Source organism: Sinohyriopsis cumingii, chromosome 1 (genome assembly GCF_028554795.1).
Source record: "Sinohyriopsis cumingii isolate HCF-2022 chromosome 1, ASM2855479v2, whole genome shotgun sequence".
Lineage (NCBI taxonomy): Eukaryota > Metazoa > Mollusca > Bivalvia > Unionida > Unionidae > Sinohyriopsis > Sinohyriopsis cumingii.
The window spans coordinates 174,317,441-174,389,529 of NC_142961.1; the positions used below are offsets into that span (position 1 = coordinate 174,317,441).

Consider the following 72,089-nt stretch of genomic DNA (forward strand, 5'->3'; position numbering starts at 1 on the left):
TTTGGACAATATTATTATTCTGGAACTGTTATGAATTATTCAAAAGAATTCTGGACAACACCATCTTGACAACATCATGGTTCTTGGAGAACCAGTACATTTCCAGTATCGAAATTATATGGGACTCTTCATTTGTTTAGGACTTTCAAAGACTTTTGAAAGAACAAATTTTGGATTCACTTCATTATACTAAGTTCCTCTCACATTTTTCATTTATCACTTTAATAGTTAAATTGTTGAGTTTTACAAAACTTGTTGGTTTTGCTTCTTTTTGTTACTAAGGTTTGTGATTTTGAAATAACTGGTTAGCATGAGTTTTCTAATCATTCAAATGTTATAAGAGTCAAAAATGTAATGAACTCCCATGAATGTAATAAATTCCCACAATGTAATAAACTCCCATAAATGTAATAACTAGAAATGTAATCCAATTTCCACCTGTAGATTTAGTAAATTACTGTAAAGTAAATAACTTCAGTTAGTTATTAAATTTAAATGTTCAGAAACAGTGTATTCCTATTATATGATTCAGTAGGCTCACACAAATGTTCGCAAATCAGAAAATGAAGTTAAGTATGTCTGCATAATTTTATTTATTTAAAAATCCTTGGTTATGAGGCTTGAGAAATAACAGAAATATATTCAGAAATGTAATAAAACTTCAATACTGACACAATTCATAACTGATAACTGTACATACAGTGAATACATTTCAAATTTAAGATTACAGCATTCCTTTTGAGCTCATATTTGAGGAAAGGCATGACACAGTAGACAAAATGGTAAATATAATTAAAAAATTAGGTATGTAGTAATGCAGGTTTACATTTGCCTATCTCAGCTGGTGTCACTGGACATGTTCATGCCTCTAAAGTGTTGATTTTGGACTGAATCTCGTTGTCATCTTTTGCTGAAGACAATTTTGAAAGTCACCATGCATTTTGAAGCACAGCTTTCCAATGCATGAAAAACATAAAAAAAACTTAAACATGAATGTATTGTAAACATTTAATATGCTTTTGATACTGTATGCCATCATTGGTCTGACTGGTTTCTTTCTCTGCCAAAGATGGGTCATCGCTGAAGTTTTGTAAATGCAATTATGACAACTTTTAATGTTGTTATATGGAAAATGACCTTGAACTTTGAACTTCAGACCCTTTAATTCTCAAGTGTGCTAATATTGTATCATGGAGACCATCGAGTTGTAAAAGAGACATTTTCATTCTATGTACCATGAACCTATATTTCTGGATAATAACCATCAACAGGTAAATTCCTGACACCATGGAAAGTCCACACAAATATCTGATTAACATATAAAATGGAAAACCAAGTTGTGCAGAATGAATTAACCCCAAAGAGGGACACATCTGGTGACTTTTAATCCTGCAATCCATCAGTTTCTAATAGCTTAACTGTAAATCACATGGACAGTTAGCTTTATATATGCAGTATAGACTGGCTTAGAATGCCAAATACTACACCTCTTGATGTTCTGGAGTTTTTTTTACCTCTGAACTTTTTAGTCTGGTTACAGAACTACTATTATCAAATAGTTACAAGAAAAGTGTTATCCTAAGTTTTAACTTGAGTCAAGATAGTCACGGACCATAGAGAAGATTAATGGTGACTTTCAAACTACATATAAAATGATATATATGATAAACAAATCATTAAACATAATAAAATATACATGTAATTAGATATGTTGCTTCTTAATAGTATCATATACATGATTAGTAGTTTCCTCCCAAAATGCTGTGTTGTGACAAAAGCAGTCCTGTTCTCTATCTATATCTCCCCAAGAACAACACAAGCAAAGAGATAACTTTATGTACAGTCTACTATCTATTGCAATGAGGGACTATAGCCAGTTATCTTTCCAACAGCTGGAGCCACAGAAAAACCTGGTCCCAATATTTGGTTATCCTCAGAGTTTATCATTAGCCAGAACAATCTATTGTTGATCAAGCAAGTGGTAAATAATTGTCAAAACTATAATACTATAGTGAAAACTAATATTGTCTTATTTCATTTTTCGGTGTATCAAAATATATACTATATTAGTTTTGGACTCTTTATGTTCAGACTTTTAGAGCCAACCCATTACATATAAAATCTTAACTGTTAACTTTATTTTCTTACCCTTTAATTAGTGTGGCTTTAATCAAACTGCCTGACTAGTGTGACTAAATGAAAAACTCATAAACAATAGTGACAAATGGCATGATGCAGTTTGTAGCTAAGTACATGGAAGTAAATAAATGCAAAATGTACAACTTAGTGTTTTATTATTTGTATTCACTCATTATAAGATAATTAGTTTATCCAAAACAATTTACTGTGAGAACAGTTTTGTATTTAAACTTTAAAAGAAAAGAAAATAACTGCCTTTATTTTGGTCTAGAAAAGTGAAATATATGGTCACAAAGAGGTAGACCTGTTATGAATTTATAATAATTACCTATATGAAAAAGGTTAGGACTCTTATAACAAATTATTAAAAATGAACAAATTGTGTGTGTGTGTGTGTGTGTGCATATGCATGTGTGGATGTGTGTGTGGTAATCAGAAACAATTCCCTTTTAAAATATTACACCTTATGTTCGATTGCAACAAAATCTAATGTAATGTTCTAAATCTTATTGCAAACTGTCATTGCAAAACTGAATTTAACACACTTGATTTAGACCATGATAATTTCTTTCCTTTTGTCCCTTCCAAGTAATATTTTATGTATAGGTTGTCAGAACAAAATAAAAATTGATCATTTCACTTCATGCAAATCTAACATATATCACTGCACACACAAAACACCCCACCCCCCATACATATCCCCCTTCTCTCTCTCTCTCTCTCTCTCTCTCACCAATCTATAGACTTAATATCAAATTTAAAAAATACTTGTCTAGGATGATATCTTTAAAAAACTTACTGTCAAGTCCTCAAACCTGAGAATAATAAGAACATTTACAGTTGCATATAATGCAGATTACCTTAATAATATATCAAATATATTTTTAACATAATAAATATTCAAAGAGAATCTTGTATCTTTCCAAACTAAACAGCTAAAATCATTTCTAAGGAAGTTCAGAATTTTTACTAAATCATCCCACCAAATAACTATCGAAAGAAGTATTCAAAACAAATTGCTAAATTATCCATGAATTATGTGATTTTAGGGATATGAATGCTTTGAAAAATAATTTCAGAAAAGAATAACAGAGTTAATTGTTTGAAAATGAGTATTTTGTTTATGCAGATATGATAAAATGTGATTTTCGATTTACAATATCACCAATTATGCCTAATATTTACCTGCCTATAAATAAACTCCTTTTTCTGCCTGGATAACTTAGCTCCTCATCTTTTTAAAATCCTCTCTCACTGACGATAACGCCCATAATCTATACGACTGAGAGATTTTGTAAAGTAAGATGAAGATGTTATCATTATATTGTTTGTTTGTTAAGCAGGCTGTATGCCAGAAATAATCTTGGACTGCTTTATTCTATGCTGCCACCTATCGGTTTAAAGAGAAGATAACTGGCTATGATCCCTCATTAGGATAGATTCTCCACAGAAAGTGACTAAACCTGTGGTAACAAAATGGCCCAGAAACATAAATTATAATTTTCAGGTTCTTCAAATTCAAAAGGCTCTGAGTAAAAAATTGTCTACTCTTTGATATTCAACTTTGCAATATTTTCCAATTCCATTCTGTCCACGTAATTTTCCAGGTAATCATCAGCAAATCTAAGCACCTGTCTCAGCGCCTGTAGCACAAGAATGTTGATATTCATGTCGAGCTCTGTCTCCTGTTCGTAGTTCTTGACAGGGAAAATGTTATTGCGTGGTACACCCATGGTCTGGGACACCTTGTCCACTACATCTTTTACTTCCTCACAGTGGAAAACCTTTGAGATATCAACCGCTGCTGTCTCAGAGACTTTATCCACTTTGGTCAAAATCACTGTCTGAGGAACTCCTATAAAATACAGACATCTTGGGAAAATTATATTCATACAATAATCAAGAAAAACATTTTGTATTCTATTGTTCACCAGTCATACCTGTGATATCTTGCAACTTGAGTGGGGAAAAATCACATAAATTTGGTCCCCTCTTGGTCTCACTCATTGAGATCACGCAGTTTCACTCAGAATAATATATCTGCTTTGGTACGATGTTTTTCTTTCATACTTTTACCTAAAGGACAATATCTTTCAAGTGTTTTGATACTTAGAAGAATGTAAGAGTGAATCTGAAGATGGAATATATTAGGTATCAATTTATTCTTTATTGTCGAGTGTATATTACAAATAACCTGCAATTTACTACACCTCTAACTTGTTAACATGACACTGGATAACTCTCAAACCCATGCAACATATAATCAATGGCTCCCATTGTGTTCTCTAAGTCTGATGGCTAAAATATGACAAAATGGGTGATGAATACTCTCTGCAAAATTCCTGTCACAAACAACATAATTAAACTTAACCTAAAGAAATAGAAAAAAGTGAAATACAAAGTCAATATAATGGCAAAACAGTGCTTAGTCTCGTGTAAAATTAGTATGGCACCGTGACTGCAAAATGATAACATATGGTGGTATGACTAACTCATTTTACTTTGTAGACCAGTCTGTCATGATTTTCACAACTATTCAGAATTTAATGATCCTTTGATACAATGACCTAGGTGTCAGTAAAAACAATAACTAATTCCAGCTGTTTTTCAACGTTTTTAACATGTTGCCATTTTGTTGCAATGTGGCAAATGGTTCAGTGTAATTGTTCATCAAAATCACACTGTAGAAAATGTGCACAATTTTTATCATAGGCAAATCCGGTGAAACGCCCTTTAAAAAATTGTAAAGATACATATGAGAATGTGTTGTAATTTCTAAAAAAGTGTATCATATGCTTTCTCATCTGTTTTCTTTCTAAATCTTTATAATACAGGTGTAATGTCACATTAATTATGGCACGATTACTGTGTGCCGACTATCATGGAGAACATACAGAATTCAGTCACCTCTCAACAATTGTGGCATTTTGTTGATGTGTTTTTTATACCCATATATCAAATCACTAACATAAGGAATAATTAAGTACAAACCTAAGTCTTGTATCAATCCAAATCATGTTCTGAAATGTTAATTCAGTATGATGGATACATACATATGATAAGTTATACGAGGGAATCAACTGCAACTTCACTGTTTTATCCAAGTGTAAATCATGCAAATTTATGTTAACTCATAAACTTTTAAACAACTTTAATCAACTCAATCTCAATATTTTGTGTTCCTATCACAGTTTGTTGTGATAATTACAATAATATCAAAAATAATAACAGTTAAAGCTCATACTCCCACTCCCACCATTAAACACAATTTTGAGTACTATATATTGTTATGACTCTGTGGTCTTAAACCATGCAACACAAAGAAGCAAAACCAACAAGCTTTGTACAATTAACATAATAATAATATAAATTATAAATAATAATAATAATAATAATAATAATAATAATAATAAAGACTTTATTTAGAGAAGGTAACTCAATTAGTTACAGAACTAATCTACCTTGAGGCCTTCTGTCTGTTATGTACAATATATACTTTATATACAACATGATGTGAAGAATCTGGCTTGACACTAAATAATTAAACGATTTTAAAAATCAAAGTATCAAGCCTGGAATATATACACAGGCATCTGTGAACACATACACACATATAAAATATCATCTTGCATTGAAAAATAACAATTAATTATTTCCCTTGAACACAAAGTGAAAATTCAAAATACACTTGTAATATTGTGAATTAAGTCCAAAATAATCCCTAATGTCCTATCATAAGTCAAATTGTATAGAATGCTCTGAATGAACTCTATTAGTCTTGAATGTCTTGACGAACCACAGTGATATAATTAAGAATGTCTTTGAACAAGTGCTCAATAATCCCAAAGTAGTGTTTCAGTCCAAAAAATATATAAGCACTTTGTAATTCCAATGAATAATTTAAATAATTCCTCTCAAATTATATCTGAAACACAACAGGAAATTATTCCAAAGACAGAACTTAAAACTGGAATGAAATATTGTTTGCCTAGTCTCCTTTATAAATAGACTGTCACTTTACCTATGATACAATAGTATTTTATGGAAAACTAATGATTTCTAATGGAAAACTTCACTAATTTGTACACAAGGTAAAGTAGGCACAAATTTCAGCCATGACAATAGTCAGGTAGGCCAAGCATCTGCCTCGATCATGGATATAGGTCAAGCACACAATATAAATTAAATATACATAAAAAATATTGCTTATTCATGCCCTTGCTTACACTTAGGTCAACATTTGTTTGGGCCACATCATCGCAAGTTTACAAGGGAGTACTGTTATAGTTTAAGTGAACCGCGAGAAAAATGTTGTTTATTGCATTTTAATCAAAGTACATGACCTGGTAAACAATCATTAGAGCTAATATAATTTACTCACATCTCAAAGGCTATTTTATAAAATCTTAAAACCTGATACTTTGAAAATGGAACTATTTGACCACTTGTCTTATTTGGGTCAGCATTTTTAAACTTTCAACTTTCATTCCTGAAACAGACAAAGCTACTTTCTATATTAAAGAACTTCTGTCTGAAGTTTGTTGAAGGTATGTATGCAAAATCTGTTTCCACTTCTCTTGTAATACTGTCCTTGACATCTGACTTAAGACCTTGAAATGTTTCAGCATCTTTGTACCCTTCAAAAGCAAAATAACTGTTTGGTTTGATGAAGATATTCAGCAGAAATCATGCTAATAACATAGAACTCATTTTTAAGTGTAATTACTTTGAGTTGGAAACTTTACACCTGTAATAAAATATAATATTTGTACAGTAAATCTGGGGACCTGTCCCAATAGAAAAAGTTGTTTGATGAGAATTTTGTGTCCCAAATAGGTATCCCCTACCCACCACCTTCTCCCCTCTGTGCTGTTGCAGAGGTTGCATGGGCAGCTGCTAGGCCACTGTATTTCTCCTTTCAAGGGTTAACATAACCGTGAGGTTGTTGAAGGTATGTTTTGTCTCAGTGACCTTGATTTTTCACTCTCTGGCCCCAAATTTACAAGGATTTGATTTATTTTTAAAGGTGACTGTAATATCCCGAGCACAAGGTCAGTTTTGACTAGGGATTTTATTCACAAGACAGGAAAGCTATTTAAGTTTCAACAATTTAATAAACGCTTGTAATGGTAAATATTAACTGTGCAATGTGCATGAACAAATCAAGAATGAAATTGTAATGTTTCAGTCAAAACTCTGAAATAGATCCAAATGAATCGATCACACCTAAATTTCTTTCTTTACATAAATGTAGATGACGTGTGTGGCTCAGTGTAAAGTTAAGAAAGTACATAATAAAATAATCGCTGAAAATGATTAATGTATTTTCTGGGGATGAGTGCATCCAGAAACAAACTGAATTATAAAACGCATGAAAAATGATACCAGTCGAATGAGTTTAGTACTGATATGGTCCAGAATGCACTAATACTATGAAATATAAAATAATTTAGAATTGTTTTTCTTCTTTATAGCTGTGACGAAGTGTATGGTTGGGGTGGGGTGCTCCCAATATTTCATTTAAACTATTATAGAAGTCCCACCCAAGCTTTGTTTTGTTGGAAGTTAAATTTAGTGAAAGGTAGATGTAAAACTCTGAGCCCTCAGTCAGCAATGCTGATAATTAGATGGTTAAATATACAAAAAATGGTTGAAATTCAATGAATAACAATTTTATAACAATTCAATAATCAAATTATTAAAATTTCCAAGTATACTCCTTCCGCTTAACCCTTTAATAAGCCTATTGCATCACTTGATTAGCAGTGTGAGATTGATTTCCACCTGTCCTTGTATTTCTGCTCAATCTGTTGTATTCTTTCTCCCTCTTACTTCTCCCAATTCCCCTCTTCCTCCCTGACTTTTCTCCAAATTCCTTTTCCTCCTCCTCCACTTTTGCTAGACTCCTTCTCCTCCTCCTCCACAAATGCACTTCTATCAACTTTGACTGTTTCGGCTAGTCTCAATTCTGTCTCCAACTCTTGAAGACTTGGGACTCAATGGAACTGGAAGTTCTCTGTCCCCTAAAAAGCTTCCTGTGAAAACACAAGGATGGTACAATCTTTTCCCTTAGCCCTCTCATCTCACACTACACACAGCATGTCATCAGATAATGGCTAGTAAATTTCTTTGGTGATGCATTCGTTCACATCAAGATACCCATACGTTCTTGTATGGTATAACAAATGTCATAATACAGAAAGTATCAATTATTTCTTAAACATACATCAATAAATTCCGTCACATTAGTACATATTCCTAATCCCATCATACTAAACAATATCACAATAATCAGATGCATTTCTTTACCTTACAACTCGTACAAAGTACGCAAATATTCAAATATCCATGCTCTGATATATGCATATGTCCATAGTAACTAATCTTACATACTGCAACCATTTTCCAAATTCACAATTCAAGCATGTGTAAATTCTAACATAATGCATTAATAAATGCACTGGTATACTACAAAGTAACCTAATCATGAATTACAAAATTAATTCTGATCACAAGCTAACAATCTACATAATTATGCCTCGCATCTAATAATTGTCTATGTAAGGCTTAAGACCATTTCTCAAATATGCATGTAAATGAAACACTACAAAGGTAATTCTTCATACTACATGACCCTAGTAATTAAGTGTACATACTACAGATAATTAATATTATGATGCCGTAATATTCTGCAAAATCAAGCAAATAACTCACTGACCTTTTCGAAGCTTTGTCTCTCCTTAGAATCTACCTCTAAGTTCTGCTGCCAAATTACGAGTGGCTTCATTCTCGGAGTAAACACTATTCATCTGCAATCCTGAATTAATCTTATGAGTCTGGAAGGTATCATTCATGTCTAAATTGCAATCATGCCCTCTATCTCAATTTGTGATTGGATAAAGCTGTGGAATGATCCAATCAAACTTAGCGGACAATGTCCCTCTCGCTGTCTGTCATTGTGGGGATGAATAAGAACATGCCTCATTCACCCTGTGGACTTCCTTTTGATCCTTGAACAAACTTTTAACATATAGATGTGATAACGGCAAGCCTTTGTTATGTGATGTGACTGGTCACCTTTGCCAACTCAAGTTTCTGATCTCTGGCTGGTCATGGTAACCCTGCAAAAGAGCTCAACACTAACCCCGCGGCAATGTTTAGAGATGAAACACAAGGCCGCTTAATATTCCCAAGTCAGGCAGATTATAATTTATACATGACTTTATATCTGGGACTTAGCAAACGTGACAATAGCTAACTGTCATATTAATGTAATATGCAGATAATAAATACTCCCTGTAGAAATATTACAATGAATGATCCCTTCTATGCATGTTTAGTTATTTACCGTAGCAACAGTACTGATATTTTAATATATTTATCTAACTGAACTTCCCTATGCAGCAATATATAACATCAGAATCAATTTTTGTTTTGTCAATATAGATGTATGCAATCAGTTAAATAACACTACTGTAGCAATGTTATTCTACAGAAGCATCAATCTTCAACACTGAAGAATATATTTTAGGTTTATTTCATATCATTTGGAATATTATATCGTCTGTAATGCTATATTTTGTTCTACTATAATGTGGTCTCTATTGTAAGCATACTGCGGTCATATTAGGTCTCTTATTTAATGTATACACTACTCTACTAGTTCTCCTATTTCACATATATAGTCTCTGCCAGTCAAAATGCATCTGCCAGAATATTGCACATGACTGGCATTTATACCCATGAGACTGATGGGAAAAATCTTGGTCATAAGTGCATGAGGGAAAGACACGAGTAGTTCAAATGATACTTAACAACACCTTAGAAACACTCAAAAGTATGATGGCATGTGAATTGCGATTTGCATTTACACAAGTAATTTTGCAATGGAGTTACTCTATCTTTGGAGCCTTGATTTGAATATATTTGCATTAGAACTTAACTCTTTATCTCAAAAAATGAACTTACTAAATAGTGTAAAACGACTTAAAAGAGACCAAAACACAACGACCAAAAAGACCAATTTGGACCAACACTGACAAAGGGAGACAAACCTGTGTGCCAATCACAATCACCCAAATTAACAATATATTAATAGTCTAAAGTCACTAAATGTGATATTTAAATATCTGTACAGTTGTTTATTGTGCCTAGCAACCCTACAAGTCCTTTATATCTTCATGTAGATATTATAATATATCCCATATTGTTGACCATTCATAATTAGGCATGAAATGCTGAAAGTTAATATTTAATACTGAGACTTGTGAAAATTATTTTTAAATGAGCCACATACTACTTATATTTTATAACACCAGAATTTATCAAAGTGACCTACCTGTGTTTGATCAAGCTATCTTAAGTGGAACTTAAGTCAGTCAGACAGACAGATGGAAAATGACAAAGCCCATAGCATAACACAGGCATTCAAAAGATGAGAAAAACTTAACTACTACTAGTATTAGTAACAAGGTGGAATTTAATGTGGCATCTTACCTCTTTGCATCAATCTCTTCTGCATGTCCTTTATTTTATCCATGATGCTCTTTGGGATTACATCTACAGTGCTGCAGTCAAAGATGAACATCACACAGTGTACTTTGTCCTTGATTGTGGGAATTGGAATGAAGCCAGGAGTCTCTGGGGAAATTGGAGATTCTGGGTCAAACTGAAATACAAGAGTTTACATGTGTCAAACAAATCCCTGCAAGTGCTATTACTGGTAATTACATTAAATATTAAATCATTATTTCATCCAATGGTATATCTCATCATAAACCCAAGTTTACTGTTCATAAGTGTTATGTAATATGCCACCTAAAAGAGGCCCATGTGGACTTAAGATCACTCACCTGACACATCTGCATAACAGCCAAGAAATCATGGTCAGTAGGATGTTTTCTATAATGAAATCTTCCAATTCTTTGATTGCATATGTGATGAAAACAACTGTTTCAAAGTAGCTCTATTTATGCTATCTTCTGCCATATTTAATGGCACATAGGCATCATTTGCTAAATATTGAAATGCCTAATGCCAGGATGCTCTCTGTTAACATTAGCAAATTTTGTTCAGTGGTTTTCTGAGATATAGTTGCTTATATATTTCTCTAGTTCTAGTTTGATGAGCCATATTTGATCAGAATATTCGTAAAATATTTTTTGAAAGACTTTTATGCAAGGATTCTTTGTATCAAATTTGGTAAAATTCTATGGAGTAGAGTTTTGAGAAGACATTTATGGTTTTCCTAATTTTAGTAACAGTGGCCATATTTAATAATTTGGTCAGATTTATTTCTGGAAATTGTCAGTATACATGCACCATTACAATGTGCAAGTCATTGTCAAACTTTGATGAAGTGTAGAACTTAAATTTTCTGAAAGGTACAAACAAAGAATTAAGAAAAAATTCTTAATTATAAACAAAAAGCATTGCAATTTCCAGAAAACACTCCATAATTTATTTTACCTTATTTTTAGCTCTGTTTTGATGTTATGTTGTCATATTTCGGGGCAAGCACAAATCTTTCAAGTGGAAGTTCAACTCTCCAGACAGCTTACCCAAATTGACTGCTATAAAATTTATAAACCGGGTTCCTAGTGCTAGCCATCCACAAAGTTTGACCCATGTCCATGAAATGATGTTATTATGTGGAACCATTTTTCTTCTTTCAGTCAGTGGCTGTGACCTTTGAGGCACTTTCCCCAAATTCAATAGAATATTTTCTCTTTCAATGTGCAAGCCATCCTCAATATTTGATCCAGGTCTATCATGTAAAACTGATCCTATTACACAGAAACCATTTTTCTTTATCAGTCATGGTGACCTAAAACATTAACTTTTCGACCCCAAAGTCAGTCAGCTATTTTCTTTATCTGTAAAGTTTGGTGAAAATAGGTGCTGCAGAACTGAAGTTATCATACAGGAAAGTAAAGTTAATAGAAAGACTGGCAGGATCAAAGCATAATATGGTATACCAAAAGGTGGGCACATAATACAGTATACCAAAAGGTGGGCATGTACAAATGTGTAAAAAGACATAAAATCTGCTGCAGTGACCCAAAACTCTAATCAGGTCAAGTACATACTTAACATATGCCAGAAACATTTAATTTGTGCAGCTTTTGTACAATCACACTAGCAATATTCTCATGACGGTTGCATGGGCACACAGATGGGCATACTGACACTGATGGGCATACTGATGGGTACACTGATGGGCATACTGATACTGATGGGCATACTGATGGGCACGCTGATGGGCATACTGATGGGCACACTGATGGACATACTGATGGGCATACTGATGGGCACACTGATGGGCATACTGATGGGTATACTGATACTGATGGGCATACTGATGGGCACACTGATGGACATACTGATGGGCACACTGATGGGCATACTGATACTGATGGGCATATACTGATGGGCACACTGATGGGTATACTGATACTGATGGGCACACTGATGGAATACTGATGGGCATACTGATGGGCATACTGATGTACAGATGTATTAACATGACAAAAGCATGCCCCTTCTGCAGGCAGTGGAGTACTGCAAAGTTCATGACAAGTGGTGGAAGACTGAAACTCACATTCAGAATTATAATTCAATCCCTATGAAAATATCAAGTCTGTTTCCTTCCACATCAAAACTGCCTACCCTTCTGCACATGAGATTCTCACGTGAGATCTAACTCAGGTTAGTCTCATGTGCAATTTAACATGCAAATTAGGTAGAACTCACGTGAGCAAATAGATTCTAATAAGAAAATCATCATGTGCAGGAGCTGTTAACAAGAGCAACATCTTGCTCACGTGAGCAAGATCTGCTCACATGAGCCACACCTTGCTCATGTAAGCCACACCTTGCTCACGTGAGCAAGATCTGCTCACGTGAGCCACATCTTGCTCACATGAGGAAGATTTTGCTCACGTGAGCGGAATCTTGCTCACATGAGCAAAATCAACAAAAAACAACCATAGTATTTAGTTTTTATTCAATACATACATCTTTTACAAGAATTAAATAGTAAGATCAATATTCAAATCTAGTAATCATAAGCATATTATTTGAGTTCAATTAGTGATCTTTTAATAAGGTAAGACAACTAGTGTATGTATGTATGTACCTGTTATATTACATCACATTTATTCTACAAACTTTAAGGTCATAATGAAAGATACTGCTGAAAATTTGCTTCACATGAAGACCATTCTTCACTGTTCCAGAAAATTCAAAGCAAACAAAATGTGTAATTGACATTCCTGCTTCTGAATTTCATCATTTGCCAGTCTGCAACAATATTTTCACTTGGAGATTGTTCTCTTTGAATCAATACACTTCCTGTTGACCACTGAATTTAAGTTAGCAGGCTCAGTTTTTAACTGTTGAAAAATGAAACCTGAAATGGAAATGAAAAAGTTGGTATAAGTTTTTATCTGATCACAGCATTTGAGACATTCTGTACGGTGGATTTTTGAAGATTCGTTTTACAAGGTAAAGGCAAAATACATAATTGTAGTTTGGATTAGATGCCACTTTATCTCATTGTGAAAATAGGAGCCAACTGTTTTCCCAAGGACACACTTACGCAGCCAACCCAGTCTGAAAATTCATCCTTTGGACTATGAGTCAAATAGCTCTACCAATAGAATTACCATAGTTCAGTAGCAAACATATAAACTGCACTGTTGATGAGATATCTGCAAGTCACACTGCATATTCCAAATCTGACTACTTCTAGATAAAGATGCCAATGTGTGCCCGGGTATTCTCCCATTTATAATAACCTGGGTAATAAAACGAACAATTAGGTACCCGTTAAAAAAAGTGTTCCAAGCTCAGATCAAGACAGACTAATGATTACAATTTGAGGCTTGTGTCGTGTATGCATTTATTCATCACAGGGGCTCATATGGTTTCTTACAATTTACTTGTCATACGTGTTCTGTATAATAATACAATCCTTTCTCAAGTGACCTATTCAAGAATCGAAACGCTGATATTTCAAGCTTGACCGTCCTAACTTCATGCCTGTCCATGGTTCATGTGCCAATTTTCTCATGACTAATTTAAAACACTCGTTTTCAGATCCTGGTGACATTATCTGGGTCAAATAAAATTAAGCACAATTTGAATGTCTGGTTTAACTTGGCTACTGTAACATGCACTTCTTATACCACCATGTTAGGACAACAAATGAATGAATTGGACATCTATACAGACTGAAATATTTAAATATAAAGATCAAAAAAAGTTTGCTACTTAAAAACAGTTTTGAAAAAATCAAATAAAAATTGACGTATTGGTAACTTCTGCATGAATTTTACATCAAACAGTTCCAAGAAAACAGACAGGTTCTTGAATGTGAAACCATTTGCCCTAGATTCATTCTATTATGATACTACACACATAGCAGTCCAGCTTAAATAGAAAATAAATGGCACCAGATATCATTTTAAAAAAAAGAAGAAAAAACAACAACAAAAATAACCTGGCATGTATCAATGCGACTGATGGATGTTATGTGACTGAAAAATGTTAGAGAAAAGAGATTTTGTTAAACTTAAAATCATGTTGCACTGCACTGTCGTAATGGGATGAACCATGGCAGGTTGAGGATAATGCAACAATCAACATTTATGGACTTTATGACGATTCGTGAAAGTTACTGTAGACATGTACACTAGTCAAAATATAGGACCAGTATTTCACCACCATTTGCTTTGGTGGATGAATTGAGACACATTCCTGATGTGGGTTCCCATGCATGCACCTGATCCCCATTCCTATCTGTTTGCTTATCAAAACCTACATGTAGTGGTGATTTTCACTCTTTTCTTGATAATAAATGCTTAACAGCAACAACATGTGTTTAGTAATTTAAGGAGAGTTTCTTTCAAAGAGTGCATTTCAACAAATATAAAAAAAAGTGATGTGTATGTGATTTAAATTTTTTAAATAGCTTTAAAAACAATTCAGTCATATTGCTACAATGCCTGCAGTGTGGCAGTTTATTGTGATTCTAGCACTGGGGAATCATACTGCAGACATATATCATGATGTCCCACCCAGTCACATTATCCCGACACCAGTTCGACCAGTCCTAACACTAACCTCTTAATGCTGAGCGCCAAGTGAGGCAGTTGTTAGTACCATTTTTATATGTCTTTGTTATGACCCAGCTATGCACAAATAATTTATCAATTTCTTTTGTGTCTATTCTCATCCATACTACTAATCCACACGAGTTCAGCTGATTTGTGACAAAAATTATAACTGCATATACATTTTTCATACAGTTTTCTGTAATAATGGCATGTAATTTATACTCTTGTTGTGCTCAGATTATGATTTTTGCCACTTATATTAGTAATAATTATGCTTACAGCTCTTTTGGGGTTGGAACATGTGAACCTACAACAAAGCAGTTCAGCTTCACATTTAATATAATTTCCTTTTGATTGTATACTCTAGTAACCAATCATTAGGAATGATGGGTACACATTAGAAATTTCCAAAAAATTGACATCTCTACTTCTGGAACAGTCCTCAGGGAGATTTCTCCAAAACTTTTAGGATACATTTTTCCAAAATATGTACATTTGCAATATATAAAGAAATTCAAAATCTGGTTTCCAATTTTTATATTTAAAAAAAAATGTATTGGGGGTCAAATTTTAGAGTCTGAAATGCATATGTATCATGTGTATTACATCAAAAAAATTTGAAGTGTCTTATACATACTCTTTACTGGAATCGGAATTTCCTCTAGCATGGCAATGGGGTTTTGTCTGACTTCTTCCTGTTGCTGTCAATGTTTTGCACTTCTTTCAGATGATTGCTAACTTTGTTGTGTTCATTAAATTTTATGACCTTCATGAAGTTTAATCTGTAAAAAGATCAAAATTAGCATAATTGATCATTTTTTTTTATCTATGCAGAACAGAAAGAATGCACTGAAATGAGAAAAAGATTTGGTTGGCAAAAGAGTCCTTGTGTATATAAGCATTAAGAAAAGCTGTAATCCTTATCCAATTAAATCTCTATTTTAAATTTACAAATCAAAAGATTTGACAGACAGGGCAAATGTCTTTTAGGAATAAAATCATGAATTAAGCTACTGTATTTGGTTCTCAATCGTGTATGCTTATCTTGATCCACCCTATCAGCAATAAAATAATACGAAGAACATTTATGTTTGTCCAAATTGTTTCAATCGGTAATGCAAGTGCTCCTCACTGAGGCGCCCGCATTATTATTGGGGGTGGGGGTAAGAGCCAGACTTGGTTGCACAGTTGAATTGTGGAAGGCTTAAATAGTGTGGTGTAGATATCATTTTTAGAAACAGGAGGTTGAATTATTATCTTTAAGTAAAATCTGAAACAAACCCTTGGCTCAATTTTAAACGACCGAATTTATGCTTATACTTATAATGTCGATGATTCAGGCTATCCACTTTGATCATTCCATATGCGAAAATTGCAAAAAGAAATGAGTAAAAGTAACTTACCTCTTTCTCGGCAAAGAACCATTCTTTCATAATCCTTGAATCTTCCCTAACAGCACATTGATGTCTTTTGTTTCGTACTGGACATTAACATCAGTACCAACATGGACATCACTAGATGTTGGTATTGGTTTCTATTTGTTAATAATGTCCACACTCTTGCTGTCAGAAATTTTTAAGAGCAAACATGCTGCATGAGAATATTAAATAACTTTCTTCCTAAACAGCGTGGTCCTTGCTAAGAGAACATGGCCCGCGTGCAAATTTCTGTCTGTTCGGTTTAAAAGTGTTCTTCTACATGTACACTGTAGGTCAGCAGGCAGCATCTGTTGAGTTCATTTGAGGCGCCATAAAGGGTAAATTATTAGTAAACATTTTGTTGTATGCATAGGAGCTTGTATCATTGATTACAATATAAATGTCAGTCATACATGTAGTATAAAAATAATACTTTCATTATTTTATACTACTGTATGACTGACATTTAAATTGTAAGCAACGATACGAGCCCTTGTGGTTTTACACTCCTTTATACATATGTACTTGGGTATTTCGTAATGTTATATTTTATATATCAAATAAATATTTTATTATCTGATGTTTCATAAAAACTAAGTTTTAAGTGAATTCATATCATTAATAAGTTAATTAATATAGACCTAGTTAATTTTGATGTTTTTACATTAGCTTGTGCCGAGCCATGCCCCATAGGACACTCTAATGCTTCTAACAAGGCGATTCTTCCACCGTGTACTCTGATAACCTGGGTCACAGAAAAGTTAACGGAAACGTCAGTGATTTGTTTTGTGATTATTTCAGTAGGAAACTTCTTTTTATAAACTTTGAAATGACACGATCAGAACATTTAAAAGGCTGCAAATAAGCAAGATTTTCCATTGCCGAGAATATACACGTGTAAAACAAAACGAAACAGCTACACAACCAAACATGACCGGATTAGGCAGTTTCTTACAGATTTATTAAATTTATGTACAGTACATATCGTTTAATGGCAGTGATAATTTAGTATTAGCATTAGTGAATCCACTGACAGCTAATAGGGAAGCTGGATGCGCATTTCCATACAATAATGTCACTGAAAAAAAGACTAACCGAGCACACCATTGCCACTAATAAGGGGCCGTCCATTTAGCACGTACGCATGGAGGGGGAGGGGGCGGGGTAACCAAATGCATACCCTTGCGTATGTTTTTTTTTTTAAACTGATAATGTACATATGCATAGGAAACAGGGTTGGGGTGGAACCTCGATAATAATTTGTCTAATACGTAACCTGTTCAACTGTTCAGTTGGCGTTTGAATTTTAGCGGACACTAGACAAAATGTTTAATGTTACCCCGCGTATTTCTTTGATGCCAGACATTCAACGTCAGTGGACAATGTTTTATTAAACACGTTAATATTATTAATCCTTTATGGTTTCTGCGTGGATAAAATATAGGCCGTTCTATAGAATATGGGGGTGGCGTCAAGCGTATGTACGGGGGGGGGGGGGGGTGCGTAAAAAGTACGCATTTGTAACGGGGGGGGGGGGGGGGCAAGCTTTGCCAGATTTTTGCGTACGTAATAAATGGATGACCCCTAAGCCAAATTACACAATTCAGTAAGTGTAAGATTGTATTGACTTTTGTGCGAACATTAGGCATGGAAGAAAATGACGTAGCTTATGTAATTCTCCAAATTTTCTGGAAAATGACTTGAGAGTTTATTAGGCCAAAAGGACTGTGCATCAGCGTTAATTTTTTTCCAGATCTGTGGCAATATATTTGTTTTTCAATTTTGTGAGGTTTTAGAAGTTTGTGAATAAAGGAGTTGCATCATATGTTTATGGTACATAGGATTCATTTCAGGGCAAAAGTTTTATTTCCTTTTTATATTTGTAAACTGCGTATTTTAATGGGGAGAGAAACATGTCACCTTTTTACTGATTACTTTATTAAACATCAACCATGATCAGAATGCAATTATTAACTCTATTCTTTGACAGCTGTTAAAGTTTACTGGGTAGTCTGGTTATACGAGACCTTAATTCTGAATTGTTTCGTTTTATGAACAGTGAAATGAACCTTAATATGTTCAAATACAAGGAGCCTGTTGGGTCAAAATAAGATTAAAACTCACTGTGAGAAAATAAGTTGAAGATGTTTTAAAATTTAAAAAATTCAACAAAGCAACAGCAAGTGCAAAATAGAAATAATGTCTATTTGACAATAATGGGGATGCTTGACATTCAACATTTACACAAAATATTTAAGTCCAAATTGCTCATGTGATAACTTATATGAGAAAATCCAACTTTGAATAAATTTGAAATAAGTGTTTAACCAGAATCAAAGTCCAAGTTTCTCACGTGAGAAATTAGAACTCTGCCTTATTTTCAAACATGGTTGTATGTAATGGAAAAGAATGTTTTCTAAGTTCTACTTTCTCATGTGGAAATTTAGATTCTCACGTAAGCAAAATCTGCACACGTGAGAATCAGGTTAGTTTTTCCTTGGCTCACAATATCTAACAAACTGCACACATGAGCCTGCAAAATCTACCCAGTTTGCATACATTTCTAATAAGGTTCTCATGTGCAGCGTATGAGCAGCTCATGTGAACTGGTGAGATTTTTCTGTACGGGCTCCTAATCTACCTAAATTTTGTATTCAAAACAACATGTCTCCGGCAAATAGTTTAAAGATTCCTCCTAATCTACCTAAATTTTGTATTCAAAACAACATGTCTCTGGCAAATAGTTTAAAGATTCCTCCTAATCTACCTAAATTTTGTATTCAAAACAACATGTCTCTGGCAAATAGTTTAAAGGTTCCTCCTAATCTACCTAAATTTTGTATTCAAAACAACATGTCTCTGGCAAATAGTTTAAAGATTCCTCCTAATCTACCTAAATTTTGTATTCAAAACATCATGTCTGTGGCAAATAGTTTAAAGATTCCTCCTAATCTACCTAAATTTTGTATTCAAAACAACATGTCTGTGGCAAATAGTTTAAAGATTCCTCCTAATCTACCTAAATTTTGTATTCAAAACAACATGTCTGTGGCAAATAGTTTAAAGATTCCTCCTAATCTACCTAAATTTTGTATTCAAAACAACATGTCTCTGGCAAATAGTTTAAAGATTCCTCCTAATCTACCTAAATTTTGTATTCAAAACAACATGTCTCTGGCAAATAGTTTAAAGATTCCTCCTAATCTACCTAAATTTTGTATTCAAAACAACATGTCTCTGGCAAATAGTTTAAAGATTCCTCCTAATCTACCTAAATTTTGTATTCAAAACATCATGTCTGTGGCAAATAGTTTAAAGATTCCTCCTAATCTACCTAAATTTTGTATTCAAAACAACATGTCTGTGGCAAATAGTTTAAAGATTCCTCCTAATCTACCTAAATTTTGTATTCAAAACAACATGTCTCTGGCAAATAGTTTAAAGATTCCTCCTAATCTACCTAAATTTTGTATTCAAAACAACATGTCTCTGGCAAATAGTTTAAAGATTCCTCCTAATCTACCTAAATTTTGTATTCAAAACAACATGTCTGTGGCAAATAGTTTAAAGATTCCTCCTAATCTACCTAAATTTTGTATTCAAAACAACATGTCTCTGGCAAATAGTTTAAAGACACTTATTCAAACTTATTTATATTTATTTTATGAAAATTTAATTATTATACCAATATTTATTTGATTGGCTGAATGCACCTGCTCAGACTACTCACATGATTTCTTTAATTATGTTTCCATGCATTATATTTTTAATAATATTTCCATGTATTATATATTTAATTATATTTGAATGCATTATATTTTCAAATATATCTGAATGCATTATATATTTACTTATATTTGAATGCATTATATTTTTAATTATATTTCCATGTATTATATATTTAATTATATTTCCATGCATTATAATTTTAATAATATTTCCATGCATTATATTTTTAATTATATTTGAATGCATTATATTTTTAAATATATCTGAATGCATTATATATTTACTTATATTTGAATGCATTATATTTTTACTTATATTTCCATGCATTATATTTTTAATTATATTTGAATGCATTATAATTTTAATAATATTTCCATGCATTATATTTTTAATTATATTTGAATGCATTATATTTTTAAATATATCTGAATGCATTATATATTTACTTATATTTGAATGCATTATATTTTTACTTATATTTCCATGCATTATATTTTTAATTATATTTGAATGCTTTCAAACAGTCATGTTAATACTCTGCTGGCTCAAATATTTTCACGTATTCTTTGTGTGTCAATATTTTTGTCTGTCTGTATGTATGGATGGATGCAGTATAAAATATTTCTGAAATAAGAGTCCCTGCTTTTAGGACCTCCTGCATTTGGGACAGAAGTTTTGGTTGCTGAAGTGTGATCGACATTTTTTATGTACTGGACATTCCATGTCTCTTTTTTGTTAATTTGTATTCAAAAATATTATCTTGGTTTTGCAAAACTCCTCAAGACAGTTCTGTATTTGTGTGCATGCATGTGTGTTGGTGCTCATGCGTGAGTGAATGTGTATATACGTATTTGTCAGTTTGTTCATTTGTTGTCCTGTATGTATAAACAAATAGAGGTTTAGGTATATAAGGACACTTACTAACCAGCCTAACTGGTCTGGGCCATTTAGCTGAGTGGTATGTGTAAATTTGACTTTGAAACAAATAAGGCAGGTTCAATTGTTGTTCTTTTACCTAATTTATATTTTCAACTAATATAATAAACATAACTAGTTCTTTATTCTACAAACCAAATCTCAGCACCACCCCCACCCCTGCACAGTTGGTTCCATACTAGTAAATGTACAGTGATGTTTAGTTGGAACATGTAACTCATATCAGTACCTTGTACCAGTCTGGAACATTTCCCTCCACAAGGTGGCTGAACTCCATCAAACCCAGGCTTGCTTTCTCCTCCATTCCACGTGTGTCACACAGTCGGAACCTCAAGCTCTCTCCTGTACTGCCTGAACGAATCTTGTACTGACGGTACTGAAAGATTGAGTCACTTACAAAAGAACACATTTTTTCCACCATGACATCCACATACACAAACATCAAAATTCAATTTTTTGGGAGACCTTCAACAATTTGTCAATAATGAGCCAGTACAATATATTTATGAAACCTTTTTTGAATTCCAAGATGCATGTTTAAGAGGTAGAAGCATGCTGCATTTTTTGCTTGGTGATTTTTTAAATAATAAAGTGACCTCTGTATATATATTAATTTCATTATGACTGTATTTCACAGAATAATGAAAAAAATCAAATGCAAAGTTACTAAGACATAACAGTAGATCCATGCATAAAACTGTAACAAATCACATAGTTCATGAAATATGACTTACATTATCATTTTTCATTGGACTTTGTTTTTTGTGTATCAATTACACCATCCAGTATTGTAAGATGTCATCAGACTGCTGAAAGAGATGCCTGTCTTTCTGGTGAACTGAAACTAGTGATTTGCATTCATGGAGAAAACCAAAGAACAGCAATAGTCACCACTAAATATGTATTTTATTGCATGATTCAGTAGAATTTCAAAATAAAACAGTGAAAGTTTAATTTGTAACAACTCATTACAATTTAAAGAAATTAGTTCTCGTTATCTGCCAAATATTTTACACAAAGGGAACAGACATTCAGAATCATGGATAGTTATAACGAGAACTAATTAAATAATACCCAACGCTATAGACAAAACCTAAATGTACTTTTCTTATCACTACTAGAAAAGACAGAACATGCAAGCTTGCCCAAAAATTAGGGTTGTTGTCCAAAACTTCCAAAATAAGCAAGTGTTATCAGGGAGACTTTACAAGAAAATGTAACACGTGTAACACAAATAAGACTATCACTTGTAAGGTTACACTAAAGAAATGTCTCACTTGTAACACAAATACCAATGAAACAAGGCTATAAATAGTAAGGTTACACTAAAACAAAATGTCACACATGTAACACAAATACCAAAGAAACATGAATTTCAATAATAAGGATAAATCCATGACAACATCACAACAAGAATTTCAATAGTAAGGATAAATCCATGACAACATCACAACAAGAATTTCAATAGTAAGGATAAATCCATGACTACATCACGACATGAATTTCAATAGTAAGGATAAATCCATGACAACATCACAACATGAATTTCAATAATAAGGATAAATCCATGACAACATCACAACAAGAAAAACATCAATGATAAAGACCATGAGTTACATAAAAGAAAATCAAGACTTTTGCCATGAGACCACATCAATACACATTTCATTGCAAGTTGAAGATAAAATTACATAATTCAGTTAACTTTTCCTCTCTCTGCAGTCAAGACATTAGATGTTATTTCAATGAAAAATTAGGATGAAATGTCACAAGAGTATGAATTACTAAAATAATAATTCAGTTAACTTATGTCTTTGCATACAAGATCTCTTGAAATGTAATTTATGTTTCTCTTTTCCCATGGTGGAGTTATAACGGTCTGCATCAGCAAAGCAAGGCTTCATTTGGGTTTCTTTGGGCTAGATACCCATTTGGATGTTTTCACAACCAGCTTTAGTTTTATTCCACAATGAGGGCACTTTTGAATGTCGTTCTTAAGGACACAATATGGATGTTAACCTGGTCTGATCTGGCAATAAAATCCAGTAGCCCTGTGTCACTATGGAGTATATGACACCTGTCACTTAGCCACTACATCTCTTACATGGATTGAATTACAGAAAAGTGGTTTCAGGAATAATTTTAAAAGTATGAACTTGGCTCTTGTGTATTTCTGTTTCTAAGAGTGTTGAACCAAACTAAATCCCTATAAACTTAATGAAAGTCTCAAAATGTGTTTATGAACACTCTATACCTTTGGACTGGTGATAGAACTTTTAGGATTATATGGGATTTAATCCACAATACTTTAAGTTGTACTTTTACTTTGCAACTCAGAGAAATAGATTTATTTGTTGATTTTAATAAACTTGTAGGTTTCTCTTCTTTCAGATATTTAGAACACAGAGTTATAACAATTGTTTGAAAGTTTGACGACTTATCTATACATAAGACTTCTATAGATATACTGAAGACTTCTATAGGTAAGCTGAAGACTTCTATACATATACTGTAGACTTCTATACATATCCTGAAGACTTCTGTACATATACTGAAGACTTCTATACATATAGTATATACTGAAGACTTCTATACATATACTGAAGACTTATATACATATAGTATATACTGAAGACTTCTGTACATATACTGAAGACTTCTATACATATACTGAAGACTTCTATACATATCCTGAAGACTTCTGTACATATACTGAAGACTTCTATACATATAGTATATACTGAAGACTTCTATACATATACTGAAGACTTATATACATATAGTATATACTGAAGACTTCTGTACATATACTGAAGACTTCTATACATATACTGAAGACTTCTATAAATATACTGAAGACTTCTGTACATATACTGAAGACTTCTATACATATACTGAAGACTTCTGTACATATACGAAGACTTCTGTACATATACATAGGACTTCTATACATATACTGAAGACTTCTATACATATATTGAAGACTTCTGTACATATACTGAAGACTTCTATACATATACTGAAGACTTCTGTACATATACTGAAGACTTCTATACATATACTGAAGACTTCTGTACATATACTGAAGACTTCTATACACATACTGAAGACTTCTGTACATATACTGAAGTCTTCTATACATATAATGAAGACTTCTATATATATACTGAAGACTTCTATACATATACTGAAAGCAATTAAATTGTCCTCTTATTTAACACTAGAAATACATATAAAGTAGCACTCACCTTCTTCGTCTTATATTTTATGTTTGGATCATCCACCATGTTAGTTCACCTATTAACTACTTCTGTTTTGAGGCTAGTTTTTTGTGTGCCATATAATGAAACTGCATCTTTATTTGGAAAAGTAAATAGATCGCAATAAATATGGCTGCACTGAATAACATATCATAGAATTTCCAAATATGGAATAGCATGCTATATTTGGAAAATGAATTACAGCGAGAATCTCATGCTATCTGTCATGGCAGACAAAGAACGGTTAGTGTAAATGTATCAATATAATTTACCTTATATGGGCTAAATAACTTTATCCTGAAATACATAACTCTTTTTATGCAGTACATTTTAATTCATCATCATTTTACCCTTGATAATATTTTTATTTGCTTTATAGCAAGATATAAGATCATTTCCTAGCCTTGACCACATCAAGGCTATGATATCATAGCTATGGTTGACCTACATGCCATCGGTTTTTGTCCATGTAGCATGTACATCTGACCCATATTCAACATCATTTATGGATTCAAAATTTCTCACTGGTACCATCATGAACACTTTCCCAGCTCCAATAATCTGATACAGTTCATAACTTTAAAAATTATTGTCATCATCACTAACATCAGCCATTAGTTGCCAAATGAGTTCATCATTATCCGAAGATGGACAAAATTGTGAATCAGTCATTTTAGGGTTCAAGGTACAAGGTATTTTAAATAATCATTTGTAAAACTTCTTTGAGGCAAGGTTCAAGCTACGACATAATGTTTGTTCCAGGCCGAACAACAACCATTCACATCAAGCTGAAGAATGCAGATATTTAAACAGTTGCCTACCTGAAAAAAGATGTTGTGACAAGTGCTACAATACCTCTATCAGTGGCGTGACTTGTGTTGCGACAAACTCTTTAAGGCTTACCAGTTAAATAAAAACTGTATAATACTGCAGAGAGTACATTTTTTCATTTGCAACTTTAAACTATTTTGTGGGAAATCTCGCATATTATTGCTCTCCAAGTGTGTGAATTTCTTAAAAAGTCTGCACCGTCTCTGGACATGTGATTGGTGCAGATGTTTAATAATGTTTACTTTTATCCTCCTGCCCATTTTTGGTAAACTGTCTTGAAATAACTGTTGAAAAGATGAGTATCATGGATTTCATCATTGTTGCTTTATGCACTCTATCTGAAGGAATTTTACTTTTTTCCTCCAGTCCATTATTTTGACATTATCTTGAAAAGTTATTAAAGAAAGATGGTATTTTGGGAATTGAGTTCATTTTCACTGTTCCTCCAACCATTTTTAGCTGAGCAAGGTTTTAGTTTTGTTGTCTGGTCCATTTCTTGTGAAAAATTTTCCAGCCTTGATGTATGGTTATTGTAGATGTGCAATAAGGTTCTATTTTATTGCTCTAGCACTGTTTTATGGAAAACATCACGAGAAACTCTTGAAAAGGTGGAATTTTGAAAATCCAGCTAGTTTTGTTTTAGTATCTATTCTGCCCTAGGACATTTCCAATATGCAGGAGAAAAAGATCTTGAGAGAAAAACATTTTTCTTCTGGAATGTCAATGCAGATGTGATTGATGTGATCAAGCTAAGAGGTCCTGAAAAAGCAAACAGAATCATGCCTACTCAAGAATTGTTCACATAACATATTCCAGTTATTTCCAGCAAAATGCTATTTTATTCATCAGAGACTGGTTGTACAGAATAATTTCCATGGAAGATTAGCCAATAAAATTTTGAGAATTTTTAATAAAAGAGGGCATTGTATCTTACCACTGTTGTGACGCTTTGCTCAGCACTTCCAGCATAGCCACGCTGAGTGATATGATCCTTAAAGATGGAGTTCACTGTGTTGAAAAAACTGGATTTTCCGGCCCCTACAGGGCCCACCATTAGTATTCGGGTTTCAGAGAGTTTTGAAGCACCTGGTGGTTTATAATTTTCAATGCTCTGCATTAATTGTTCAAGTGACTAAAATAAAAGCAAATAATAAACAAATTAGGATATTGGAAAACTTGGAGCCTTGATGTAAAATCATACAATACAATGTCCTAAGGTTAGATAACAAGCCATACATAGATCTCATCACTATATGTATGCATAGTGATTAACAGCATATCAGCACAGTACTAATTATAGGGACAGGTTAAAAGTAGGTTACTGTTGCTGCCAATGGCGATGGTGATGTCACAACATCTCAAGTTTTTGGTCTACCAATTATCATCAAGATACTAACAAGTATTTTGCTTTGGTACAGAAGAAAACATACCAATAATAGCAAATCAATACTATTTATATCATACTTTTGTAAAGACTTACATTTGTCCAATGTGCACTGTGTACATGTTCTGACAAATAATATGGCCTACAATGAAATCTGTCTTTAAAGAGCTTACTGTCTGCTATCTAAAGATGGCCTTTCAAGAGAGGTTGTCTGATTATTAAAGGTAAAGACTTAATTTAATGTGCAATGCCTTGACTGAATTTACTTATTTTGTTAACTTGTGAATGATAAGGAAATTTCCAGCTGATAATAAAGAAAAGAAATTGTCCAGATATAGAAATTATAAATCTATTTATGTGTGAAATGGTATTATTCACCATTAATTAATGAATACTTTGAATGAATGCTTGTGTATATCATCAACAGGTATGACAAATGCATATATCAATTAACCAACATGTATTTGTTTCATTAGATTCTCATACATAAAATACACAATGAATATAAGGTGAAAAGCCAGTTATATTGCTAATCAACAAATAATAACAATAACAATGGCTTTCCTTAAAGATGGTGACACAATTATTTGCATGGAACTAATCCTACTTGTGGCATTCTATTATATATATATATATATATATATATATATAGTTGTACACAATACATTTCTTTAAAGCAATAATAATAATCTACATTTATGTAAGGACATAATTTTGTTAGCCCCAACTATTAATGTTATGTATAAACAACACAAAAATAGTGAGAAAAGAAAATGAAAGGTTTCAGAACTTATACTCTGAGTTTAATTTATTTGTCAAATCAAACAGGTTGAATCAGATTATAATTAAATGCATTTATATTAATTCTGTACTTTCATTAATTGCTTTTGCAATTCTGTTCCAATTTAGTGGTCCCAAATATTGAAAACTTTTCTTAAAGGGTCCTTTATTTAGTTTTGGAATGCAAAGAGGTTTAGCTGAAATTGATCTTAAATTGGGAGTGTTGCCTTATTTTCGAGCATGAAATAGCTCTCTCAGATACAGTGAAGCCATACTGTTGAAACTTTGTGCATAAGTTTAATTGTTTGAAAAAATATTTTTTCACTTACTGTTAAGACTGAATATCAATCACTGCATTTGGGATGTTTTCAACATTAATGAATCTGCAAGCTCTTTCTTTACAAATATCTTGCCAAAACTGTTTTCCCAAATTCATTAATCTAGGTATGGTTGTATAAAGCTTTTGTAATATATTAAGCTACCATATGTTTAGTTGATAGAGTTGACCTTATCTTGCTTAAAAACCACAGACATGAACTAACTTTGTGACATATGACTTGAAAATGTTTATCCCACTGCAAATTACTGTCAATTATTACCCCAAGGTTTCGTTATGAGTAACCTTTATGTAGAGAAATTTCATTGAATATATGATACAAATTGTTAATTTCCAGTTTTGCTCTCTTTTGTTGAGTACTAATCATTAATACTTTAGTCTTGTCTGTGTTCACTTTCATGCCATTTTCCTTACACCAGAAATCTGTTCCATTGCTATCTGAAGGGAGACCTCTAGGTTTGAGCTTAGCTCTTTGAAATCTGATAGAGTTGTGTCATCTAGATATAAGCTAGTGGATGAAATACAGTTGCCTATTACAAATAGAAGATCAGTTATGAAAATGTAAAAGTAGAATAAGCACAGGACTGATCCTTGTTGTATTTTGAATGTAATAGGTTTTTCTTTAGAAAAAAAAATCCATTTATTTTGACAGTTTTTGTGTGCGATGTAAACCAATCAGTAATGGATTTGCTACATTGACAAATGTTCAATTTATTAATAAAAATATCATGATTAACAAGGTCAAAAACTTCTCTATGAGCAGCTAGTATGGATATGCAACTAACTTCCCTTGATCTAAGGGCAGTAACCCATCTATCTATCATGGAGACTAAGGTTGTTTCAGTAGTGTTGTTTTCTTGAATGTGATTGGTTTTGACGAATTAAGTTACAAATTGATAGGTACATGAACAGATTGTCATGAACATGTTTTTAAATAGTTTTGGACAGAGCTCATAGGTACATGAACAGAATGTCATGAACATGTTTCTAAATAGCTTGGAAAGAGTTGATATAGATACATGAACAGATTGTCATGAACATGTTTCTAAATAGCTTGGAAAGAGTTGATAGGTACATGAACAGATTGTCATGAACATCTTTAAATCATTTGGACAGTTGATAGGTACATGAACAGATTGTTATAAACATGTTTTTAAATAGTTTGGACAGAGCTGATAGGTACATGAACAGATTGTCATGAACATGTTTTAAAATAGCTTGGAAAGAGTTGATAGGTACATGAACAGATTGTCATGAACATGTTTTTAAATGCTTTGGACAGAGTTAATAGGTACATGAACAGATTGTCATGAATATGTTTTTAAATCATTTGGACAGAGTTGATAGGTACATGAACAGATTGTCATGAATATGTTTTTAAATCATTTGGACAGAGTTGATAGGTACATGAACAGATTGTCATGAATATGTTTTTAAATCATTTGGGCAGAGTTAATAGGTACATGAACAGATTGTCATGAATATGCTTTTAAATCATTTGGACAGAGTTGACAGGTACATGAACAGATTGTCATGAATGTTTTTAAATCATTTGGGCAGAGTTAATAGGTACATGAACAGATTGTCATGAATATGTTTTTAAATCATTTGGACAGAGTTGATAGGTACATGAACATATTGTCATGAACATGTTTTTAATTAGTTTGGACAGAGTTGATAAGATAGATGATTTGTAGTTATTGGCATCTGCTTTGCTGCCTGATAATCACATAATTTTCTAAAACTGTAGGGAAAGTATTGGAGCTTGTAATTTTAAGGATTAAAATACCATTTTTATCATGAAAAAAAAATTTAATCAACTGCTGTATGATTAAACAAAGAAAACTTTCTCCAGAAATGCTTCAATTGTTGAACTGAGCAGATCTCTTGAACTTCCTTAGATAAATTAGTGAGAATGAATGAGTGGTAGTCTGCTAAGACTGATATCTGTATGATGAAATTTGCAAATATCAGTAAAAACTGCCTACCTGTGGATTGTTTCCATCAGTAAAACAAATTAAAAGCTACCTACCTGTGGATTGTTTCCATCAGTAAAATAATGCAAAAACTGCCTACCTGTGGATTGTTTCCATCAGTAAAATAAATTAAAAACTGCCTACCTGTGGACTGTTTCCAAAAGTAAAATAAAGTAAAACCTGTCTACCTGTTGATTGTTTCCATCAGTAAAATAAAGTAAAAACAGCCTACCTGTGGGTTGTTTCCATCAGTAAAATAAAGTAAAAACAGCCTACCTGTGGATTGTTTCCATCAGTAAAATAAAGTAAAAACTGCATACCTGTGGGTTGTTTCCATCAGTAAAATAAAGTAAAAACAGCCTACCTGTGGATTGTTTCCATCAGTAAAATAAAGTAAAAACAGCCTACCTGTGGATTGTTTCCATCAGTAAAATAAGGCTGGGGGCTCAGATATTTACCTCTCTCTATCACTAATTTCACCTCCTACATAATCGAGCCTGGGTGGGACTTCCATAGTAATTTAAATAATATATTGGGAGCAGCCCACCCCAACCCTAACAAACACCACAACAACAATAATAATATCATGACTTCTGATACATATACACCTTAATTCTCAATATAGTAAACTATCAACATCAACAATATTCCAATGCATTTCCTACCATAAAAATTCAAAAGACATATACAAATATAAAAATGCCTAATTATATGTGCACAAGGCCATCAATGCCTAATTCTGCATAATCCACACGATATATTCAAATACAAACAAATTCAAGGTCTAACACTACTCACTATTAAATTCAGTTACACACCACGACACAACATCGTAGAAGATTACACCATCCACTTTGATTCTATCCTAACAACTACATATATTAATCTTGAATATTAATAGTTCGCTGTACGCTACATTACGACATGTTGATAATTCAGCTGTACATCGAAGACTAAATTTCTACTAAATTAAATGCACATAATAACGTATAAATCTTATGACAGCTAGTTAGGAAAGTGAAACAAATTCGAGGCAAAGATATTTTACCTCAGAAACCTTTGTTCCAAAACTCATCTGAAGTTCCTAAACTCCTTTTACCCCACTCTTTTTTATGAGTGCCCAATTTGCTCTCGGAGTGTAGCCTAGTGTCTCCCAACTTCTCTATGACATACTCTTGCCACATCCAAACCTGTACTGATTCTTCCAAAATGAACATAACAGGATAATGTCTGGCTGCATGAGAAACCCACCAAAATTTGACTATCTTAGTTCTGATTGGATACTGATGGTCTCTTTGAAAACAGTCTGGGGTAGTAGCACTGATATGTTATAATGTCGGGTATCTGGTCTCTAAGCCTAAGCAGACTAGTGACATCAATGGCTGATGACAAAACAAACATAATTTCTCACCACCGCAGCAAGGTTCTAATTGAATTAACTGCGAACATGGCTGTGACACAATGGCTACAGCATGGACAGGTAGTTTCTTTGTTTCAGAATCGGTCTAAAGTCATGTTATTATATAACATGTATTGACATTACCATAAGTACTTTAATTATGAATTCTATCAGAAGACATGTATAAACATGAGGCAGGAATTGTTAAAAAAAATTTCTCACACAAAAACATGACAATATATTTATTCCCTCCTTTATATTTTTGAGATCGCAGAGTTGGTTTGTGATTATAAAACATAGCATAAACCTAGATTCTGAACACAAAACTGAAGAATAGTTGCAGTATAGATTACGTACTGATAGTGATAAACGTAAACAAATCAAACAATCAGAATAAATTTCAAGGAAAAACTCATACACAATTTCAAAAACAATGTACACTTCTCATTTGGCAAAAAACTACTCTCCTTGTATAATGCGAATTTATTCTGTAAGTAACACATGGTAAACAGTGCACAAATACATTCTAACCTGTTGATATCATTAAGAAAATTCTCCATCCCGATTGAAACATTTCAGCATAAATGTGGAAGACTGCTCCCAAATTCCCCTTGGGAAACTCTAAGGTACCAAGAATTGCTAATAAGTGCCATTTTTATTGTGTATTTCCATCCAAATAAAACTGACTATTGATAAATTGTGTCAGTTTATTCAAACTGCTGAAGATTTTCCTTTATATAGCTGGAATAGAAAACTACATGACACTACATTCATAGGCTATTCTAGAGCCCCATCGTATCACTCAATCACCTTGTCATTGGTTGACTTTAGTCTCAAATTATTTATTTCTATTTAGATTATTTATATCCAATTTTGATATATCTTTCACAAGGAATCTGTAAACATGTAGAAATAGAAATAAACATTTGATATCTGGATGATGGAGTGTTCACAAGATATAGGGATGCAAAGTTATTCTAAGTCATTCAAGGGACATATATATAAAACAGAATAATAAACTTATCATCAAACTCGTTTCAGTCCTTGCCCATTTGTTCATTAACAAATGTGACTCTATAAAACCAGCAACTTAAAAGCTAACAAAAAAAAAATGTGGATGGTGCAGTGTTCAAAAGCAGTAAATTCAGCACAGGAATGCAGACACAGACAGCCAGTACAATGCCATTGGTGTGGTAGCTTTGGACACAAAGCCAAAACTCACAATAGATTTATAGAATAGGAAAAGGGCAATGAGGCTATCTCAACTCCACAGGAAGACTCTATTCAGTGGGAGGACCAATCTGTCTATCAATGACTGTCATATACACCATGCATCCCTTGTCAAAACCGATTTGATCCCCTTGCTGATGGATGTTCTGCATGTGGAAACTTACCAGCTACTTGTACAGATTCAAATACGACTGTTAGTTCAGAATTATACAATGATTACGAAAGTAGAAAATGCAGTTGTTGAAAAACTAATTTATTATACAGTAACGATAGTTGTAATGATGATCACTGTGAACATAGTTTTAATACTTTTAATGTCTCCTTGAGCGCCTCTAATAGTATTGATATTAATCTCATGAATTTAGGAGTTTCTAGCAAAGGTTTACACATAGGTCATTTAAATATTCAGGGTTTTCATGGAAAGATTGATCAAGTGAAGTTACTGCTAACCTCTCCAAATAATAATATCCATTTATTTGGACTCTTGGAAACAATGTTAACAGAAAATCAGGGTGACAATTTCTTGTATATCATTGGCTTTGACAAACCTTATCGAAAGGATAAGAAAACAGGAAGTGGTGGGCTCCTTGTGTATGTTAGAACCAGTACAGTCCAAATCTTTGAAGATATTGATGATGTTTTAGATACTTGGACAGATCTGTTCATCAGTATAGTGAACAAGCATGCCCCTTAAAAAACACACAGGATAAAGAAAGACCACCAACCAGGCTGGATCTCCCCAGAAATTTTAGAAGCAATAAAGCAAAGAGACCAACTAAAATCAGTAGGAAATCAAACTGAATATAGAGTTTGGAGGAATAAAGCTAATAAAATGATACATCAAGCCAAACAAGCACACTATAAAAAAGTGCTTGATGAAAACCAAAATAATCCCAAACCTATCTGGAAAGTGTTCACAGGGTTTGATACAGGCAAATGTAAGAGTAAAGCTGAAATTTTATCCCTCAATCATGAGGGCATTTCCACTGATAATCCAGCTGACATCTCAAATATTTTTAACAACTTTTTTGTTCAAATTGCTGAAAAACTCAAAGCACCCAGAACTTCATCTGATCATCTGGAACTCAAACATTTTTGTGCTAAAAAACTTCCAAACAATATAAAGTTTGAAATTCCTGAAATGAGTCCTGAATTTGCATTGAAATACATAACTAAAATGGATGATTGTAAAGCTACAGGACTTGATATGATTGGACCAAGGCTACTAAAGGAAGCTGCACCTGCAATTGTAGAGAGTATAGCTTTCATTTGCAATGAAAGTATTAGGTCTAATAAATTTCCACAAACATGGAAAACTGCCAAGGTTATACCATTGCATAAAGCAGGAACAAAAGATGATGTAAATAACTACAGACCCATCTCTATCATTCCTTGTCTCTCCAAATTACTAGAAAAACATGTACATGATTATTTTCTCAACTATTTGAACACTTATGATCTTATTCATGATGATCAGGCTGGCTTTCACCAGAATCACTCCTGTGAAACTCCACTTGTATGTTTGATTGATAAATGGCTGAAAGTATTAGATCAAGGAGAAATGGTAGGCACAATTATGGTTGATTTTCATAAAGTTTTTGATCTTGTAGACCATGAAATTTTGCTTGAAAAACTAAAAATCTATCAATGCAGTGAAAACTCCCTAAACTGGTTTACTTCTTACCTAACCGATAGAGTGCAAAAAGTATCTTTAAATGGTCAACTTTCTGAAAGTAAAAATATTAAGTGTGGAGTACCACAAGGCTCTATCCTTGGGCCTCTCTTATTCATACTATTTATCAACGATTTACCTCCTAAGATTGGAACTTCAATTTCTTCCACTGACCTTTATGCAGGTGATACTACACTATCTGAGACTGGTAAAACCAAAACAGTACTTGAAAATAACTTACAAGATGCTCTCAAAAGACTTTAAGTATGGTGCAAGGGAAACAGTATGATCATAAATACAGAAAAAATGAAATCCCTACTAGTTACAACACAGCAAAAACGAGCAAGCTAGAGAGCGAGAAACTCCAGGTTCTATTTGACAATGTCAGCCTCAATATGACCTCTCAAGATAGAATTCTTGGTGTATTCGTGGATAACAATCTTACTTGGTCTATTCACATTAAACATATTTCAAAAAAGGTCAACTCTTATCTTTGGCTACTGAGGAAAATCAAAACATACATTCCTCTTCAACATAGGGTCATCTTTTATAAAAGTTATATTCAGCCATATCTGGACTACTGTAATGTAATTGGGGTAATACCTCTAATTCAAACATAACAACACTTTTATGACTCCAAAAGAGGGCTTGCCATTTAATTCTAGATCAAAGTATAGACAATTTTCAGGATGCAATGAATAATATAAAGATTTTAACAATACATGAAAGAATATTTCTTAGAAAGGCCAAATTGATGTATAAAGTAGCCAGAAAAGACATTCCTGTCTATCTAAGCAATACCTTTGACCAAAAAGATGCTGATTGGCACTCCAAATTTAAGGTCCATAAGAAGAAAAAATTACATTATACCAAGGCCAAAGAAGGAATTGTTTAAAAAAAGTTTTCAATATACTGGTCCACTGGTATGGAACAACATTCCCAGTGACATAAGGCAAGCTCCTTGCATTTCATCTTTTCATAATCAATGTCTTAAATGGATGAAATATTTAGAAAATTGAACAGTTCAGTACAAAATATAACGCCTGCTTTTCTGTAATTTTGCATCATTTTCATAGCTGAATTTTTCAATGCAGGATGATATTTTATGTTTTATATATGTTTATGTTTTCAGTGATGCCTGTGCATGTGTTCCAGACTTGATACTTTAAATTTTAAAATTACTTAATTATTTAGTATCTATAGTTTTACTGCAAATATGACCAGAATCAAACAAGATCACAGGGGATAACTATTCCAAGTTCATCGAAGGTTATAATTTTTAAAACTATATTAGAAATTTATTCATTACTAAATTTGTTTGAGACTTTGTTGAGGTTAACTTTAACAGCTAATAAGCTGGAAATCAAACAAGAAAATGGGATTCTTATTCAAAGTCAGTCAAGGGTCATAAATCATCATCAAATTTATCATAACTCTTGTTAGGAGAAAGATTCACTGTAAATTTTAAATCAAACAAACATTAATGTTTGACTGTTCACAATCCATTGTGATGCATATTCTAAGTAAAACAAGATCAATAACTCTTGAAATACAAGCCAAATGCCCTTCTTAATGAGCCCTTGTTAAAAGAAGATTCACATCAAATTTGGTTTAAATGAAATTAAAATATGGATGCTAGTCTTCACATGGTTGTGCATAAGATGTTCATGGGCAGTAACTCTGTATGCAGAAAATGCTCTTCATCAAACTCATTTAATCTCTTGTTGAGCTGCTGCTTTACAGAAAATCTAGTTAAAATCTTATGAGTATTGAAACTAGAGTATGAGTTTGTGCATTAGCAATGTCTGTGATGAGATCATCATGGGCCATAACTCAAGGAAATATGAACTGAATATGTTTATTATTAAACATGTCCAAGCTGTTGTTAGGATGAAGCTTAAAGGAGACCAGAAATCAATGGAAATATAGAATAATAATAAAAGTACTATAGCAGAAAACCTTATTCTGAAGTATCATCTGCAACCGTAATGCCAATATTTAAATATTGGCCTCTCTTCTAGGAGATGAATTTCCATGACCTCGTATGCAAAATTTCCACGCCTATTCGGTTACTTTCGGGATGTGATGTCATAGTAGCGACTCCAGCAGCCCAAGTGGGAGTTGCAGAGTAAAAGACAACACCGTTTTGCGTTGCTTACGGGTGTAATAGAACATTAAGAAAAGCCTATTGACATAAAAAAAAATTCTTTTCCGAAAGATAAAGGCATAATGAAAGAATGGGTACATTATTACAAACGAGTCGATTTCAAAGCAACACCATACAGCACTATGTGCTCATTGCATTTCTCAAAGGAATGTTACGAGAGGGATCATGAAAAAATAGCAGCTCAAAGATATGCAAATGCTAGGCCTAGACTAAAAGTTGGCGCTGTTCCAGACATACCTTTGGACATTTTAAATCCTGGGAAAAGTGTTAAATGTGTGAGTTACGAAAACAGGCAGAAGGACGAGTAAGTGACCACAGAATGCAACAATCAATCCACACATCTTTTATCTAAAAAAAGCAGTGCTAAAAACAAATCTGATAGCCCGACACCTTGGGCCCCTTCTGGTTTTAGTTCCGGCCCATCCTGTATTCAAAGTGAGGTGCCCATCAGGCTTGTCGAAACAAAAATTGTTTGCCTGAGGAAACTTTGATTGCGCTGGTGAAATGAGTAAATGTATTTTCAAGATGTTGACATACATGCCTTAACACGGCACAATCTAAATCAAATCACCACTGTCCAAGGTGAAATTTAGATTTGATTTTAATCAAATGGAAACTTTTCTAAAAATAAGATTCTAAACCTGTCATATTTCGAGAAAACACAATTTTCAATAATCTTATAAAAATTAAAAAATTATTTTAAAAAAATGCATTGCATGCATAAACGGTACTCTGTAATAATTGGAACTGATATAAAACTATTCCTTGGGCAGTTTAAAAAGCAGCGATTAAAAAAAAAGAGGTCAAAGTTTCACATTAACTGTCTGAGAATAGAACAGGGGGGGGACTACTGACCCCCCCCTTGCCCCAATGTGCGACCGCCCATTTGACGTGCCTTTTCTCCCTGTGATACGCCTTATTATTCCCCCATGACAAGCCCCTTTTGCATATTCTGGTCAGTTCTGGCTAAATTGCAAAATAGCTAAAGTTTTGATGTAAGTACGCAAACAATAAAGCCGGTGTGACTAATGAACATAATCCTTATCCTTGCATTGATCTTGTGAAAAAGACTGCCCTTTGGACATACTTCAAAGAAACCATGTTGGACAGTGTGTGTATGCGTAAGCACCAGCAATTGATTACCAAATAAACGATGCCTATTTTGTTGTTACTTACGATGCCATGGACTTAATTTTAACAGTTCGAATCTGCAGTCACAAGTTACCGTACTTGTGGCAACTGTTTTTCTCATGTTTTATGCCCCACCTTATTTCCTTAGGTTTAAGTCTTAATGCATGTAATACTGTTTGCTGAATAAAATATTTATTCAGAATTAGTTCTTTTGGGCCACATATAATGCATGGAATATTTTGTTTTATTCCTTGTAATTTAATCATGATAATTAAACTTTTCATATACGGTAGAGGAATGTCAGGTGTTAACTGGCCGAGTTTCTTTGGTGGAAATGGAGATGTGATTTTGTTTGCAGAGAAAATTTCAAAGTGATCATTCATTTAAGCTAATTGGTGACAATTTTATTCTTTTAATTTTTTTTTAATACTATAGTACTGTTGTAGTTGTTTAAAAAATCTGAAATTTACTTGAATAATGTTTAATCTTCACGTTCTATTTACTGAAGAAGAAAAAAAGAAAAAAAAAACTGTTGTATGATATTAATTATTTCGTCCAGTGCCGGTTTAGACGTGTGTGCGTGTGATTTGAATTTTTAACGTTGCTTTAACAATTTTTCAGTCATATTGCTACGATGTCTGCAGCGTGGCAGTTTAGACTGTGGATTGCATACGTTATATTTAAAAATGGTTTGGGGTTGGGTTTTTTTCTTCTGACAAATGAAAATTGACAGACATAATGTAATAATCGGGACTTCGCTGCGCAAAATTTAGAGATATTATGAGATCGGGAGGTAGAAGAGGAAATACCCCCAAAATCGGGAGGTTTTTCTTCCAGCTTGAGAGTTGACAGGTATGAACTGTCCGGGCTTGTGGAATTTCATTCAGGACTTTAGTTTATTTAAGTCACCAGCCCGAGGCCTGTGCCTAACAAATTTCTTTTAGCACTTACCAGTACAGTACATAAACTATTATATGAGATTGCAGATTGAACTTTTGAATGTGCAACCCAAATGTGGTCTCCTGTCTGCCTTGCTCGCCAATGTTTATGTTTGTATTCGAGGATTGGCTAGTATAGCATCACGGTACCACGTGATCTATCGTCTCATCAAAACTCGGAAAAACTTGGCAATTTACGGAATCATGGTATCTTCCTTGCAATATAATCACTACCCGCTTACGATATTTAATTTATAAACATTGCAGTCGAATTAAAATCTGTAGAGAATTACATACGTAAAAGGAAAATTTTGACTTCTAGTCTCCTTTAAGATGAAGCTTCAATGCAAATTTGTTTCAAATCGAACAATAAATGTAGAAGCTAAAACGTTCACATGGTCACATGGTTAAACATATGTGGAATCTAAAATGTTCACATGGTTAAACATATGTAGAATCTAAAATGTTCACATGGTTAAACATATGTGGAATCTAAAATGTTCACATGGTTAAGCATATATGCAGAATGTGTTCTTTATCAAATACATCAAAGTTCTTGTTACAGCATATTTAGTTAAAATTTTATGATGAAAATGCTTCCTGGGCATGAATGTTGAATAAAAGATATACAGTAAAAGTCTATAAATTTTGAGACAATATAACACAAACTGAAATGTATTCCTTTAATCATACTAAATGTTGACTGAGTGAATCAAAGTCTATAACTGTCTTGAAAAATAAACACTTGCATACAGAACAAAGACAATAATTCTGAATCATTTAATTCTGTCAGAAGGGACATCATTAGCAGGTTGCCATGTAAGTGTTAAAACTTGTGTGAAGCAATTATCTTTGTAAAATGGCGGTGAAGTGTTCACTGTATCTTCATGATATAACATAATACTTAGACTGAACCTAAAATGAGCCAGAGATGGGAACCTTTATTTTTCTAAATCACATAGTAATACAAACTGGATGCTTTAGAAACAATGCTGTCTCCCTCTTAAGAAGAAAAAATATGACTTAATGATTCTGGACAGCTTCTGAAGTGTGATGTACAATGGGTAGACAATTTGTAATAAAATGGGGATAACTCTTAAAATGCTAATCAGATGGACTGCAATGTACATGATTACTTAAGAAAAAAGTAGATTACTGTCAGCTATATTAGTACACTGGTGTAGTACTCCTTTGGATGCATGCATATATTCAGTTCCAAGACTGCAAGCATACAAGTCACTGCTGACACTGTCACTGAAGTATGAAAAGTAGGTCACAGTAACCTACTTTTATGATGGTGCTATACTACTCCTTAGCTACATGCAAAATTGTTCAACTATTACGATTAGAAGTAAGTATGAAGGCCAAAACTGATGCCAATGACATCTATGATGAACAATTAGGACACAGAGAATAGCATAAGCTCTCCTGAAGTTATAAGAGTAAAAACGCAGACCTCTTGTTTCCATGGTAGAGATTTCCGCCAAGGAGATTCCAAAATTCCATATTTCAAGCTTTCTTGTTTATCTGAAAATATTCACATTAAACATTTATTTGCACACACGTGTGTGTGTGTGTGTGTGTGTGTGTGTGTGTGTGTGTGTGGCTAATCACCATAAAATCACACTATTATTTTTGTAATAACATTTTTAACAATACTTCCATTGAGTCATAGTATTTATACACTCAACAATTACAATGTATACAAGATTTGTTTATTTTCTCAACTATCAAACAGAGAAGTGAGAATTAATGTTTTGCATAATATCTCATATAACAGAACCCACAAAGCAATACAATGAACAAAGCAAGCAAAATTATCTTATAAAACACAATTTAACAATTTTAATTTATGCATTCTAAATTTTGTAAGCAAATGTTCTCATGCCCAATTATGGCAAATACACTGGTAGAAGTACAAATTACAGGTTTGGAATACAACTTTTTAATGTCCGAAATAACTGCTAATTAAAATCTTTGTGGTTTTGAAATAGAATATTACTGTGTTAGAAAAGCCAAAAATTTACCCCATTCATGTACATGTAACAACTACATTACTATTAATACTGATATAATATATAATTGGCTTTGTGTTGGCTGGAACACAAGAAATGAGTTGGAACCTGAACATGAAATGCAAGTGTTCCAGCAAAACATCATTACACTTCAAACTGAAATTAACATTATTCTTACACGATCAATTACACAATATATAAATTTTATACCATGTACTCACAACGATTCGAAACACACACAAAAGATTGTGATCTAACAGCATGTGAGATTTCAGTGTTTGAATGTGGCTGACATCACTAAAATGCATTATTTCAAGTCGGCTAGAAACATACCAATCATCCAAGAACGTGGTTTAATATATACTCACCTACTACTTTGTAAACCTCTAGATCTGTTACATTCATGTGGCCATTGTTGATCTGGTTGACCTGTATGCCTTTGAAATCATAACTCTGATTTATGTTCATGTGACCATTCAGCTGATAGTACCCACCATCATTTTCACCACTGCCCTGAAAGCATCGTAAATCCTGTCCAGTTCCAAAGAGTGGGCCAAAAGCAGGATTACCAATGATTGCATTGTCTGCATTTTTTACTGGAAATTTATTATACTTGTTAGCTCCACTGAAACGCAGTTGAAACAAGAATGCCTTGTCATCACTGACATAGCCTTGATTAGAGTGCCAATTTACACTGGTGTATCCACCAAATATTGAGTTTTCTGTATTATACAGCACTGTGACAGTTGGTCCCTGATTGTCACACTGTTGATGGAAAGTCTGTGAATTATAACCATTGTTCTGAGATATGCTGTACAACAACTGGAAATCCTTCGGTCCTGTTCCAATCCAAGCTTCTAGTTGCTTTTTATGTTCATGTCCTATCTTTCCAGACATTGTCTCAAAATATGTTTCTAAAAAGAAATATATAAATACACATATTCCTTTGTTAATTTAATTGTACATTAATATCTTGTCAGATTGTATCCCCAATGTCCATCATTAAGCATTAGTTAACTGACTGTCTTTTGTCAGTCAGAATAATTTTTTCAAAAGTACAATTTTCTCAATTTATGAAGATACATGGAGTAAACTGAATGCATGATACATTCATATCATTGGTAAGATATTTTTATTTATCTATAAATAACTGTATTAACATTATCTCAAAATGAACACAATAGCTGCTGTCCTTGTCCAAAATAAAAATGTAATGGGGAGAACTAATTTTAATTATGTAATACTTACCCATGGCTATTGCTTAGCTTTCTTTTTCATGCCAAAAATATGTGCCATCCATTTGATGTGTGTACATCCTCCCTTAGAGTGCAGAATTGTCAGTATCATGCATTCCTTTGTGCAACTCACCTTGTCGTTGGTATGTTATGTGCAAAACTAGCACATCTAATTCATCTTTTTCAGAGATGGCTGCTACATCAGGACATCAGAGTGGGGTGGGAGGAAGGCACTTGACAATAGCCATGGGTAAGTAATTTGCATAATTCAAATTAGTTTTACACCCCCCCCCAAAACAAATACATTTTAATAGCAGCAATAGCTTACCCATGGCTTTTGTTTAGCTCAATTTTACAGTAAGGAGGGTTGGCTGATGCTCTGTTAAACTGATCAAAAACAGAGAAAATGGAAAATACTCACCATTGGTGGAGCGGTCAATATTTTGGAAGGTTGGTATTTCTCAGGGCCACATGTTGTGACATAATGATGGACCAGAGAAAAGATGTTGCGCTTTGTTGTGATAATGAGAGGAGTTCAAAGAAAGAAAAGGTAGCATGGGAACACCAAAATGCTGCCATTCATTATGTCCTCCAAGGAGGAGTGATTAAGGTCGGCCCATGAGGTAGCAATGGCTCAAATCTCATGGGCTTTAAGTTTCATAAAGGAAAGGTCTCGATCAGTATGAGATTGGTATGCTCTTTTGATTGTGGTGACGATCCATTGTGAAATAGTGGCAACTGAAATGGCTACAGAACACTTGAGAGGGAGGAAAAGATGCTTATGACCCTTTCTTTTTCCTTTGAATGCCATAAGATAGAAACAGAGTGCCATAACATGACACAAAATCCTATCTGTATCATCCGCAACACAGATTCGACTGAAACTGGGAATTTTATTGATAGTGGCGCTAAGGAAGGTAATTAACTTTTGGCTAAAAGTCCTGGTTGACAAAGGAGGGAAAGCAAATCATAATTCCCATTCAATCAGATACAGCCAATGTCAATAGATAAAGCAATCTCACTTTGATGTCATGCTGAGGCCAGGGCAAGTAGAAACAGTCTTGAGAGTGAATTCCTGAAAAGAAGCCTCACTCAATGGTTCATAGGGGATTTTGGTTAATGACCATAAAAGACAAAAAAGATTCCATCTATGTGTATGAGAGCATGAGACAGGTCTCTGCAGCTCAAAATACTTTATAAGATCGGCGAGGTGCAAAAACAAACCAATTACTGCGACTTGAGTGTGTTACAAATGGCAGCTCTATAGCCCTTGATGGTGAATACAGAGTTTTTGTTGTTCTCAAAGAGAAACAAAAGGAAATCAGCATCAGAGGTTATCAAGGGACAGATAGGATGAACACATTTCCTAATACACCATTCACAGAAGATTCTCCATCTGGCATCATAGAACTTGGACATAGAAGCTATCCTAGCCTGAATGTTGCAACTTGGCCTAAAAAGTTGTTCTGGCAGAGAGATTGCTTGACATGAACCAGTTGTAAAGGTGGAGAATTGTGGGCTGTTGTGAGGAGGGATCCCCAGTGTTGTGACAGAAGATACCTCCTAACAGGAAGAGACCTAGGTCAAGAGATCAACAGGTCTAGAAGATTGTTGAACCACGAGCACTTAGGCCACAGAGGGGCTATGAGAATGATTTGAGCAGTGGAGTTTTGACTTTTTGCTGCACTTGAGGAAACATTCAGAAGGGTGGGAAGGCATACGTGAACAACTGATCCCACTGGAGACTGAATGCATCCTCTGCCCAAACTCCTTGATCCGGGACAGGAGAAACATAAAATGGGAGTCTGTTGTTGAACCTGGTTGCAGCTCATTTTGAGGCTGCATATTGGACTGAGGCTGCGAGAACTTGGCAGAAGGCCCTTGAGGGCAATTCACATTGACAGTACGCTTCCTGGCTGATTGCGATGGGCCAGGAGTGGATGTGAAGGATCTGTGTTGATGATCCAACAAGTCTTGAGATGCCACTCATGGAATCAGGCCTACAAACAGACTCTCGGCTTCAAGTGGAGCAGCCCTAAGGAGATCTTTACTGTGATCAAGAAGTACCTTTGAAGAGTCCAAAGGAATATCGTGTAGGATGGGAAGAAGTTCCACTGACAAAGTCATAGAAACAGAAAATGTATGCCAAGATGTTGTGGCCACAGCTTCCAGCATGCATTAAAGGGTGGCTGGGTTGATGGATGCTTCCCTCAGCATACTAAATTCAGCAGCTGAGAAGATATTGGCATTTGAAGCTATGGTGACAAGCAGTCAGACTTTCTGATGCATAGTTTCAATGTCTTTAATGGAAAGGTGTACCCAGGCTCCACTTCAAATACCCACCTCAGCCACACTGGCATCAAGTTGGGGAGGTTTCGTGGGCCATTTGGGGGAATGAACCTGACAGCTGGCAGAAGAATGCAAGAGTCACAACGTTGAGGAGGGAACATCCCACCTTCGACATTGTCGATTAATATTTTGGCCTGCTGAAAACCTCTGAGCAATTCCCTCAATCATCAAAGAATGAGGAAGGAGGAGATCTGGAAGAGGTTGAACCCCTGAGATCTTTTCCAGAGTGGAAAAGATCTTTTGGACTGTGCATTGGGTTTTGGACACAGGTCAAGGGGTAAGAAGCAACAGACTTCATTTATTTCCTTGTCAAAAGACCATACCTCCTCTTCCACATCTAATAAAGATGAAGGAGCAGGCATAAGAGCAGGCATCACTTGTGTTTCCTCCATGTTGAACTCATTCGAGTCTACCACAAAGGAGATAGCATCACTGTGGACACTCTGAGCAGCTAGAGAGTGTGTAAGAATCACAAAGTCCCTAGGAGGTGAAGAGGGTACATCTGTCAGTCCTGGAAAAAATGATGCCTCTAGCCTTCCGAATGGTATCCACCCTATGATGAGGCGATGGTGGGACATGAGCTGCTGCATCACCTCTGTTATGAGGGCAAGATCCAAAAGCCCAAGGGGGCATACATGACCAAGGCCCATGAGGTGGAGGTTCCCACATCCCAAAGGGATTCATAGGGATTATAGTAAAGAGGGGAATACCAATCTGATCACTTATCCTAGTCTGAGCCTGCTGGTTGGACTCCCAATGTTCATAATGAGGTGGTAGAGAATGGAGAGGGGGGAACTCTGTTTGAACCCCATCCCCATAATGCAAGACCTTAGTGTGATGATCAGAGAATACAGAATTGTCAACTGATGCATCACTATGGAAAGTGTGGTGCTGATCCCTCCCAGTGGGAGGATGCAACACACTTTCTCGGACAGGGTGGTGGTGGTGCATCTCCTCGATGTGAGGCAGAGACACGCTATGAGAAGAGTGGTGCATCTCCTCCAAGGGAGGCAGTGACACACTAAGAGGTGAGCAGTGCATCTCCTCCACAATGGGATTCAGCAACACACTATGGGATGAGAGGTGGATCTCCATGGGAGGTAGTGAGCTTCTATAAGGTCGCTCTGTCTCCTTAACAATTGAAGGTTGTTGTTGTTGTTGTTGTTGTTGTTGTAGGGTTTAACGCCATTTTTCAGCACACGATAGGCTATACATGGCGGCCAGTATTATTGGTGGAGGAAGAACCCGGAAAAACCCTGGAAAGAACCACCGACCCACGAGAAGCTACTGGCAAGCTTTCTCACATACCCACATTAGCTGAATCTGAGACTCGAAACAATCGAAGGTAGGGACATGCTAGTAGGTGTATTCCAGTCAGAAGACCCCTTATTTTCAGTAACAAAGAAGCCATAAAATTCTGAGGAAGAAGGAGAATGAAGCTTCTTCTTTCTCTGATAAGTGCAACTGGAGTCTGCAAGATTCCAGCTTTCTGCAGGCCATGATTTAAAAATGTACAATATTTTTTTCTTGTACATTTGAAACATTTAATAGAGTCTGGATGAGTGTCCCAGGAAGACTTCTTGCAGACACACTATCCCACTGACTGTGTTGATATTATTCCTTAATATGGCAAATAAAGTAAAATATTTATGTCATATATAACTCACCTTGTTTGTATGTACCACATATGGAGTGCACCCCTGTGATCTCTGTAGGCATAGTAAACAGTAGCACACATTAACCAGTCTTTTTCAGTATAAGAAAGAAAATTCTCAGTGTTTTGTACAATTTTCATTGAAAAATGAAGTTAACATACATACAATAATGATGTGAACAAAATTCAACACGTTGAATTAAATATATAGTATAAATAACGTACCACCATGTCAGGCAATTCTGCACATTGGGTAATTCTGCACAACGATACATCATTCCTGTAAACATTGGATAATGTCTTATTTTGGGTCAAAAATCCATTTCCTATCAATAAAGAATGATCATACTTTAATTAAGAAGAGTGATATTCATAAAGTATACAAATTTATCCCACATTTCGACTTGAAATGCATATGAAAATGTGATTTCTAAATGTCTAAATTTTGAACCGGTAACCCAGAACATGTATTTACTATGTATCTTTTAGAATCATACAAATAAATACATTATTGAAAAGATGGAAATGTGACCTTACAAAAATTCTGCATCTTAATCTCAAGAAATTCTCTGGCGTATAATTTGTTTCCTAATTTTTAATAAGTTTTCCCCATACACAAGACATTGTAAACACATTACATCCTATTCATTGCCATTTCTCTTCCACATAATAGCTTATTTTTTTTAATAAAATATTGAACTTTACAAATTTTGTTTACAAGATCTGTTAAGTTTGCTTAATATCTTTTGTCATTTATTGGCATTGTTACATTGAATTTTGTAAAACTAGCTATAAACCTGACCTAATTACTTGACTGAACTGCTGACAGAAAGAGTCCGAACTAATGTATTTCATTTCTATAGCTCAATGGATAAACATTACATCTTTTCAAAGCCGTGCGCAGAATAGGCCGACACATTGCAAGTCATGAAAACATAGAGGTGGTATCCCATGTGCAGTGCCAGATTAAACCCTGTGGGGGCCCTTAGGCAGTCGAAATCTTGGGACCCCCCTCACAAATTATCACCTATTACGTTTTTAATTTTACCAACCAACAATTTTAATAAACAAATTTTATTACACAAAACAAATATTAACAATTATTAATGTTATTAAACAAATTAACATTTTATGTTAATAAACAAAAACTATTAAATATTAAACAATGATTGATTGTAATTTTCTTTCAAGATCAAATCAATATTATTTTGATCTGTTGTCACAGGGCCCCTAAATGGCGTGTTGCCCATAGGCTGGTGCCTACTCTGCCTATTTGGTAATCCGGCACTGCCCATATGTCCAAAATTAACAGAATATTCTGGTGACAATTGTCTCCTTGCATTGCAGTATTTTATTTTCATCAATCGGTCGAATTCGATATGCGTTTTGCTTCAATATTGGAGACGGAAACCTTATGTGCACAGAAATGCCCAACTACATTGTATACAATGTGGTTCCTGCTGTGTCAATCTAACCTGAAGAAAACACCATCTAGTGAGCACGCTGTCATTATTCCTTGCATAAGTGACTAATCAGTACCTAGATATAAAATGATTTTGATAGTAATTTAGTGTATCTGACCCCTGCGGGTGTACACAAAGTAACCCCAAGTCCCTGGAGGAAACGAAACTGGAGGGAAAAGGTTGCCAGGTAAATATTTTGGGGAAAAAAGTAATGGATAATGTAAACACCATTAGATATAATTATTAAAGAGGCCAGGTCGCAACTGCGGTTAAAAAAACACTACAACAGGCAAATTTTCGCTGATGTTTGGCACACATCTGATCACATCAACGTCCTTGAAAGAGATGAGCTAGTTGTTTTGCACATAACATACCAAGGACAAGCGAGTTGCATGAGGAATTGTGTCATACTAACCATTCTTCACTCTAAGGGAGGATGTATGCACATCAGACTAATGGTGCCCTTTTTTCAGCACAAAAAAGCTAAACAATAGCCATGGGTAAGCAATCACTGCTATTAAATTAACAACTCTCAACATACACTGTACTCTGATATACACCTGTTGAGTATATGACTCATTGCTGATACAGCAGTATTGTGTGTGTGTGTGTGTGTGACTTGGGTTTTTAACGTAGCTTTAACAATTTTTCAGTCATATCGCTACGATGTCTGCAATGGGCTGTTTATAGTGATGTCTAGCACTGAGGCATCATGCCGCAGACATGTAGCATGATGTCCCACCCAGTCACATTATCCTGACACCAGGCCGACCAATCCTAACACTAACCTCTTAATGCTGAGTGCCAAGTGAGGCAGCTGTTAGTACCATTTCTGTAAGTCTTTGGTATGACTCAGCCAAGGATCAAACCCATGACCTCCTGCATCCGAGGCAGATGCTCTAACCACTAAGCCACCGAAGCAGTTGATCAGCAGTATTCTTGAGGCCCATACTTGATCACAGGTGACATGCTTAACTTGAAAATAATTTAAGAACAAGCAAACCCCCCATGAGAAAATAATGCCTGCTTTATGACGCTAATCAGGGCCCCGAGTGGCCGAGTGGTCTAAAGTGCTCTCCATTATGGATCACTGCCATCTCACCTTTGTCTGCATAGGTTTGAGTCTAGGATTTGGCCAATGTGGGTATGTGAGAAAGCTTGCCAGTAACTTCTCATGGGTCGGTGGATTTTCCCAGTGTTTTCCCGGGTTCTTCCTCCACCATTTATACTGGCCGCTATGCATAGCTATCGTGTGCTGAAAAATGGTATTAAACCCCACAACAACATCAACATGATGCTAATCTCCCTCAATATTAATCATCCAATGTATTTTATGATATTTCTCATTCTTCATGCACAGATGGGTGAGAAAAAATTTGGTGTGTATTGTTGGATAAGACTTTCTTTACTAAGACTTGAATTTTTCTTTCATCAGTATATGATTCCCAGTCATTAATTCTCATAAATGTATATTTACTTTGAAATCTTAATATCACATCTAGGATTTTTAAATAGTCACCCCAGTGTAATGAAAACTGATATGTGTTCAATGTGGGTTTTTATTCTTCTCTTATAATACATACCAGCTGAAACAAAAACAAAGCCTGCTTCAATAATCATTATTCTGGGGCATTGGAAAGAGTTTCAGATTGGGGATGCCAGATGTCTTTTGTGAGGAAAATGACAGATGTATGCTTGTATGTTTAAATCTGAATTAAATTTCCAGGTCCAAAACGAAAATAAAATGGTTTCTCACTATAACATTTCTCACAATACTGCTGCCTCTCTTACAGCATGAATATGGTCACAGTACTTGCTGCTATAGTGGATGGATGATTAACACTAATTCTTTTAGGCAAGGTTAAATTTTTAAAAATATTTTGAATGACATCAAAAAAGAGATAAGTTCATATTCTGCACCCCACCCACCTAGTAAATGTTGCCAACCTTTCTTATATATACAAATTATATGGCGAATAACAGTCCTTTCAAGTGCACTGGATCCAGCAAGGGATCATGTTTGTCAGGGATTGACTAAGATAAATAATAAAATGACTACAAACAGTACAAAACTAGTATCTAGCTAGCTTGAGCACTTTCAACTCTTAACGAGTCTTTTTCAAAGGCAAATACAAAACATAGACAAGACAAACAAATAAAACAGACAAACCATTGTGTTTGCAAAACTTTACATGACTATGGCTTGTTCGCAACAACAGATTAACAGAGATTCATTGGCCAATTTATATTTCGCCAGTGTTGCTGAGCATGAATTGGAGCAATTGATTTTGAACATGCATGCCATAGATAATACAGAATAAGCTGTTGGGATTCTTTGACTTAGCCAGACACGATTAAATCGATTCAAATATTAACAATTATTTAATTTCCATAATATTTCATAAATTGCAAACGTGTAAGTTTCTAAACATGTCTGTTGGATTTACAGGAAAAGGGTCTGTCTATATTTACAGCTGTGCAAATACTGCACACGATTTTTGAAACACGTGATTGTCCAACAACGAATTCAAAACTAGTATATGTTCATGTGATCCGTCTCACTGCTTTAAGTAAAGAATGAATCGATGTTTAGTTTACAATTCAATCCATTTCGTGCATTTCTTCTTTGGCTGTGCTCCAGTTATGATGGAGTCTCAATTCAAACCGAAATAAAAGAAAGAAAAAAAATAGTATTACAGTACATTCTTGATTAATGAAAACGAAAGTAGAACCAACTGAATCGTGATTTACTCCCATAACAATGCATTGTCAACCATCTGAATAACTGACACTTTAAAGACTATAGCTCACGTACATTAAAATAAATCAGCATTGTTACTCATACCCAATATGTATACTAAATACGTTGATTACCAAGTTTTAAGTTCGTTTCGAATCCTTCTTGAAAGTTAACTTAGCGCCAGTCTGGTTCCTTGCTTAGTATAATCCCTGAGTTGCACTCAGCTATTGTATAGCGGAGTGCAACGCAGGTAGCATTTTAAGCAGGGAACCAGACTAACTAACCCTCACACTTGCCTCGACAATTCAGAGTACATGCGCACTAGTGCGATGAATCAACACCCCAACAATTAGACCAACAAGTCGGTACCAGTTTTTTTTTTTTTTTTTTTTTTGACAGCGGAAGATAAAAAAAAGCGGAGACCTATTTGTTGGTCTATCCCCAAATCTGTGTTGATACTTATAAACGAAAATGAATATCATCACGTGTGACGGGCTGATTTATTGGCATATACTATCACAGATAAAGTATTAGCAATGGTCGTACAACGATATACAGATATACCAGTATATTACGGTTTGCTGTTAATTCTGGCATACCATTTTCTGTACTGCGATTTTTTTCACGGCCCTGCTTTAATGTTACAGATCTGTGTATTCCTCACAATTTGTTCGATTTATATAATTCAAGAGCCATATTGTAGTTTAGATTGCTAGAAAATGTAAAACTAGATACACAGTACCATTATTTCATATTCGGGCAAAGTTTCATTGCCGGGGGGGGGGACGGGGGAGTCAAGAACAGGGGATATATTCCAGCTTAAAATAATAATTTATAAACTTCACTTTACCTCATATGTTTATGTCCTGTTCCCAATGACACTAAATGAAGAGTACTCAATCCAGACTTCACAGAATGAACCATGAGGTTGACTTGTTCAGGAATGAATCCCTAATGTTAGATGAGTGTCATTTGAAATGGTGGAAATCTCAGCAGTACAAGTTTATACTCCTTGCACAAGTAGCCAGGAAAGGCCTATGCATTCATGCAACTTCCGCATCGTTGGAGAGAGCATTTATTGCAGCTGAAGACCTTGTTACCGCAGTTTGCTGCTTTGAGTTCAGACGTTGTCGATATGTTAATTTTCCTCAAAAATTATGCACTGACTTATTTAACGTATTGCAAAAAAAACCAACTAAAATAGATAATTCAAATGTGTTGAGACATTTAAAACAATGTTCCTGTGAAGTTTAAACTAATACATGGCAGTGAGATTTGTATTTGCTAATAATTTTACTGCTTTCAGGTATTTGTAAAATTTGTTTCATTTTATGTTAATTTTACATGTTCATTTGACTAACATTTTAAGTCGTACAATGTAACATCACTTTGAGATGTTGTATTTTTCCTCGTATGTGGTAAATGTTATATTTTATTCTATTTATTAAGTGTTAGTGTGTTGCAATATGTTTTGTGATATTGGTTTCTTATGTCACGATTGAATTTTCTTGGAATTTTCACAAAATGTAATTTTTATTGTTATAACTCAGATTGTATATTTTAATAAAGACAGTATTTGAGGTTAAATACGATAAGACACATTACATTTTACAAATATATATTACAGTGTTTTCCTTAATATACATTATTAAATCGAGTAACATTAACACAAGGATTGCTAGACCAGCAAATTCCTCTCGGCTGACTGTATCAGTCATGTACATATACAGTATGGAAAATGCTGCTTCAGCGAATTTTTTTGTAATGACGAATGCAGATCCGAGGAAAAGGTGTTACTAAGGTTGTGAACTCTGAAGTCAGACGGAAACTAAATGTACACAGGCAGATGATTGTGTTTGAAAAACGAAGAAACTACATTATGGTTTGTAGGTTTCGTAAAACTCCGGAAAAACTAACCTTGCAATGTTTCTTAACGCCGAAGCATAAAGTGAGCGGAACGCCAAGTAGATAACCTTTTTCGGTAACGAGTTATGATATTCCGCTCTCCAAATCACATATACGTGGCACTGGAACTGTGCGGGGCTAGTTCTTTCAGTTCATGATGGGAGTTCACCTTTCTTTACAGGTAAGAAATTTCGTTCGGTATTTATAAGTTTACTTTAGGGTAGCAATGCAAGGTTTAAATGTTTTAAGACGTTGGGTTTGATGTATTTTTGGTAACAATTCAATTTTAGCTTTTAGTATTTGAAACATTTGGCATTCTTGTATTATAATCGTATTTATTTATTGTAAAGACGATTTCGCTACTAACGTCATGCATACAATTAATTAATTTAGGAACAAAATACATTTTAAGTCACAGAAAATTATGTTTTGCTAATTTTGGTCAAACATTTAGCAAAATACTTTTATTACAAATTATGTTTGGTATTAGGTGGAGCATTATATTCTTATTCATGGGGGGGGGGGCTGTTATTGTGGACTTATTCGATATTTAGTTATTTACATCACAGTAGATTCTAAAAGATAGAAATTTCATAATTGTAGGAAGTTTGGTAAGCTTGAAAGAATATGATCATTTTTATGTTATTTCTATCTAACATGTAAAACTTATGTGCATGTATTTCTATATTTAGAATGTGATTTCTTGTTCAATAAAGTTCGTTCTGTTACACTTCATGATGAGAGTTCGCCTATTTTTACAGTTGAACTCGTATCTCTCTCTGCGTCCCCAATGATGTGAAATAATATCGACATCGCTAGGAGTGACACCTCCGCAAAGGAGGCTTGAACGCTGTCACCTTCCGATCACTTATCTGTCAGTCGAAGAGTGCCCGCCATTAAGTTGGGTATGACGAAGAGAAATCTCTTACAATGTGTTAAAAGTACTAGCCGAATTCTCTTCATAACAGTTATCTTGCAATATATCGCAATACAGTTTTGGGGATATCCTCGCAAGTAGTATATGGGGCCACCCTAGCGACAATGGGAATTAGCATTACAAAACCCCTTGGGCCACTCTAGCGACAAGGGAAATTTAACATGGAGAAAAACCCTGGGTCACTCTAGTGACAAGGGGAATTGAACATGGAAATTGAACATGGGAATGTCACCTGGGGATCAGTGGGAATTAAACATTGGTAACATCATAGGTTTATAGGGTCAAAACCTTTTATAGGGTGAAATGTATTTGTAGGGACAAAGGGTTGATAGGGACAAACATAGACATACAGAAACAAACAAATACACATTGAAACAAACAGAAAAGAGGACAGAAATATTCTAAAGAAAGACTCACAGATAGAATAGAGACTCGATAAAGAAAAGTCTGTTGTATGGGTTCAAAACATTTATTCAAGTACATATATACATGGGCTCTCTGGCCTGTGCTTTGGTCTAAGCACTATCCATTAAATACATAAACATTTGAACATAAAAGAAACATATTTACGAGTTGTTTAGTTATTGACTCTAGTAAACTAATGTTTAAAATTAACGTTCACTCCTTTCTAAAATCACTTCATATGCAACGAATTTACATTAAATGTTCGTTTATAAGAAAAAGTCAAAACAAAACAAGTAACAAACAATCAAATAAGAGAAAGTTCGTGTTTGTCTCTCTATCCGTTACACACGTTGTTTAATATCTGGTCAGCTACCACTTGTGTCCCAGCATAGATGTTTCCGATCTCGTATTCCCTGTCAGTCGTAAATCTGCTGTTACGTCCATCGTGCTAGGTACACTTATCGGTAAGCAGATCAAGAGCAGTGATCGTCTTCTTCCCATGGAGGTGCAACATATGCCATATGAATAGTCACTTTTCCATCGGTGATGTCAAATTTTTCTCTCACCGACCGCACGTCTTCAATAGCCCTCAAAAGTTTGGAAGAAGTTATTTCTGCAGGTGTGCTAAATCCGAGACATACAGGCGAGTTCAAACTGTCGTGATACATAGATAGGCTCAAACGACCTTCATCTTTGACTTGGCAATGACATTTGAATTCCTCTAACAGCGAGTCAAGCAGATCCGTAATGAAACCTGATACTTCCTCGGCTGGAACGTCAGACGCGAAGTCTTTAAATTTCATCGTGTAGGTGTAAGTTGTCGTTCTAAATTTTCTCGAGGTCGCTGTCTGGGTCATTTGGATGCTAAAATACTCCTTTAGGTCTATTGAATCCTTTCCCTTCTTGAACGCACTTTGCTGTGACGGTATGGTGGTGAAAGAGGTCAATGATGTTTGTTCCTTCTCTTTTTTCTTCTGCGTAGAGTTATTCATCTTTCTCGTCGCTTGTCCTCGCAATGAAGTGTCGTTCTTGGAAGTCGTCCCTTTTTATACTGGGTGATATCAGCATGTCCATAAGGTAAAGTTTTGTGGTCTGGAAGTTTCACTGGTTGCACGTAGTTTGTCATGGCATTAGTACATAACAACTAAGATGTGGTATTGCATTGGTGATGTGATCGTGAGGCATAGAATCATACCCGAGTTTCTCGTTGGACTTGAGTCTTACGCTCTATACTTGCTGTTTGAAAGGATTCATTTTTGTCGATTGGTCTTGGTAGTGACAATGAACTATTGGTCTTGGACGTTGTCCCTTTTTATATGCTGACCAATATCGATGTGACCGTACGGCAACGTAAAGTGATTGGGAAGTCTCACTCGCTTCTGGTACACGATTTGATAGATTTTTTCCAGGGGTCGACTGACGATGTGGTGAGTGGGTAAACGTACAATCTTGTTCGGTTGGTGAGTGGTCACTTTAAAGTTTCCATCCTCTCCCGATTGCAAGGCTTCTTTCAATACCCCAAAGTTGACCACTCGACTGGTACGATAATTCAGAGTCAGTCCTTTCACTTTGCACTCCGTGTGCACTTCTCCTTGTGGGTCCCGGTATTGGTAGCCGTAATTTTTAGGACCTCCACTCGCGAAACTTAGAATCTTGTCGTCGGGATGTTCGTCTGTCCAGGCTCCTAAACGGTTTTCTTCGATGTTAGGGTGTTGCTGACCCGGTCGATCGATGTAGATGCAACTGTCCGTGTCAAAGTACAGGACGCGTTCCCCTAACAGTTCTAAAGCTTCGTACAATTTTAAGCGAGCATGAGCTGTCACGTAAGCCGCAATGATGACATTTCCAAAAGGGTCGTCTTGTACAAAGTCCAGATCTTCTTCGTAATTGACCAAGATTAAATCCTCTCGAACGACGTCCACGTGTTTCATGTATTTGGTTTTGTCGTGAATCATCTGGAAGTAGCGGGAAGGTTCTGTCAAATATTCCGTCTTGGGTAAACACGGTCGTTGTGCCATTTTACCCCACAAGCAATTTAACATCACTTTGGCAAACGATCGCCTGCCTTCGTTTTTCTCGATGTGGTCTAAAGAGATGCCTTCTTGTTCATAGTATTTCTCTTTGAATTGTATTTGGTCTTCGGGAGTGTGACACCAGGAAGGATAGCCGCTGGCTTCTTGTTTCAGTTTCAAAAAGGCATCCACGTAGTCAGCGAAAATGCCTTTCTGACTGGGATCACCCTTGCGGTATTTTGTGTCTTGGGAAAGTGGCAAATTTCGTACACTTCTAACAGTTGGTATCCCATGTCCAGAGCTTTGAACAATTCTACGCTGACCCAGGTTCCCGTCAAGGCACGTTCTTCCTGGGTGTGCTGACAAGGTTGGTCTTGGTTGCACGTTTCGGCACAAGTACGGCACAAGGGAAACATCAGTTTGCCTTGACAATGGTGAGGTAAGACGGGATGGTATAGGTTCGTGGGAGGCAAAACTTTACACTTGATCAAGCCTTCGTATTGTCGAATGTTTTTCAGGTCGATGTGTTCCGTTAACAATTGCGGGTGCCCTACAGGAAAGCGACAATATTTGCACACGTAGGGATACAGCGAACACACGTCCAAGTATTTGATTTCTTCTCCTTTCTCTTCGTCGGCTTGGTACAGCAAACAGGTGGCATTGGTCCTTCCTCCGTACAAACTATCCCTTGGGTTCAACGGGTCCATGAACTGGTAACTTTCCACGAGGCGTTTAAACTTGGAATCGATTTTCAAACGGTGATCGTACTCGTGTTCCCACATTTCCACCACTTGGTATCCTTGCTGTTCTAACTTCAAGCGTCGCTGACAAGTATCCTGGTACAGGTCTTCCATGGTCCGTTGTAAAAACTGATTTTTAGTGTCACGGTCAGGATAGCAGACGGGACATCCGTGAAATAAGCAGCCGTTAAACTCGTACACGATCTTGGGGTTTTCTAATGTAACAATGTTCGTCTTAGGAGGATAGTCAAAACATGGGTTCAGGAAAAAATGTAACAATGTTCGTCTTAGGAGGATAGGACGAACATTGTTACATTTTTTCCTGAACCCATGTTTTGACTTTAGAATTCAGAGTTAACCATAGGCAGGGTTATACAGTGCAATGTCGCTTGCTTCATTCTTGAAAAAGCCGTGTGATTGTCTTTTTTTCTGAAAAACTGTAAATCTAATGTTAGAAGAAAAAAATTCCGTGACATGTTTCAGTTCCAAAATAGGATAAAGTTAAGATACCAGAATTGTGCAAACTCAAGCTTTTATTTTATCCAAAGATTTACTGATGGAAGAAAAAAAATCGTTCTACAATTTTTTATAGTGTAAACTTTTGAAAAAAATAAGATGACAAACGGAACAGTTCGCGTAATTATGGTGACCACTGATCACAATTTTGGAGAGGTATCTTCAAACGGGAACATATTTCATTAGGGTATAAATCAAAACCACACAGAGAGAGAGAGAGAGAGAGAAAGCATGTATTCCTACTTTAAAAATATCACGACACGTACGTTTGTTTTTTTACGGTATATTTGTCTTATGAAAGTTTCAAAGAAACACTCATTCCACTTACATAAGATAAGAATTCTTTATTTCAGACTACATAGTCTATACATCTAAATTAAAATACAGATATAAAGTAAAATCACTGAAAACATAAAAGAACATATAGAACATAACAATCACATCCATAGAAAAAATACACCCTTTAAAAAACATGACAAGAGTGAATTGAAGACTCATGTGATTAAAGAGTGACCACAGAAAAGTACATCCAAACAAGTCGTGATATATTTCGTAACATGACTAACATAATTTCCATGAGTCGCCCATGGCGTGATCATTTGTGTGTTAGCTTTATTGTTTGTGAAGTGACTAATGGTCAGGTACAGAAAAAGGCGTCTGATTATCTCGCGGTGCGAATAACAAGTGAAACCAATTTGAAGCTAAGGCGGTGGAAAATATCGACTGACCAATGAAGTCACTTACAATGTGCAACACATTGTTTGGTTGTAAATTCAGGGCAAGTAGAGTAGCGACCAGCCGCAGAATAAAAAAAAAACAAAAAAAACACGTCCGATCTTGTCACTGTGCGAAACGGTACTGAAGTCAATTCGAAGCGAAAGCGGTAAGAAAATAAGTATAGCCAATGAAATCGTTTATGATGAGTGATGCATTGTTTTTTTTCTTAGGTAGTGTGGCAAAATAATGCCAACGCAAGAGCGTTGTTACCATTGCAGTGCAGACAGATTGGAGAGTGTAAACGTACAAACCCTTTGTTGCGTATTGTACCATTTCTTCTTGCCAGATCAAATACTAAACGGCCACAGTACTGGTTCGCGTTTTGAAAATGACAAACATTTTTAATCTTACTCAAATATTTTGACAAGCACACTCATATGAATAGAGACAGAAGTGTAAAATATCGGTTGGCCCAATGAAGTCACTTACAATGCGTAACACAATGTTTGGTTGTAAATTCAGAGCAAGTAGTGTAGCGACCAGCCGCAGAATAAAAAAAAGCAAAAAACACGTCCGATCTTGTCACTGTGCGAAAAGGTACTGAAGTCAATTCGAAGCGAAAGCGGTAAGAAAATATGTATAGCCAATGAAATCGTTTATGATGAGTGATGAATTGTTTTTTCTTAGGTAGTGTGGCAAAATAATGTCAACGCAAGAGCGTTGTTACCATTGCAGTGCAGACAGATTGGAGTGTAAATGTACAATCCCTTTGTTGCGTATTGTACAATTTCTTCTTGCCACATGAAAATATTAAACGGCCACAGTACTGGTTCGAGTTTTGAAACTGACAAACATTTTTAACCTTACTCAAACATTTTGTCAAGCACACTCACATCAACAGAGACAGATGTGTTACAGTACCAGGTGTCAGTTTTTTGTTATTTTTTTCCCTTCAAGCTAGTGATTTTGGGGTTTGTATGAAGTAAAGAAACTAAAAGTACAGTGAACCTCAAGGATGATAACCCAAGCTGTCTATCCATTGATGTATGTATTTACATCAGAAGAAATATGATCCTAAAACAAAATGATATAAGGCAAGCATAATTAGAACGAACACAAAGACAGCAAATTGTAGTAACAAAGGTATGTTTTCCTTCACGTCCGCGTAACTTAAAGTTTCAATCCCCTTGCAAGACAAATTTGGTACCTTTTGTAGAGCTTGAAATAAAAAACTGAACAAACTGAAACACTTTGCTATAGATACATACATTTTCTTTTTTGCAGCAGCAGACTAAACAACATAAATAAATTAAATCTTCTAGCAAAAAAGAAATACATCATAAAAAAAGAATTAAAGATTAACGATGACTAACCAACAAAACCGAATTTAACAAAGGCAATGACATGTGTAGAAATGCCTCTCAGTTTGAGACAGTATTTGGATGCGGCATATCCCATGTACCAACAACTTGAAAAAAAATGTATAAACAGAGAGAAACCTTAATTCAAAATTTAATTTTGTTCCAAATTGTTTGTGTTGTTTAGGGAATATACCTAAGCATTAATAAAGGGTGGAACAGGGAAGATACACATAAAAGCTTTGATATTTCTGAAAAAAAATGAGGTGATATTCCCACAGTTCTTAACCAGCTATATATGCTGGGACGGGTCTGTTGGATATCCACAAATAAAGAAGTACAGATTCTGGTCACGTTGCAAGTGTGTGGGTGTTTTGGAAAATGGTAAAACTTGGATACACTATTCTCTCGTGACACTTATAAAGTGATGAGTCTGTACAACTGTCAGAAGCCAAAGTCATATAACTTTTGTACGGTTTGTAAAGATTTCCACTTTAGAAAATGTGAAGTATCACAAGTTATTATCACAAACAGAAATGGAACATAGGGGCTTGACAGTTGTTGTTTAGACACCTCCGCTCAACTTCACAACTTACTTGCTCTGTCTCATATTTTGATCTTAAGGAAAGATCATCTTTGTGCAGCAACAGTGGTAACTGCAGCAGAAGACGCCGTCACTGCTGTCGAAAAAGGGTAGTTCTTTTAAAAATGCGTTTAGTATATTTTTTAAAAATATCAGATGAAGAAACGTGTGTTAAAATAGGGTTGGTAGAATGTATTCAGCGACAAAGTAGAAGTGACTGAGAGAAGGAGACAACGTTGTCGAGTGGCGTAGTTTTCTGGAGTACGTACGTGTCCCAGCGACACAGTGCCGGCGTCTCTAGCTCTCTTGAAGACACCAACTGTCTGGGTTTTTTTCTTGCAACTTTTTTCTTTCGTGGTAGGGTTTGAATCGAAGGGTCATCAAGATGCATGAGGTGTTTAAGACGCACCGCTGTCGTTGGGCTCCTATATGCTTGGCTTTCACTTGCCCTTGTGAAATATACCAAGTCATTGTGACAACAAGAGGTAGAGAGGGTATATATGGAGAGAATGAACTTGGTTAAATCATTTCTGAATCAGCAATCGAGATGAAACGATCGCACGATTTCAGTGAGAGAGAAGAAGAACGTAAGAGGCAGCGAAGTGACGTATCGCCTCACACACGAAAAGAAGTGTTCGCTCAAAACGAAGACATGAGCAAACCTGAACCAACACCTTCCACGTCTGCGACCAGACATAGAGAGCCCACTCCAAACCAAAGTCCACCAGTTAACCCTGAAAAGTACTATCACATTCGAGAGACGGAAAAGCGAGCCTCTAGAAAATTTAGAACCACGACTTACACCTACACGGTGAAGTTTAAAGATTTCAAGTCCGACGTACCATTGGAGAAAGCAGAAGGGTTTATCACCGAGATGTGGGATTCTTTGCTCACCACACTAAAGCAACAATGTCAACCCAAAGAAGACGATTTCTTGACACTATCCATAGATCACGACAGCTTGAAATCCCCTGTTTGGATCGAGTTTAGCAGACCCGCAGAACTAACCCCTTCCAAAGTCATGGACAAGATTCAACACGTACAACAATCTAATGATCAGTTTGACATCACCGATGGTAAAGCCACACTGAAAATGGCCCAGGTCTCTCCTCCTCAAGGGACTGGACGCAAAAAGGTCTTATTGGTGGACGACCTTCGCAACACCAAAACAAGTCTCGTCCGAATTAACAACCCTCAAGACCAGATGTGTTTAGCCCGTGCCATCGTGGTGGGACGAACCTATGCCAACAAGAACGACACGGTAGAATGGAAAAGAACCTGGAAAACTATTCAACGATCCGATCGAGCCAAACAACGAAATGAAGCAGAACTCCTGTTACAACAAGCCGGACTGTCCAAAGACACACCCTGTGGCATTCCTGAGATGCAAAAATTGCAAGATGCCCTAGCTCCACGATACACCTTGAAAGTGCACCCTCAAGAAGTGCGCGGACCTCTGTTGTTTCGAGGCCAAGACTTTAAGGACGGAAAATACATTCATGTCTATTATCACGATGAACATTTCGATACCATTACCGCCATCCCCGGATTCCTGGGATACATATATTACTGTGAGAAATGTGACCGTGGTTATATTAATCGAGAGCAACACAAACATTGTGGATCGAAATGCCGAGGATGTTTGGCCTCTCCACCCTGTCTGAGCGAAGGGCAAAAACCATTGCATTGTCCTGCGTGTCTGCGCACGTTTTTCAGCCCTGCCTGTTACCAACAACATCTGAAGACGCAAGGTTCACAGCAGAAATGTGCTTGTCAGCTCCTGAGATTGTGCCCTACGTGTGGACAAGGCATACGTACCAATAGTACCAAGGCACACGTATGTTCAGGAAAAAAGAAATGTCACATTTGTCATCACATCGTGGACTTGAAACACCAATGCTACGTGCAAAAATACCAACCCCAACCAGAGAAAGAGGATGGTCACAAGAAGAAAAGCAATTTCATCTTTTTCGATTTCGAATGCATGCAAGAGACTGGCATTCACATTCCTAATTTCTGCGTGGCTCATCGAGCGTGCGAGAAGTGCATTCAAGAACCTATCTTCAGTCATTGCCCTCACTGCAGCAAGATTCCTGGAGGACGTGAAAAAATCTTTCGGGGACCGAACACGCTAGCCGATTTCGCTCGATGGGTCTTAGACCCCATCGACAAGACGTGGAGCCAAGAGGACATCGAACGTTACGGAGATTGTCATCGTCATGCCACGGTGATGGCTCACAATTTCTCCGGATACGATGGACAGTTTCTTCTCAGATACTATACGGAACATGGCACCGAACGTCCTAAAGTGACTTTGAACGGAGCCAAAATCATTTTCATGCAAGTGGGACAAGTACAGTTTAAAGATTCGATGAGTTACGTGGCCATGCCTTTGAGTCGAATGCCTAAAACGTTTGGAATGACAGAAATGGCTAAAGGGTACTTTCCACACTTTTTCAATACGGAAGCCAACCAACACGCCGTTCTACCCCATTTACCAGAGGCTCACTATTACGACCCCGACAACATGCGTACCGAACAACGAGAAGCTTTCTACGCTTGGTACCAGGCTCACGCCTCTGACCCCTTCGACTTTCAGGAAGAAATGCTAAAGTATTGTCGTTCCGACGTGGACATTTTACGGCGTTGCTGTGGAAAATTTCGAGAACTGTTCATGGAACACGGAGGGGTCGACCCTTTGAAAGAAGCTTGCATCATTGCCAAAGCGTGTTCCTTAGTGTATCGACAACGATTCATGCCTGAAAAGACCGTGGCTGTCATCAGTCCTCAAACGACCCACTATGTCAAACGTCAATACTCGGTCAAAGCCCTACGTTGGTTACATTACTTGTGCGACAAGGAAGACAAGTGGATTCAGCATGCCCGCAACGGAGGAGGCGAAAAGACCATCGGAACGTATTCGGTCGATGGCTGGGACTTAGAAAACCCCAAGATCGTGTACGAGTTTAACGGCTGCTTATTTCACGGATGTCCCGTCTGCTATCCTGACCGTGACACTAAAAATCAGTTTTTACAACGGACCATGGAAGACCTGTACCAGGACACTTGTCAGCGACGCTTGAAGTTAGAACAGCAAGGATACCAAGTGGTGGAAATGTGGGAACACGAGTACGATCACCGTTTGAAAATCGATTCCAAGTTTAAACGCCTCGTGGAAAGTTACCAGTTCATGGACCCGTTGAACCCAAGGGATAGTTTGTACGGAGGAAGGACCAATGCCACCTGTTTGCTGTACCAAGCCGACGAAGAGAAAGGAGAAGAAATCAAATACTTGGACGTGTGTTCGCTGTATCCCTACGTGTGCAAATATTGTCGCTTTCCTGTAGGGCACCCGCAATTGTTAACGGAACACATCGACCTGAAAAACATTCGACAATACGAAGGCTTGATCAAGTGTAAAGTTTTGCCTCCCACGAACCTATACCATCCCGTCTTACCTCACCATTGTCAAGGCAAACTGATGTTTCCCTTGTGCCGTACTTGTGCCGAAACGTGCAACCAAGACCAACCTTGTCAGCACACCCAGGAAGAACGTGCCTTGACGGGAACCTGGGTCAGCGTAGAATTGTTCAAAGCTCTGGACATGGGATACCAACTGTTAGAAGTGTACGAAATTTGCCACTTTCCCAAGACACAACAATACCGCAAGGGTGATCCCAGTCAGAAAGGCATTTTCGCTGACTACGTGGATGCCTTTTTGAAACTGAAACAAGAAGCCAGCGGCTATCCTTCCTGGTGTCACACTCCCGAAGACCAAATACAATTCAAAGAGAAATACTATGAACAAGAAGGCATCTCTTTAGACCACATCGAGAAAAACGAAGGCAGGCGATCGTTTGCCAAAGTGATGTTAAATTGCTTGTGGGGTAAAATGGCACAACGACCGTGTTTACCCAAGACGAAATATTTGACAGAACCTTCCCGCTACTTCCAGATGATTCACGACAAAACCAAATACATGAAACACGTGGACGTCGTTCGAGAGGATTTAATCTTGGTCAATTACGAAGAAGATCTGGACTTTGTACAAGACGACCCTTTTGGAAATGTCATCATTGCGGCTTACGTGACAGCTCATGCTCGCTTAAAATTGTACGAAGCTTTAGAACTGTTAGGGGAACGCGTCCTGTACTTTGACACGGACAGTTGCATCTACATCGATCGACCGGGTCAGCAACACCCTAACATCGAAGAAAACCGTTTAGGAGCCTGGACAGACGAACATCCCGACGACAAGATTCTAAGTTTCGCGAGTGGAGGTCCTAAAAATTACGGCTACCAATACCGGGACCCACAAGGAGAAGTGCACACGGAGTGCAAAGTGAAAGGACTGACTCTGAATTATCGTACCAGTCGAGTGGTCAACTTTGGGGTATTGAAAGAAGCCTTGCAATCGGGAGAGGATGGAAACTTTAAAGTGACCACTCACCAACCGAACAAGATTGTACGTTTACCCACTCACCACATCGTCAGTCGACCCCTGGAAAAAATCTATCAAATCGTGTACCAGAAGCGAGTGAGACTTCCCAATCACTTTACGTTGCCGTACGGTCACATCGATATTGGTCAGCATATAAAAAGGGACAACGTCCAAGACCAATAGTTCATTGTCACTACCAAGACCAATCGACAAAAATGAATCCTTTCAAACAGCAAGTATAGAGCGTAAGACTCAAGTCCAACGAGAAACTCGGGTATGATTCTATGCCTCACGATCACATCACCAATGCAATACCACATCTTAGTTGTTATGTACTAATGCCATGACAAACTACGTGCAACCAGTGAAACTTCCAGACCACAAAACTTTACCTTATGGACATGCTGATATCACCCAGTATAAAAAGGGACGACTTCCAAGAACGACACTTCATTGCGAGGACAAGCGACGAGAAAGATGAATAACTCTACGCAGAAGAAAAAAGAGAAGGAACAAACATCATTGACCTCTTTCACCACCATACCGTCACAGCAAAGTGCGTTCAAGAAGGGAAAGGATTCAATAGACCTAAAGGAGTATTTTAGCATCCAAATAACCCAGACAACGACCTCGAGAAAATTTAGAACGACAACTTACACCTACACGATGAAATTTAAAGACTTCGCGTCTGACGTTCCAGCCGAGGAAGTATCAGGTTTCATTACGGATCTGCTTGACTCGCTGTTAGAGGAATTCAAATGTCATTGCCAAGTCAAAGATGAAGGTCGTTTGAGCCTATCTATGTATCACGACAGTTTGAACTCGCCTGTATGTCTCGGATTTAGCACACCTGCAGAAATAACTTCTTCCAAACTTTTGAGGGCTATTGAAGACGTGCGGTCGGTGAGAGAAAAATTTGACATCACCGATGGAAAAGTGACTATTCATATGGCATATGTTGCACCTCCATGGGAAGAAGACGATCACTGCTCTTGATCTGCTTACCGATAAGTGTACCTAGCACGATGGACGTAACAGCAGATTTACGACTGACAGGGAATACGAGATCGGAAACATCTATGCTGGGACACAAGTGGTAGCTGACCAGATATTAAACAACGTGTGTAACGGATAGAGAGACAAACACGAACTTTCTCTTATTTGATTGTTTGTTACTTGTTTTGTTTTGACTTTTTCTTATAAACGAACATTTAATGTAAATTCGTTGCATATGAAGTGATTTTAGAAAGGAGTGAACGTTAATTTTAAACATTAGTTTACTAGAGTCAATAACTAAACAACTCGTAAATATGTTTCTTTTATGTTCAAATGTTTATGTATTTAATGGATAGTGCTTAGACCAAAGCACAGGCCAGAGAGCCCATGTATATATGTACTTGAATAAATGTTTTGAACCCATACAACAGACTTTTCTTTATCGAGTCTCTATTCTATCTGTGAGTCTTTCTTTAGAATATTTCTGTCCTCTTTTCTGTTGTTTCAATGTGTATTTGTTTGTTTCTGTATGTCTATGTTTGTCCCTATCAACCCTTTGTCCCTACAAATACATTTCACCCTATAAAAGGTTTTGACCCTATAAACCTATGACGATACCAATGTTTAATTCCCACTGATCCCCAGGTGACATTCCCATGTTCAATTTCCATGTTCAATTCCCCTTGTCACTAGAGTGACCCAGGGTTTTTCTCCATGTTAAATTTCCCTTGTCGCTAGAGTGGCCCAAGGGGTTTTGTAATGCTAATTCCCATTGTCGCTAGGGTGGCCCCATATACTACTCTCGCACATATAATTAGCACACGCTCCCGTTTGTTTGTACCACCCTACCGATTATAAAAATGAAAAGCATCAAAGATATTGTTTTAAAAAATGCATAAAACCTAGTCATTTCATTTACCAATTTATAATTTCTAACACGACTGGTGCTAAGGGGTCCCTGACGCTTTTTAATATGGTGTTTCAGTGCAAACGGAAGCTGCCAATGGACACAAGCAATCAGACTGCTAGCTGTCAATTTCTGGTTCCTAGACTAGTCTCTTTTCAGTAAAAGCTGTGTCGTCTGCGTCCAATATTTGCAATCACTGGTTTTAATATTTCTAAAACAAATTGAACAAAGAAATATGAGAAACTCTCTACATATGTTCCAAGAAATGTAAATCCCAAATTTACGGAATTATTAAGATTTTCAAAGACGGTGAACTATGTCACTTCTTTTGCTTGAAAAATTAGACTGGCCGAAGCAAATATGGCGACTGTGTTGCTAAAGAAACCCACGTTTGGAACGCTAACAATCTGACAGTGTTTGGTACCCTCTGGTGACAATTAGAACTTATAAATCAATGAATTAAATGAATAAATTTTGCGTATTTGTTATCTTTGATGCCTTTTATTTTTAAAATCGGTGGGTGGATACAAACAAACTGGATGGTGTTTGAATACTGTAGCTGGCGAAAGCATAATGTTGCAAAAAGCATTACCCTGATAGAAGAAAAAAAAACATATCGAGTGACAGAATTACATCACATTACTCCTATGAAACATTCTGACACCGGATCTTGTCTATCATACTATAAAAGTGTATGATATGATATGACAGGGTTCTGTGTCTCACCTTAATGGAGTTGAAAAAATAATTTCCTCAAGCATTCACAGACAGGAGAAGTCTCCCAAGCATATTAAACACGACTTCACGATCCATGAATACAAGAAGAAGGCACTTAGTCACCAAAAAAAACATACCCAGGTGAAGGTTCCTTTGGCTTTGAGATTTATAAAACAATCTCACAGAAAAACTTGAACTAGTATGTTTGCATCAGCTGAATTCGATCTGGCGTTCTGGGAAAACCCCATATTCTTGGAAACAGGCCATAGTAATCCTCGTCCCGAAACCTGGAAATTCCCTTACAAACAACATATGCAGAATAGTGGAAACCATGATTAACAACAGCTTGAAATAACATAAAGAAAGCAAAATTTGATTAATCCAAAAATCAAGGTGGATTCTTCAATAAAAGTCAACTATAGATCTGCTCATGTGCCTGGATTCATGCATAAGACAAGCTTTTAATGCTAAAAGGTAATGTAACAGAAACTTGAGAGCAGTGTTCGTTGATCTTGAAAAACGTATGATCTCATATGGACCAAAAGATTGATAATTAGTGTAGTAGGGCTGTTTAGGGACAATGGAAATCCCAATCAATAAGGTCGTGGGCACGATTAGAGACAAGGTTTTTCACACACACACCGGGCACGATTAGGGACAATGGGAAAGTGAAGTTGTTGTGTAGGGACATTAGGAATGGAACAGGTAAGGTGACGTCATGGTACTGAAGATTGGTAACAATGTAGCAAAGAGCTGACCTCAATCGGACCAAAGAGCGGGTGGAAAAACAACCTAGAACGCATGCCGGTACATAGACATATATAACACATACAACATACAACATACAGATATAGATCGATGAACATTAATCTATCAAACAAACAACTATACAACTGACTAAAACAATTTTAGGCAAGAAAGCAATTTTTTTTCGAGCCATATGAGTGGCCCTGAAAAGGGCCTTTGGTGTTTTGTTAACATCATTCCGTTAACATAGAGGGCATCGCATAGGTCTTCTTCTCACTCAAATTTCTTCGGACTTCTGGACCAGTGACAAAGGCAGTTAAAGCGGATTACTTCCTGTTCCTGAGTTTTTTATATAAAAAAACAAACAAGCACCAAACGGTCCTTTTCAGGGCCACCCACTTTTCTCGAAAAGAGATACCATTCATTTTGCCAAAATCAGTCAAATCTCAAAATCCCTTTTTTGCCTCATGATGTACGTGTGTGAATGCATGAATGTAGGTCCATGATCTAAAATCAAAACTAAGACACACTTACTTTTTCTATCTGGTCTATTCTGGTACAAATTTTACAACCCAATTCACAACAAAACAATATAAAAGTTCATAAACTTCTTCTGTGTCTTTGTTCACTCCTTTTTTTGTTTGTTTTGTTTTGAAACTCTTACCATTCACAGGTTTTTCCTGTTCTTCTTCCTCACTTTCTCATTGTCTTCTTTTCGTCTCTTTTTTCTCTTCCTGTGTGTGTCTGGGTTCTCCCTTTGGTTAGGGTACCTCTTCTTCCTGTTCTGATCACCTCTCTTCCTCTTGTTGTTTTTTTTAGAGCATTCTGAAGACCAATGTCATTTCTCTTGACAATGATAACAGGTATCTTGAGAAAGGAAAATAAAGAAAGAGGCAGAAACGTGATTTATCGCCTCGCACAGTAGCTCAAGTCTTGGAACAAATTTATGTCAGTGCTTCTGAAGATGACATGAGTGAGTCAGAATCCAGACCCAGAGAGTCTACACTTAATTAAAGTTCATCACCATTAACCCCTCAAAACTACTTCCACATTCGAGAGACGGAAAGGCGCTTCTCTAGAAAATTTAGAACTACGGCTTACACGTACACATTGAAGTTTAAAGGTTTCAAGCCCGAAGCACCATTAGAGAAAGCAGAGGACTTCATCACCGAGGTGTGGGATTCTTTGTTAAGCATACTGAAACGACAATGTGAAGCCAAAGAAGACGATCGCTTGAGACTTTCCATTCATCACGACAGTTTGAAGTCCCCCGTTTGGATCGAGAGCAGCCCAGCAGAATTCACACCTTCCAAAATACATGCATGTCTATCATAAAGATGAACATTTCGATACCATTACCAGTATCGCCCAATTCCTGGGATACAGATATCAGTGTGAGAAATGTGACTATGGCCATAACAGTTTTGGCTCAAATTCATACCAGTGATTTTGAAGATGACATGAGTGAGCCAGAATCCAGACCTATAGAGCCTACACCCAACCAAAGCCACCATTAACTCCTCAAATCTACTACCACATTCGAGAGACGGAAAATCACTCCTCTAGAAAATTTTAGAACTACGGCTTACACGTACACGGTGAAGTTTAAAGATTTCAAGTCCGAAATACCGTTGGAGAAATCAGACGTGTTCATCACCGAGGTGTGGGATTCTTTGTTAACCACAATGAAACGACATTGTGAAGCCAAAGAAGACGATCGCTTGAGACTTAACATTCATCACGACAGTTTGAAGTCCCCCGTTTGAATCAAGTTTAGTAGCCCGGCAGAACTGACGCCTTCCAAAGTCATCGACAAGATTCAACACGTGCAACAATCCAACGATACGTTTCACATCACCGATGGAAAAGAGATACTACCCACGTTTCTCTTCCCCAAGGGACAGTACGCAAAAAGGTGTTATTGGTGGACGAACTTCTCAGCACCTAAAAGAGCATCGTTCAAATTAACAACAGTCAAGACCAGGTGTGTTTAGCAGGTGCCATCGTCGTAGGATGAACGTATGCCAACAAGAACGACACGGTGGAATGGAAAAGAGCCTGGAAAACTATTCAACGATCGTACCGAGCCAAACAACGAAGAGAAGCAGAACTCCTGTTACAACAAGCGGGGCTATCCGAAGACATCCCTGAGGCATTCCTGAAATTCAACAATTGCAAGACCTCTTGGCTCCACGCTACACATTGAAAATACAATCTTAAGAAGTGCGTGCAATTCTGTTGCTTCGAGGCAAAGATTTGAAAGACGGAAAAAATATTCACGTCTATTATCACGATGAACATTTTGATGCCATTACCAGTATCTCCGCATTCCTGGCATACGGTTATTAATGTGAGAAATGTGACTATGGCTATAACAATCGAGAGCAACACAAGCATTGTGGATCGAAAAGTGGCCTCTCAACCCTGTCTGGACGAAGGATAAGATCGATTGCATTGCCCTACTTGTCAGCGCACTTTTGTCAGTCCTGCCCGTTACCAACAACATCTAAAGACGCAAGTTTCACAGCAGAAAAGTACTTGTCAACTGCTGAGATTGTGCTCTACTTGTGTGCCAAGGCACACGTATGTTCAGGAAAGAAACGATTTCACATTTGTCACAAATCGTAGACTTCGAACACGAATGCTACATTCAAAAATACCATTCCAATCATCAAGAGGAAGATGGCCAGAAGAAAGGGAATTTCATCTTTTTCTATTTCGAATGCATCCAAGAGCCTATCTTTAGTCATTGCTCTCACTGCAGCACGATTCCTGGAGGACGTGAAAAAATCTTTCGGGGACCGAACACGCTAGCCGATTTCGCCCAATGGATCTTAGACCCCATCGACGAGACGTGGAGCCAAGAGGACATCGAAAGTTACGGAGAATGTCATCGCCATGCCACGGTGACGCCTTACAATATCTCGGGATACGATGGGCAATGTCTTCTTAGATACTATACAGAACAAAGTACGGAACGTCCTAAAGTCACTTTGAACGGAGCCAGAATCATTTCCATGCAAGTGGGACAAGTGCAGTTTAAAGATTCGATGAGTTACTTGGCCATGCCATTGAGTCGAATGCCTAAAACGTTTGGAATGACAGAAATGGCCAAAGGTTATCTCCGCACTTTTTCAATACCGAAGCCAATATACACGCCGTTCTACCCCATTTGCCTGAGGCTCACGATTACGACCACAACAACATGGGTACCGAACAACGAGAAGCTTTCTACGCTTGGTACTAAACTCACCCCTCGGACCCCTTCGACTTTCGGGAAGAAATGTAAAGCATTGTCGTTCCGACGTGGACATTTTACGTCGTTGCTGTGGAAAATTTCGAGAACTGTTCATGGAGCATGGAGGGATCGATCCTTTGAAAGAATCCTGCACCTTTGCCAAAGCGTGTTCTTTTGTTTACCGTCGATGATTCATGCCCGAAAACACCCTGGCTGTCATCAGCCCTCAAACGACTAACTTTGTCAAACGTCAATACTCGGTCAAAGCCCTACGCTAGCTACATTACTTGTGCGACAAGGAACAAAATGAATCCAACATGACCGCAACGGGGGAGGCGAAAAGACCATCGGAACATATTCAGTGTTTGGATGGGACTTAGAAAACCCCAAGACCGTGTACGAATTTAACGGTTGCTTATTTCACGATGTCCCCTCTGCTACCTTGAAAGTGACACTAAAATCAATTTTTACAACGGACTATTGAAGATCTGTACGATCAGCGGCGCCTGAAGTTAGAACAGCAAGGATGCCAAGTAGTGGAAATGTGGGAACACGAGTAGGATCACCGTTTGAAAACCGATCCCGAGTTTAAACGCACTGAACCGCGAGACACTTTGTACGGAGGACGAACGAATGCTACCTGTCTGCTGTACCAAGCCGACCAGGAGAAAGGAGAAGAAATCAAATACGTGGACGTGTGTTCGCTGTATCCTTACGTGTGCAAATATTGTCGCTTTCACGCAGTGCACCCGCAATTGGTTACGGAACACATCGACCTGGACAACATTCAACAATATGAAGGCTTTTTGATTAAGTGCAAAGTCTTGCCTCTCACGGACTTGTACCATCCCGTTTTACCTCACCATTGCCAAGGAAGACTGATGTTTCCCTTGTGCCATACTTGCAATCAAGACCGACCTTGTCAGCACACCCAAGAAGAACGCGTCTTGATGTGAACGTGTGTCAGCGTGGAATTTTTTAAAGTTCTGGACCTGTGATACCAACAGTTAGAAGTATACGAAATTTACCACTTTCCCCAAGAAAGAAAAATACCACAAGGGCGAAGAGACTCAGAAAGGAATTTTCGCAGACTACGTATATGCCTTTTCGAAACTCAAACAAGAAGCCAGCAGCTATTCTTCCTGGTGCCAGACTCCCGAAGATCAAATGAAATTCAAAGAGAAATACCGGTAACAGGAAGGCATCACTTTAGACCACATCGAGAAAAGCGAAGGAAGGCGATCGTTTGCCAAAGTGATGTTAAATTGCTTGCGGGATAAAATGGCACAGCGACCGTGTTTATGCAAGAGAAACAAATATATTAGTGAAGACACTAACCTTTATTGTTGCAGCAGCACGTTATAGTAAAGAAACTAACATTTAGTGTTCCAGTAGCCCGCATTTTCTAACGAATCTAACGTTTTGATTTCCTTTGGCATATACTATAGTGAAGAAACTAAATTTTAGTGTTCCTTTAGCTCATATTTTAGCGAAGAACCTAACCTATATTGTTTCTTTAGCATATATTACAGTGAAGAAACTAACCTATAGTGTTCTTTTAGCACACATTTTAGTGACGAAACTGACTTTTGCTGTTTCAATATCATACATTTTATTCAAGTGTTATGTACATTTAATTTGCATTGTATGTTAGTGTTTTTAATACTTCCTCAACTTTGGTGGATAAGTGTCAGGTACCAACCCATAAACCTTCCAAATGCATTCCTTAACCAGATCATAATCAGCATTTGCCGTGCTGACAGGGAAGTGTATATGTCACCAGCTTTGCCAAGAAATGCACTTTGTAATAACAGTGTACAATGCTCTCTTGGCCATTTCAGATTCTAATAACAGAGTCCAATGCTCTCTTGGCCATTTCAGATTTTCATATATTTCTAACAGAATAAGGAAAATATTTATCTACTTTTTCTTTATAAGGGTTACCAGTATATTCTTAGTAACATCGACA

General features: G+C 36.2%; 1 protein-coding gene across 3 annotated transcripts; it reads right to left on the minus strand.

The window, feature by feature from the left end:
* Positions 1–574: 574 nt before the first annotated feature.
* On the minus strand, positions 575–50,178 carry LOC149808409 (interferon-induced protein 44-like). 3 transcript variants are annotated; one of them, XM_089976810.1, is made up of 8 exons: positions 50,036–50,101; positions 45,924–45,978; positions 40,829–41,374; positions 39,902–39,972; positions 26,366–26,563; positions 21,570–21,716; positions 10,636–10,807; positions 575–3,994 (listed from the first exon to the last, which is right to left on the minus strand). In XM_089976810.1, exons 3-8 carry the CDS (start codon positions 41,355–41,357, stop codon positions 3,684–3,686), a joined length of 1,428 nt encoding a protein of 475 aa, XP_089832936.1. In that variant the 5' UTR covers positions 41,358–41,374; positions 45,924–45,978; positions 50,036–50,101; the 3' UTR covers positions 575–3,683. The 3 variants fall into 3 exon arrangements, with proteins under 3 accessions (XP_089832936.1, XP_089832943.1, XP_089832952.1); XM_089976817.1 differs by lacking the exon at positions 45,924–45,978 and having other exon boundaries at positions 50,036–50,178; XM_089976826.1 differs by lacking the exon at positions 45,924–45,978 and having other exon boundaries at positions 50,007–50,089.
* Between the last annotated feature and the right edge of the window lie 21,911 nt (positions 50,179–72,089).

Bases quoted from the DNA above. Each gene is read 5' to 3' on its own strand.
- LOC149808409 (XM_089976817.1), bottom strand. From the start codon at position 41,357: ATGTCTGGAAAGATAGGACATGAACATAAAAAGCAACTAGAAGCTTGG. The intron at 26,564-39,901 runs GTCTGCGTTTTT...CTTTTATTTTAG, and splicing joins CTCTACCATGGAAACAAGAG to TCACTTGAACAATTAATGCA. The intron at 21,717-26,365 runs GTAAGATACAAT...TCAATCTTTCAG, and splicing joins AGCAAAGCGTCACAACAGTG to TACCGTCAGTACAAGATTCG.